The 72,089-nt window shown below is 43.3% G+C and overlaps 1 long non-coding RNA gene and 1 pseudogene across 1 annotated transcript; one reads left to right on the forward strand and one right to left on the reverse strand.

Annotated features, from left to right (window-relative positions):
- Positions 1-40,959: 40,959 nt before the first annotated feature.
- Positions 40,960-55,972, reverse strand: LOC125525116. The gene is made up of 4 exons (XR_007291154.1): positions 55,675-55,972; positions 54,879-54,953; positions 41,453-41,649; positions 40,960-41,329 (listed from the first exon to the last, which is right to left on the reverse strand). It is a non-coding gene; the product is annotated as an uncharacterized LOC125525116 (long non-coding RNA).
- On the forward strand, positions 41,670-54,857 carry LOC125525115 (annotated as a pseudogene).
- Positions 55,973-72,089: the final 16,117 nt, after the last annotated feature.

The following is a 72,089-nucleotide window of genomic DNA, read 5'->3' on the forward strand; positions in this document are numbered from 1 at the left end:
CTGGCTCGAAGCCAAAGGTCAGGTCAACCGCTTCAGAACTGAAGAAGACGAGGACTGCTGAGGCTGAAGCGAGAAAGAGGAAACATCCTGAAGCCTCTGCTACTGCTCCCTCCAAGAAGAAGCGCAAGACCAAGAAGGATCGGGCTGCTCCACAGAGCCCTCAGTTGTTGAACCTATCTCCATGGTTCGCCCTACAACTGAACATCAAGAGCGCCAACTGACTGTCCATGAGCCTGCTTCCACAGAGGCTCATGAAGCTGAAGACATTCCAGCAGCTGATCCCACCGCTGCTGAAGACATTGGTCACCATGACAATGTTGAAGATGATGTAGTTCTTCCTCAGATCGAGCACAACTTGGTATCATCGCCTGTGCTTACGCACAGCGAACTCATCAGCATTGGTCGTCCTCTGACGCCAATTGCTCAGGATGCATCATGGGCTGATCACCCACAACAACAAGTCACACCACCCCGGCAAGAAGAAGAAGATGACTTTGAGGCCCAGCCAACTCCGTCTCCAGAGGCATCGCCAGCGTTACGCAGGCTTCCAAAGGACCAAGGTCTCAAGTCCCTCTTTCGAGCGTTCCAGAAGGAGAAGTGCCCCACCAATCTGTTGCACGTCAAGTGTTTCCAGATGCCACTCCTACCGTGAATGTCTCCGAGTCTGAGGCTAAAGCTGTTGAAGACATTCCGGCTGCATAAGCCGATGACACACAAGAAGAAGAACGTGTCCCTACTCCCCCATTACTGAAGAAGCTGTTCTTGAGGAGAACGTGTCTGTGCCCGACCCTCCAGCTCATCAAGTGGAGGTTGAAAATCTTGAGGCTGCCACCACCAACACAAATGAAGCCACTGACGTTGTCATGGCTGAAGCAAATGTGGAGCCTGCACCAACCAATGTGCCAGAAGTCAGTGAAGCCAATGATGCTACTACTCCTGTTCCTGCGCCTGCTGCTGGTCCTCAGTTTGACTATCACGTTGAGCACAGGCCTCAGGTATAGAAACCAATGCCAAGGTTGCCCAGGTTTCCAGGTCCTGCATCAGCACCCGGATCCTTTAATGTCAACGGCTTCAAAGCAGACAACACCTTCTTCAATAGCGCCAAGAACCCCTACTCAAGGGAAAGAATATCTTCTGATCAGTTCTGGAGCTATCCGCAGTGAAGTTATTACTCATGCATTCTGTACAATCAAGGTCGCATTTTCCCTCATATGCGTCTTGACACTGAAGCCATAACTAGTCTGCCTTGCTTGGAAGAAGCTCTGGATTGCTTCAAAGAGTCTGGATTGTTGTCTTTCGTCACCGACCAAGAGCACTGGAACGAAGAGTTGCTACTCCAATTCTATGCCACTCTTCACATTCGTGGCTACAACAGAGATCCGAAGACTTGGGTCCTTGAGTGGATGACCGACAATGTTCATCACGAAGCCAAAGCCTTTGATATCATTGAGCTCACTGGTCTGCCCACTCCTGGAGATCTTTATGAACCTGGTTGTCAGCTTCACAATGCAGCTATGGAGAGCATATTTCAGAAGCCTGAACCGAACATGAGTCAGATGCTTAGCATGATGAAGCCTTTGCCTCCAGATGCTGCATATCCTAAGGAGTTCTTTGTTGAAGATCTTGAGTATCTGCCACGCACTATCTATCACATTATCAGGCGAACTCTCTGGCCCATCAAAGGACATTCTCCACATGCAAAGCTAGAAGGTGCAATGAAGACTTTGCTCTTTTATATTCTTCACGGCAAATGCTTCAATGCACAAGACTTCTTCATCCGCCAACTTGCTGCATCAGGATTTGATCTTTTTGGCTTGAAGTTTTACGCTCCATGGATAATGCGGCTGATCAAACTACACTCAGCTGTCTCATATCAGCCCTCTGCTCGCAATCATCGGATCTTTCTGCCTGATGTTGATATGTCCATTGAAGCCATCTATCCAGAGCCTGCCAAGGAGCCTCTTAGTCTTCAGAATGCTGAGCATCAAAGTTTCTCACAAAACATTGAAGGAGTTGAAGCAGTCACTCGTGTTTATCCTCTGGCTGGTACTACACGTGCACCTCATCGTGCCCTCACTGAAGCCACTGAAAGCACTATTGCCCAACGGCCCAAGAAGCGATCTCGTGTTCTCAATGACCGAGAGCTTCTGGTTGACCTTCATTAGAAACAGGATAGGCATCATGACTGGCTGAAGCGCCAAATGCAAAGCCTCTTGGTGGATGTCAACCACATTCGCAATCTTGCCACCAAGAATGCCTTTGTTGCCCATGAAACCTGTCGGCGTACATGGAAAGGGCTGACGCTTATGTGTTCTGAAGATGATCTTCAAGAGGATGGCTTCTCTGAACGTTTCAAGTTTAACTCCACACCTCCAAAAAGGACTATGCTGCGACGAACTCCGTCTCTTGAAGACTCTGAGTTCTCTTCCTCCGCGGCAACTGTGAATGCCAGAGTGATCAAGGACGAAGACGATGCCACTTCACCGCGCCCTACTTCTGCACGCATCGACACTGCCCCGAGTTCGTCTGCACCGCCGAACAACACCGACGACCTTGCTGCTTCCCCTACTCCTCATGGGAATGTGTAGATGCTCTATGTCTTCAAACCTTTTTGGTCCTTACTGACAAAAGGGGGAGAAGCATATGAGTTTGATAGTCTTCAAGCGGGCCCATATGGGCGGTTGCTTTATGTTTTGCCTAGTGTTTACAACTCTCGTTTTGATACATTTGGTTCTTTGAGTTGTAACACTTAAACTCGATGGTCGTCTGCTACTTATTTGCTATTCTGTGATGCGATGATAAATTCCGCATGTGCGACGATAAATTCCGCACTTAGATCATTTTGCAGACGTCCATTTTTCATTATGCATGTCATTATCTTCACATACTTTTCATGCATGATGAATTGTCATCATAAGTTGAAGAGGATCTCCACAAGTACAACCTGCCATGTGCATTTGCATTCCAAAAGAAAATTACTTATATGCACATCTTTAGGGGGAGCCCTTGCAACTCATGAAGACAATTCCCTATCCTTTACAATTTCACATATTATATTTCCCGTTGAAAACTCAACTAGTTTGTCATCAATCACCAAAAAGGGGGAGATTGTAAGTGCATCTAGTGCCACCCCTAGTTGGTTTTGGAGTATTGACGACAAACCTAGTTGAGGGACTAATGTGTTTGTGAGAATTGCAGGATAACACAGGTAGAAGCCCCTCATTGATTCGGTTTTCCTACCAGAGATGACCCCTAAAAATGTATGAAGACATTGAAGTCAAAGGTGGTATGTGAAGACATTCACATTGAAGACTATGACAAGAGAAGACATCGCGTGAAGACTATGGAGCGCGAAGACTTAGCGGTTTCGTCGTTCTGTGTTTTTATTTGTTGAGTCATAGGAACCACCGTACTGTTAAGTGGGGTCCAAGAGAACCAGTCAGAATGATTGAAGTGATGCTTAACAAAAATCCTATGTCTTCGAGTGAAGACTATGAGAGCAAATCTTGTCCAGAGTTGGATAAGTCAGCTTTGCTTGTAGCCCAAGTAAAGTTGTCGTGTGTGTTTGAAATCTGACCGTTGGAACACGTGTCAGTTCCTTAGTGACCCAGGGTCATTTCGGACAAATTAGGTCGGGTTGCCTAGTGGCTATAAATAGCCCACCCCCTACAACCATAAACGGTTGGCTGCTCAGTGTTAGAGTACGACTTTTGTCGTTTGAGAGCAACCCACCTCGAAGCTTTTGAGAGAGAATTCCTTGAGAGGATAAAGCCCTAACCACCCAGAGCCAAAGAGTGTTAGGCATCACTTAACTCTTCCTGTTTGTGTGATCTGAAGACTGATTACACTTGAGGACTGTGAATCATCCAGCCGGTTAGGCGTCGCGTTCTGAGCATCCAAGAGTCATTGTGGATCGCCGGTGAACGAAGTCTGTGAAGGTTTGGAAGTCTACCTTGAAGACTTACCACAGTGATTGGGCGAGGTCTGTGTGACCTTAGCTCAAGGGGAATACGGTGAGGACTAAGTGTCCTGAGCTGCGGTTCAGGACTAGGTGTCCGGGACTGTGTGTCCTGACGTTTAAATACCTATCCACCCTAACCAGACGTACAACTGTCACCGCAGTTGGAACTGGTCTACCAAACCTTTGTCTTCATCCCGCACACTGGTTCTATCCTTCCCATCTCTTTATTTACAGTTGGCTCTTGTGAAGTCAGTGCCTATTTGCATTATCCATTTGTCTTCACTGTGTACCTGATCTTTACTGCCTAGCTGCTATTAGTCATTGTGCTTTCACTTCATCGAATAACTGACTATGGTCTGCCTAGTGTAGTCTACCTTCCGCTGCATGGTAATAGGTTCATTTCTATCATTTGTCTTCATTACTTCCATGTTTTGAATACTTTCATAAAAATCGCCTATTCACCCCCCCTCTAGTCGATATAACGCATTTTCAAGGCTTCTCTCGAGAGCATAAGTATTACGGTGGGTGAACAAATTACTGTTGAGCAATTGACAGAATTGAGCATAGTTATGAGAATATCTAGGTATGATCATGCATATAGGCATCACGCCCGAGACAAGTAGACCGACTCCTGCCTGCATCTACAACTATTACTCCACACATCGACCGCTATCCATCATGCATCTAGAGTATTAAGTTCAAGAGAACAGAGTAACGCTTTAAGCAAGATGACATGATGTAGAGGGATAAACTCATGCAATATGATATAAACCCCATCTTGTTATCCTCGATGGCAACAATACAATACGTGCCTTGCTGCCCCTACTGTCACTGGGAAAGGACACCGCAAGATTGAACCCAAAGCTAAGCACTTCTCCCATTGCAAGAAAGATCAATCTAGTAGGCCAAACCAAACTGATAATTCGAAGATATTTGCAAAGATAACCAATCATACATAAAAGAATTCAGAGAAGATTCAAATATTGTTCATAGATAAACTTGATCATAAACCCACAATTCATCGGTCTCAACAAACACACCGCAAAAGAAGATTACATCGAATAGATCTCCACAAGAGAGGGGGAGAACTTTGTATTGAGATCCAAAAAGAGAGAAGAAGCCATCTAGCTAATAACTATGGACCCGTAGGTCTGAAGTAAACTACTCACACTTCATCGGAGAGGCTATGGTGTTGATGTAGAAGCCCTCCGTGATCGATACCCCCTTCGACGGAGCTCTGGAAAAGGCCCCAAGACGGGATCTCATGGATACAGAAAGTTACGGCGGTGGAATTAGGGTTTTGGCTCCGTATCTGGTAGTTTGGGGGTACGTAGGTATATATAGGAGGAAGGAGTATGTCAGTGGAGCAACATGGGACCCACGAGGGTGGAGGGCATGCCTGGGGGGGTAGGCGCGCCCCTACCTCGTGCCTTCCTGGTTGATTGCTTGACACAGGGTCCAAGTCCTCTGGGTCATGTTCGTTCCTAAAATCACATTCCCGAAGGTTTCATTCCGTTTGGACTCCGTTTGATATTCTTTTTCTGCAAAACTCTGAAATAGGCAAAAAACAGCAATTCTGGGCTGGGCCTCCGGTTAATAGGTTAGTCCCAAAAATAATATAAAAGTGTATAATAAAGCCCAACAATGTCCCAAACAGGATATAATATAGCATGGAACAATAAAAAAATTATAGATACGTTGGAGACGTATCAAGCATCCCTAAGCTTAATTCCTGCTCATCCTCGAGTAGGTAAATGATAAAAACAAAAAATTTGACGTGGAATGCTACTTGGCATAATTTCAATGTAATTCTCTTAATTGTGGTATGAATATTCATATTCGAAAGATTCAAGACAAAAGTTCAATATTGACATAGAAATAATAATACTTCGAGAATACTAACTAAGCAATTATGTTTCTTCAAAATAACATGGCCAAAGAAAGTTATCCCTACAAAATCATATAGTCTGGCTATGCTCCATCTTCACCACACAAAGTATTCAAATCATGCACAACCCCGATGATAAGCCAAGCAATTGTTTCATACATTTGGTGTTCTCAAACTTTTTCAATCTTCACGCAATACATGAGCGTGAGCCATGGACATAACACTATGTGGAATAGAATTATGGTTGTGGAGAAGACAAAAAGGAGAAGATAGTCTCACATCAACTAGGCATATCAACGGGCTATGGAGATGCCCATTACTAGATATCAATGTGAGTGAGTAGGGATTGCCATGTAACGGATGCACTAGAGCTATGCGTATATGAAAGCTCAACAAAAAGAACTAAGTGGGTGTGCATCCAACTTGCTTGCTGACGAAGACCTAGGGCATTTTGAGGAAGCCCATCGTTGGAATATACAAGACAAGTTCTATAATGAAAAATTCCCGCTAGTATATGAAAGTGATAACATAGAAGACTCTCTATCATGAAGATCATGGTGCTACTTTGAAGCACAGGTGTGGAAAAAAGGATAGTAGTATTGCCCCTTTTTATTTATTTACTATTTTTTGGGCCTTTTCTATTTGGCCTTTCTCTTTTTTTGTGGGGGGGGGACAATACTCTATGAATGATGATCATCACACTTCTATTTGTTTACAACTCAATGATTACAACTCGATACTAGAACAAAGTATGACTCTATATCAATGCCTCCCACGGTATACCGGGATAGCAATGATGCATGAGTGACTTATATGAAAGAATTATGAACGGTGGCTTTGCCACAACTAAAATGTCAACTACATGATCATGCGAAGCAATATGACAATGATGGAGCGTGTCATAGTAAACGGAACGGTGGAAAGTTGCATGGCAATATATCTCGGAATGGCTATGGAAATGCCATGATAGGTAGGTATGGTGGCTGTTTTGAGGAAGGTATATGGTGGGTGTATGATACCGGCGAAAGGTGCACGGTATTAGAGAGGCTAGCAATGGTGGAAGGGTGAGAGTGCGTATAATCCATGGACTCAACATTAGTCATAAAGAACTCACATACTTATTGCAAAAATCTATTAGCTATCGAAGCAAAGTACTACGTGCATGCTCCTAGGGGGATAGATTGGTAGGAAAAGACCATCGCTCATCCCCGACCGCCACTCATAAGGAGGACAATCAATAAATACATCATGCACCGACTTCTTAACATAACGGTTCACCATACGTGCATGCTACGGGAATCACGAACTTCAACACAAGCATTTCTCAAATTCACAACTACTCAATTAGCACGACTCTAATATCACCATCTCCATATCTCAAAACAATTATCAAGTTTCAAACTTCTCATAGTATTCAACACACTCATAAGAAAATTTTATTATTAATCTTGAATGCCTAACATAATTAAAGCAAATTACCATGCTGTTTTGTAGGACTCTCAAAATAATCTAAGTGAAGCATGAGAGAACAATGGTTTCTATAAAACAAGTCTACCAACATGCTCTAAAAGATATAAGTGAAGCACTAGAGCAAAAACTATATAACTCAAAAGATATAAGTGAAGCACTAGAGCAAAAACTATATAACTCAAAAGATATAAGTGAAGCACATAGAGTATTCTAACAATTTCCGTATCATGAGTGTCTCTCTCAAAAAGGTGTGTGCAGTAATGATGATTGTGGAAAACTAAAAAATAAAGACTCAAATAATACAAGATGCTCCAAGCAAAACACATATCATGTGGTAAATAAAAATATAGCTTCAAGTAAAGTTACCGATAGAAGTAGACAAAAGAGGGGGTGCCTTCTGGGGCATCCCCAAGCTTTGGCTTTTAGGTGTCCTTTGATTATAAATTTCTCACTATCATGAGAGAAGCCACTAGTGAAACCTATGGCCCCCGGGTCTACTTTACATCATATAAGTTTCCGATCTATAATTCTAGTTTACTATTTATTTATTTTGCAATCTTTATTTTCCAATCTATACAACAAAAATACCAAAAATATTCATCTTACTATATTTATCAAATCTCACTTTTGCAAGTGGCCGTGAAGGGATTGATAACCCCTTTATCACGTTGGTTGCAAGGTTCTTGATTGTTTGTGCAGGTACTAGGGGATTTGCGTGTAGTCTCCTACTGGATTGATACCTTGGTTCTCAAAAACTGAGGGAAATACTTACGCTACTTTGCTGCATCACCCTTTCCTCTTCAAGGGAAAACCAACACATGCTCAAGAGGTAGCAGGCGTCATCATGTCGGGACTGGCGGATCAGCAGCCACCGACGAGGACTCTATGGTGAAGGCCATGCGTAGGACTGCTGCACGCAACCTCGACTTCGGAGGTACCCCCTCTCGCAAATCTTTTATGTCTTTTATAATTCCAAAGTATCTTCAAATATCACTAGACTTGGGGTGTCACTAGGACGTAATGAGGATGAGATAGATTTTTTCGGTCAAGGCTCTAAAACAAGTGGAGTTCGACCGGCTTATGGTTGCTCCGAAGTTTTCGAGCTTTGTCAACCCTCTCATGTCAGATGAGGAGGATGAGGATGCCGATGCCAATCATGAAGGCAAGCTTCTCTCTCATTTGGTTAAAGACACGACTGAAGTAGACCTTGATGATATTGTACGCGACACTACGCTTTTTGAGCTTGTTGTGTCGGTGCGCAAGAACAAGTCTAACTCAGCAAAGAAAAGAGGGCGCTCTTCTAAGAAGGCAAAGGTCTCTAAACATAAAGTTGGTTCATCATGAGAGGCATGTTCTGGAATAGCAGAGGTTTTGGTGACTTGGCTAAACACAAACACATTGCCGATTGTGTAAAGGATAATACGTTGGACTTTGTGGCTATCACTGAGTCGGGTAAACATGATTTTCCAACACGTGATCTGGACCACTTTTCATGTGGTTTTGATTATGAATAGCATGTCTTACCGCCGACCGGGAGGTCCAGGGGAATATTGCTAGGTATTAACTCTACATACTTACAACTATTGTCCACGTCAAACGGGGAGTATCATATCAAATTCCACCTTCAAAATAAGTCCGACAACTTCATCTGGAGTCTGGTGGCTGTATATGGCGCCGCTCAAGAGGAGTTTAAGTCTGCATTTCTAAAAGTACTTGTTAATACCTGTCGAGACAATCCCCGTCCCATGTTAATCAGGGGGGATTTTAATATCCTTCAATATCAGCAAGAAAAAAAAATGATCGGTTTGACACTAGGTGGCCTTTCCTCTTTAATGTTGTTATTGACAGCCTGGATCTGAGGGAGATCACGATGTTTGGCCGTTAATATACCTGGGCCAATAACCGATCGGTGCCAACCTTTGAAAAACTAGACCGGGTGCTAGTTACCACCGGCTGGGAATATAAATATCCCCTAGCCTCGGTTCGGGCACTAGAAAGAATTGACGCCTTATAGGATCACGCTCCGTTGCTAACCGATTTTGGACAACCAATCCCAAGTTCTAACCGTCACCAGTTTAAATTTGAACTAGGATGGCTCACTAGAGAGGGATTTCATGAGCTGGTTAAGAAGGTGTGGGTGCGCTAGCCTCGCGGTAACACACCCATTCAACGATGGAATAACCGAATCCGCGCCTTGCGTCGATTCCTTCGAGGATGGGCAAGCATACTGCTGGCATTTACAAAAAAGAAAAACTGCGATTTTCTATCTTAATTGATTCCCTTGATAAAATAGCGGAGGTGAGGCCTCTGTCTGCTGTTGAGATTGAGCAAAAAAGCAATCTTAATGAGCAGATTGCCCGCCTACTACGTGACGAAGAGATTAAATGGTACCAACATAGCAAGGCGGATTCGCTGGTGCAAGGTGATGATAATACGAAATACTTTCAAATGCTATCCAATGGAAAACATAGAAAGAAGCGTATATCCGCCCTTGACCAGGAGGAAGGCCGAATAGAGGGGGACATACCACTTAGAAATTTTATCACTAAGTTTTACAAAGACCTTTTTGGGCCTTCAGCTGAAACTAATTTTCAGCTGGACGAATCTGCTACTCATGACATTACTCAAGTTACGGAAGCGGAAAATGAATTCCTAACCTCTCTGTTTTCTGAGGAGGAAATTCGAACTGCAGTGTTTCAGATGGAACACAACAAGGCACCGGGACCGGATGGCTTTCCCGCAGAGTTCTATCAATGCTTTTGGGACGCGATTAAGGCAGACTTGGTTCAGTTGTTTAACCAACTGCATTCTGAGGACCTTGATATTTCTCGTTTAAACTTTGGGGAAATTATCCTATTGCCTAAGATTGAGGAGGCTAGTCGTATTCAACAATATCGGCCAATTTGCCTTCTGAATGTAAGTTTTAATTTTTTTTACGAAGGTAGAGACTAATCGGTTGAACGGTGTAGCTGACCATGTCGTAAAACCCACTCAAACAACATTTATGCAAGGCCGCAACATATTAGATGGAGTGGTTGTCCTGCATGAAACTGTACATGAACTACACCGGAAAAATTTGAATGGTATCATTCTTAAAATTGATTTTGCGAAAGCCTATGGTAAATTTAAGTGGCCCTTCCTGTTGCAAACCTTGTGCATGAAGGGGTTTTCTCAAAAATGGTGTCGCTGGGTAGAGAGCTTTGTCTCTGGAGGTAGTGTGGCCATAAAATTTAACGATGATGTTGGCAACTATTTTCAGACAAGGAAGGTGCTTCGTCAAGGCGACCCCGCATATCCTATTCTGTTTAACATTGTGGCCGACATGCTAGCTACCCTTGTTGAGCGGGCTAAGATGGATGGTCAAATTAGTGGGGTCATTCCACACTTGGTAGAAGATGGTCTATCCATTTTACAATATGCGGATGACACGATACTATTCATGGATCATGATCTAGATAAGGCAAGAAATCTCAAGCTGCTCTTATGTGCTTTTGAGGAACTTTCTGGTCTCAAAATTAATTTTCATAAGAGCGAACTTTTTTGCTTTGGCGATGCTGCAGAATCAGCACCCGAGTATGCTGAGATTTTTGGATGCCATCTCGGGCAATTTCCGATTTGGTATCTGGGTATTCCCATACTCTATCGGCGTTTAACTATCGCCGAGTGGAAACATGTGGAAGAGAGACTTGAGAAATGATTAGCCAGTTGGAAGGCCAAACTCTTGTCTTATAGGGGGCGATTGATCTTGATCAATTCTGTCCTATGTAACATGGTTTTATATATGTTGTCATTCTTCCACCTGCCGAAAGGGGTTCTACAACGTCTAGACTACTTTAGATCCAGATTTTTTTGGCAGTGTGATAACGTAACCAAGAAATATCGACTAGCTAGATGGAGCGTATTATGAAGACCTAAAAGTCAAGGGGGCCTGGGAATCCAAGACCTTGAGATTAAAAACATCGCTCTTCTCAGCAAGTGGGTTTATAAACTACTCACTGAGAATGGAGTATGGTAGGAAATCATTCGCAACAAGTATGTGGGATCCAATGCCATTTCTCAAGTTCATTGGAAACCTGGGGATTCACATTTTTAGAGTGGTGTCATGAAAGCTAATGAATTCTTCTTCCAATTTGGGACCTTCTTGTTTAGGGAAGGTTCTCATGTTCGTTTCTGCGAAGATACCTGTCTAGGGAACGACTCACTAATGATGCAATATCCGAGCTTGTACCGGATTGTCAAACATAAATTTGTCACGACCAAACAAGTCTTAGGATAAGAAAACCCCGATATTTCTTTCTGTAGGGATCTTTTGGGCACTCGTCTGGCAGCATGGAATGAATTACTCACTCGCCTAGAGGACATTCAACTGTCAGATGAGCCAGACACTTTTCGATGGAACTTGCATCAGAATGGAAATTTTTTGGTCAAATCCATGTATGATGCAATGGTTCATTGTGATGTTCCAGTAGATAACAGGAAATTGTGGAAGCTAAAAATTCCTCTAAGAGTGAAGATTTTCCTCTGGTTTCTAAACAAAGGAGTCATCCTAACTAGAGATAATCCGGCACGATGAAACTAGCATGGCTCCAAGACATGTGTCTTTTGCCAACATGATGAGTCTATCAAACACTTATTTTTTGAGTGCAAGTTCGCTTGGGCAGTTTGGGCCATGGTCCAAGTAGCTTCGAATTTATACCCACCACATAGTGGACGGAATATGTTCGGCAACTGGTTGCGGGGTATTGATAAACAATTCTATACACATATTCTTGTGGGAGCGGCGGCCTTATGCTGGACAATGTGGCTTACCAGGAATGATGCCGTTTTTAACAATAAATGTGTCTCATCTCCTATGCAGGTTATTCATGGTTGTACACGATGGCTCCGTACTTGGTCTACCCTGTAGAAGCCAGAGGACGGGGACATTTTTATGATGGCGTCTACACGGCTGGAGCATACTGATACGTCTCCGTCGTATCTATAATTTTTGATTGTTCCATGCCAATATTCTACAACTTTCATATACTTTTGGCAACTTTTTATACTATTTTTGGGACTAACATATTGATCCAGTGCCCAGTGCCAGTTCCTGTTTGTTGCATGTTTTTTGTTTCGCAGAATATCCATATCAAACAGAGTCCAAACGGGATAAAAATTGATGGAGATTTTTTTGGAATATATATTATTTTTGGGAAGAAAAATCCACGCGAGACGGTGCCCGAGGTGGCCACGAGGCAGGGGGCGCGCCTGCCCCCCTGGGCGCGCCCCTGACCCTCATGGGCCACCCGTAAGGCGGTTGATGCCCTTCTTTTGCCGCAAGAAAGCTAATATCTGGATAGAGATCATGTTAAAATTTCAGCCCAATCGGAGTTACGGATCTCCGGGAATATAAGAAACGGTGAAAGGGAAGAATCTGAGAACGCAGAAACAGAGAGAGACAGAGACAGATCCAATCTCGGAGGGGCTCTCGCCCCTCCTGTGCCATGGAGGCCATGGACCAGATGGGAAACCCTTCTCCCATCTAGGGAGGAGGTCAAGGAAGAAGAAGAAGTAGGGGGGCTCTCCCCCCCTCGCTTCCGGTGGCACCGGAGTGCCACCGGGGGCCATCATCATCACCGCGATCTACACCAACACCTCCGCCATCTTCACCAACATATCCATCACCTTCCCCCTCTATCTACAGTGGTCCACTCTCCCGCAACCCGCTATACCCTCTACTTGAACATGGTGCTTTATGCTTCATATTATTATCCAATGATGTGTTGCCATCCTATGATGTCTGAGTAGATTTTCATTGTCCTATCGGTGGTTGATGAATTGCTATGATTGATTTAATTTGCTTGTGGTTATGTTGCTGTCCTTTGGTGCCCATCATATGATTGCGCGCATGGATCACACCCTAGGGTTAGTTGTATGTTGATAGGTCTATGTATTGGAGGGCAAGAGTGATAGAAGCTTCAACCTAGCATAGAAATTGATGCATACGGGATTGAAGGGGGACCAATATATCTTAATGCTATGGTTGGGTTTTACCTTAATGAACTTTAGTAGTTGTGGATGCTTGCTAATGGTTCCAATCATAAGTGCATAGAATTCCAAGTAAGGGATGACATGCTAGCAGTGGCCTCTCCCACATAATACTTGCTATCGGTCTAGTAAAGTAGTCAATTGCTTAGGGGCAATTTCGCAACTCCTACCACCACTTTTCCACACTCGCTATATTTACTTTATTGTTTCTTAATCTAAACAGACCCTACTTTTTATTTATGTAATCTTTATTATCTTGCAAATCTATCCAACAACACCTACAAAGTACTTCTAGCTTCATACTTGTTCTAGGTAAAGCGAACGTCAAGCGTGCGTAGAGTTGTATCGGTGGTTGATAGAACTTGAGGGAATATTTGTTCTACCTTTAGCTCCTCGTTGGTTTCAACACTCTTACTTATCGAAAACTATTGCGATCCCCTATACTTGTGGGTTATCAAGACCTTTTTCTGGCACCATTGCCGGGGAGCAATAGCGTGGGGTGAATATTCTCGTGTGTGCTTGTTTGCTTTATCACTAAGTAATTTTTATTTGCTGTTCTTAGTTGTTTTCTATCTTTAGTTATGGGTAGGAAACGCAAAATACCATAAAAATTAGTTGTGCCTACTAAACCAATGGTTGAAGAACCACTCAAAATCTATCACACTGCTGAAGCTTATTACTTGGATCATCTTTGATCCCTATGTGCTCGTGCTGAAACTCCAACTAGCTTAGTTGAGGGAAAATCTTTAGATGAGCATGCTTGTTATGTGCGACACCGAATATCTAAAAAAGGGAAACTTTTACTGGATCAAATTCATCGTTTGCAATGCTATGCTTGGAATTTATGTGAAATATATGATTATACTTGTTGTTCTGAAGACCCTAAGAAACACCTTCCCTACCAATGTTTGTTCAATGATAATGGAATCGTATCTTCTTATGCTAAGGGTGTTTATAATTACTATGATGCTCAACAAATTGAAGAATTTGTTGCTTTTAAGGGTGCTTACGAAATTGCTTCTTTGATTGAAAAGTATGATGCTACTCTTTACAAATCTGAAATTTTTGCCATACTTAAATATTGCTATGATAATTATGCTTCTAATGCCTATGTTGAACCATATATTGAGGACTACTCCGCTGTCCAAGATGAGACTAATATTTTGCAGGAGTCTATGGAAGAAGAAATTGATGAAACTGTGAGCTCATTGGATGAAAAAGATGAGGAGGGGAGCGAAGAACAAAAGGAGGAAGAGCAGATTAGCTACCCGTGCCCACCTTCTAATGAGAGTAACTCTTCAACTCATACATTGTTTAATTTCCCTTCGTGCTTACAGAAGGATGATTTCTATGATGACTATTATGATCCCGTTGATTCTCTTGAAATATCCCTTTTTGATGATGCTTGTGGCCAAGATGCCAATATGAATTATGCTTATGGAGATGAACTTGCTATAGTTCCTTATGTTAAACATGAAATTGTTCTTATTGCACCCACGCATGATAGTCCTATTATCTTTTTGAATTCTCCCGACTACACTATATCGGAGAAGTTTGCACTTATTAAGGATTATATTGATGGGTTGCCTTTTACCGTTGCACATGATGATTTTGATGAATATAATATGCATGTGCTTGCTGCTCCTACTTGCAATTATTATGAGAGAGGAACTATATCTCCACCTCTCTATGTTTCCAATATGATAAAATTGCAAGAAATTGTTTATACTATGCATTGGCCTTTACTTTGTGTGCATGAATTGTTCTTTTATGACATGTTGATGCATAGGAAGAGAGTTAGACTTCGTCATTACATGATATATGTTACCTTGTGCTCACTACTAAATTACAAATCATTATTAATTAGAATTGGCTTTGATATACCTTGGGATCCGGGTGGATCCATTACTTGAGCACTATATGCCTAGCTTAATGGCTTTAAAGAAAGCGCTGCCAGGGAGACAACCCGGAAGTTTTAGAGAGTCATTTATTTATGTTGAGTGCTTTCATATAGTTTAAAAACAACAAAAATAAAGAGGGGAACCCAAAACTTTTTCAAAAAGGAAAGCGAAAGTGAGAAAGACAAGCATTGTTGAAGTGGGAGCTAGCCTTGAACTTTGTTCATGCTCACGGAAACTTTGTGAATCTTGATTACAGAAACTTTTCAATAAAAATAATTATCCCCTTGTACAATTCCATTGTATTATAAAAATAATGTGCCAAGGTTTGCCTTTAGGATGTTTACATTTGCTTGATGGTTTGTACGGTGCAGGACAGAAACTTTGGCTGTAGTGCGTGATTTTACATTTTTTGCTGGAATGTCAAATGGTTCTGATTCTTTTTGCACTGTCTTCCTATACAAATTTTTTATTTTTCCTAATTTTGGTAGAATGTTTCAAGTATCAGAAGTATGGTGAATGTTCAGATTATTACAGACTGTTCTGTTTTAGACAGATTCTGTTTTTGATGCATAGTTTGCTTGTTTTGATGAAACTATCAATTTATATTAGTGGATTAAGCCATGAAAAAGTTATATTAAAGTATAAAAAATTCAAAAACAAAATATGAATTGGTTTTCAACAGTACTTAGAGTAGTGATTTGCTTTATTATACTAAAGGATCTTACCGAGTTTTCTGTTGAAGTTTTGTGTGGATGAAGTGTTCGATGATCGAGAAGGTCTCGATGTGAGAAGAAGGAAGAGAGGCAAGAACTCAAGCTTGGGGATGCCTGAGGCACCCCAAGTAAACATTCAAGGAGACTCAAGCGTCTAAGCTTGGGGATGCCCTGGAAGGCATCCCCTCTTTCTTCAACAAGTATCGGTATGTTTTCAGATTCGTTTCGTTCATGCGATATGTGCAATCTTGGAGCGTCTTTTGCATTTAGTTTTCATTTTTCTTTTATGCACCATGCTGGTATGAGATGTCCTTGGTTGATTTATAGAATGCTCTATGCACTTCACTTATATCTTTTGAGTATGGCTTTATAGAATGCTTCATGTGCTTCACTTATATCATTTGAAGTTTGGATTGCCTGTTTCTCTTTACATAGACAACCGCCATTTGTAGAATGCTCTTTTGCTTCACTTAGATTTGTTAGAGCGTGGGCATACCTTTTGTAGAAAGAATTAAACTCTCTTGCTTCACTTATATCTATTTAAAGAGATGACAGGAATTGGTCATTCACATGGTTAGTCATAAAATCCTACATGAAACTTGTAGATCACTGAATATGATATGTTTGATTCCTTGCAATAGTTTTGCGATATAAAGATGATGATATTAGAGTCATGCTAGTGGGTAGTTGTGGATTAGTAGAAATACTTGTGTTGAGGTTTGTGATTCCCGTAGCATGCACGTATGGTGAACCGTTATGTAACGAAGTCGGAGCATGGTTTATTTATTGATTGTCTTCCTTATGAGTGGCGGTCGGGGACGAGCGATGGTCTTTTCCTACCAATCTATCCCCCTAGGAGCATGCACGTAGTACTTTGTTTCGATGACTAATAGATTTTTGCAATAAGTATGTGAGTTCTTTATGACTAATGTTGAGTCCATGGATTATACACACTCTCACCCTTCCACCATTGCTAGCCTCTCTAATACCGCGCAACTTTCGCCGGTACCATAAACCCACCATATATCTTCCTCAAAACAGCCACCATACCTACCTCTCATGGCATTTCCATAGCCATTCCGAGATATATTGCCATGCAACTTCCATCATCATCATATACAAGACTTGAGCATTCATTGTCATATTGCTTTGCATGATCGTAAGATAGCTAGCATGATGTTTTCATGGCTTGTCCGTTTGTTGATGTCATCGCTACGCTAGATCATTGCACATCCCGGTACACCGCCGGAGACATCCATATACAGTCATAATTTGTTCTAGACATTGAGTTGTAATATTGAGTTGTAAGTAAATAAAAGTGTGATGATCATCATTATTAGAGCATTGCCCCAGTGAGGAAAGGATGATGGAGACTATGATTCCCCCATAAGTCGGGATGAGACTCCGGACTTTACAAAAAAATAAAAGAGGCCAAAGAAGCCCAAGTAAGAAAAAAGGCCAAAGAAGCCCACCAAAAAATAAAAACAAAAAAAATAAAAAAAATGAGAGAAAAAGAGAGAAGGGGCAGTGCTACTATCCTTTTTCCACACTTGTGCTTCAAAGTAGCACCATGTTCTTCATATAGAGAGTCTCTTGAGTTATCACTTTCATATACTAGTGGGAATTTTCATTATAGAACTTGGCTTGTATATTCCGATGATGGGCTTCCTCAAATGCCCGAGGTCTTCATGAGCAAGCAAGTTGGATGCACACCCACTTAGTTTCAGTTGGAGCTTTCATACACTTATAGCTCTAGTACATCCGTTGCATGGCAATCCCTACTCACTCACATTAATATCTATTGATGGGCATCTCCATAGCCCGTTGATACGCCTAGTTGATGTGAGACTATCTTCTCCTTTTTGTCTTCTCCACCATCATATTCTATTCCACCTATAGTGCTATGTCCATGGCTCACGCTCATGTATTGCGTGAAAGTTGAAAAGGTTTGAGAACGTCAAAAGTATGAAACAATTGCTTGGCTTGTCATCGGGGTTGTGCATGATGTGAATATTTTGTGTGGTGAAGATGGAGCATAGCCAGACTATATGATTTTGTAGGGATAACTTTCTTTGGCCATGTTATTTTGAAAAGACATGATTGCTTTATTAGTAGGCTTGAAGTATTATTGTTTTTATGTCAAATGATAGACTATTGCTTTGAATAACTCGTATCTTAATATTCATGCCATGATTAGATATGTGATCAAGATTATGCTAGGTAGCATTCCACATAAAAATTTATCTTTTTATCATTTACCTACTCGAGGGCGAGCAGGAATTAAGCTTGGGGATGCTGATACGTCTCCGTCGTATCTATAATTTTTGATTGTTCCATGCCAATATTCTACAACTTTCATATACTTTTGGCAACTTTTTATACTATTTTTGGGACTAACATATTGATCCAATGCCCAGTGTGAGTTCTTGTTTGTTGCATGTTTTTTGTTTCCAAGAATATCCATATCAAACGGAGTCCAAACAGGATAAAAACCGACGGAGATTTTTTTGGAATATATATGATTTTTGGGAAGAAAAATCCACACGAGACGGTGCCCGAGGTGGCCACGGGGCAGGGGGCGCTCCCCTAACCCTCGTGGGCCACTCGTAAGGCGGTTGATGCCCTTCTTTCTCCGCAAGAAAGCTAATATCCGGATATAGATCGTGTTAAAATTTCAGCCCAATCGGAGTTACGGATCTCCGGGAATATAAGAAACGGTGAAAGGGAAGAATCTGAGAACGCAGAAACAGAGAGAGACAGAGAGACAGATCCAATCTCGGAAGGGCTCTCGCCCCTCCCGTGCCATGGAGGCCATGGACTAGAGGGGAAACCCTTCTCCCATCTAGGGAGGAGGTCAAGGAAGAAGAAGAAGGAGGGGGGCTCTCTCCCCCTCGCTTCCGGTGGCACCAGAGTGCCACCGGGGGCCATCATCATCACCGCGATCTACACCAACACCTCCGCCATCTTCACCAACATCTCCATCACCTTCCCCCTCTATCTACAACGGTCCACTCTCCCGCAACCCGCTGTACCCTCTACTTGAACATGGTGCTTTATGCTTCATATTATTATCCAATGATGTGTTGCCATCCTATGATGTTTGAGTAAATTTTCGTTGTCCTATCGGTGGTTGATGAATTGCTATGGTTGATTTAATTTGCTTGTGGTTATGTTGCTGTCCTTTGGTGCCCATCATATGATTGCGCGCGTGGATCACACCCTAAGGTTAGTTGTATGTTGATAGGACTATGTATTGGAGGGCAAGAGTGACAGAAGCTTCAACCTAGCATAGAAATTGATGCATATGGGATTGAAGGGGGACCAATATATCTTAATGCTATGGTTGGGTTTTACCTTAATGAACGTTAGTAGTTGCGGATGCTTGCTAATAGTTCCAATCATAAGTGCATAGAATTCCAAGTCAGGGATGACATGCTAGCAGTGGCCTCTCCCACATAATACTTGCTATCGGTCTAGTAAAGTAGTCAATTGCTTAGGGGCAATTTCGCAACTCCTACCACCACTTTTCCACACTCGCTATATTTACTTTATTGTTTCTTAATCTAAACAGCCCCTACTTTTTATTTACGTAATCTTTATTATCTTGCAAATCTATCCAACAACACCTACAATGTACTTCTAGCTTCATACTTGTTCTAGGTAAAGCGAACATCAAGTGTGCGTAGAGTTGTATCGGTGGTCGATAGAACTTGAGGGAATATTTGTTCTACCTTTAGCTCCTCGTTGGGTTCGACACTCTTACTTATCGAAAATTGTTGTGACCCCCTATACTTGTGGGTTATCATGTACAACCAGGGAGGTTTCCTACCCCCATGGATGGCGGTGTGATTTATGGATAGGATCTACCGCTCCTTAGGCTGGACACGATTTATTGCTTGGCATTGTATCGAGTTATTATTTTTAGGGTGCTCTGGACTTTTTGGCTATGTGCATCTAGCTATCCAGAGGCCGGACTTTCTTTCGATACGATTATATCACCTCGATATATCTATTCAATGAAAAGTCCTTTATCGAAAAAAACAAGTGGAGTCAATGGAGAGGAGGATGTGTTACTGAAGTTTCCTCCCTTTAGGCAGAGGTACGCCCAACGTTGGAGCGGTGTGGAGGCACAGTGCTCCCCAAGAAGCACTAGGGCCACCATATTCTCCTCATGCTCTCGCGCACTGCAAGATGCCGTGATTCCACTAGTGGTGCCCTTGCAGGCGGTGATCGAACCTTTACAAACAAGATTGGGGCTCTCTTCATAACTTAATTGGAGCACTCAACACCACCATGAAGCTTCACCGCAATGGATTGTGGCTTCGAGGTGACCTCTTTCGTCTAGGGTGCCCAAACACCCAAGAGTTTGGAAGGGATTAGTAGGGGAATCAAATATCTCTTGGTGGAAATGTAGATTGAGGTCTTCTCCTCCAAACCCTAGAGCAACAATAAGATTTGTTGGCTAAGGAGAGAAATAGGGCAAAAATAAGCTTTAGGGCAACGATGAAGCTTGGAGGATAAGAGGTGAGTCTTCTTGGGGAAGAAGACTCCATAGAGGGGACAAATGTGACAACCTGATCCCGGCAGGGGCCCTGAATCTAGGTGCTTCATGTGTGAGTCCCTAGATCAATTGATGGCACGCACAGTTCACGATGAAATACAAGAAATAATATGTGTGAAAGTATTACATCACAGATCCAGACTTAAATACAATACATACATGCTAGCTCAAGGCTAGCTTGATACATTATGTAGCGGAAATACAATAATATATTGTGGCATCCATCAACTCACATGTATCACTTAAGTATAGCATTGTAACCCTACTTTGTATCTCTTCTTTGATTAGGAAATCCCGCAACATGATACATTGCGGCAACAAGGGTTAATAGATTGAATGTATTAGCAAGCTACACCTAATAACAACATATCCTCCAATGTAACGAATGAGTAAATGAGTCTCCAACTTGTTGTGTGACAAACCCTTTTCCAAATCCAAACCAACTGTTCTGTCAAGCCATGCTGAAGAAGGCATGTCTACCATTCCTAGCTATTGATCAGAATCACCCCGATTCTCAAAGATGATAAGGGTTTTGTTTTTCGAGCGCGCTCTGTTAACAATGCAACACCGGGGACTCCAGAGCGCATCTATCGTCGATGCATATCACTCAAAAAGGAAAAGTCCTGGAGTGCAAGTGCGCACTCTATCACTGGTGCATTCAATGGGGACTGCAAAGTGCAACTACCAATGACGCATTCACCTGTTGTCAAGTCCCGAGCCTACACTACGTCATAGACTCAACATTCAGGGTAAACATGTGGCTAACCTATTCCAGGTTCAACATAGTATGACAACAAAACGAAGCATAAGAAGTTTTATTAGAAATGCAACTTGCTTGGTAATCGATAAAGTTCTTCACATAAACAAATCTTGGTAGTCGGTGAAGTTCTTCACACACACAATCTTGAAAAGGATACTCTTCGCTCTCCAAACAATATATCATAAGTAAAGAGCAATCATAACAAGCCATACAATACAATCAAACATACAACAAGTGTTGTGCATGGTGTTAGTGTCATTGTGTTGTGAGATCATGTGTCAGAGTTAACTCATAATAGTTTGAAAAACAACATAGTGGTTGTCACTTGGAATACATGTGACATAAGGGTTCACATGCAAGTTTCATAGTAAAGGTTTCATCACATAAGGAGTATGTAATGTCAAGTTGTGGTTGCCAGATCCAATTAGAAGAATTTTAACAACAGGTGTCATGGTCTACGAATCTTGGATATCCAAGTTCATGTTCAAGTTTGAATGACAATTCAAACTTGTTGACCTTTCATGAGCTTGAATACACTAAGTGTCTAGAATAATAACTTGGTCTGGCTTCCAATTCAATTTCAATTTGAATTAGGCTTCATCTTATTTGAGTTCAAAATGATATTTGAATTTGAATTCAAATTAAGTTTGAAATAGTGATGCTAATTCAAGTCCAAGGTATCTCACAATTGACTAATATTGGTTCATGAATTCATTTGAATTAGCTTTCATTTAATTTGGATTAATTAAATGACTTCTAGGTTTCCTTTAGGTATAACTAAATTCAATTTATTTTGTTATTCTCTCTAAAGTCAAATACAAAACCAATATAATTGCTAAGGTTCATTTATTTAATTCAAGCTCAAACTAAAGTCAACTATAAATCCAAAATAATTTTCTACGTGTAAATAGTTTTTAAGTTTATCTAAGTTTGAATTTAATTTAATTTAACCTAAATTCAATTGTCACTCCAAACTAATTACTAAGTTTAATTGAATTCATTAAACCATATTGAATAGTTTTATTCAAATTAAACCTAGGGTTTCAAGGTTATTACCAAACTAAGTTGGAATTTAATTCAAATTAAATTCCCCTAAAGTTAAATAATAATCCAAAAATATTTACTAAAGTTCATTTCTGGTTTCTGAAACTTGATGCAAAATAATTATCCTAATAAACATTTTTATTCAAGGTTAAACCTGTTGGGGAGCGTAGTAATTTCAAAAAAAATTCCTACGCACACGCAAGATCATGGTGATGCATAGAAACGAGAGGGGAGAGTGTCGTCCACGTACCCTCGTAGACCATAAGCGGAAGCGTTATGAGAACGCGGTTGATGTATTCATACGTCTTCACGATCCGACCGATCCAACTACCGAACGTACGGCACCTCCGAGTTCAGCACACGTTCAGCTCGGTGACGTTCCACGAACTCCAATCCAGCAGAGCTTCGAGGGAGAGTTCCGTCAGCACGACGACGTGATGACGGTGATGATGATGCTACCGACGCAGGGCTTCTCCTAAGCACCGCTACGATATGACCGAGGTGGATTACGGTGGAGGGGGCACCGCACACGGCTAAAAGATCAACTGATCAACTTGTGTGTCTTAGGGTGCCCCCTGCCCCCGTATATAAAGGAGAAAGGGGGAGGCCGGCCGGCCCTAGCAGGGCGCGCCAGGAGGAGGAGTCCTCCTCCTAGTGGGAGTAGGACTCCCCTTTCCTAGTCCCACTAGGAGGGGGAAGGAAGGAGTGGGAGAGGGGAAAGGCAAGGGGGGCGTCGCCCCCCCCTTCCTTTTCCTATTCGGACTCAAGGGGAGGGGCGCCGGCCCTGCCCTGGCCGACCCCTCTCTCTCTCTCCACTAGGGCCCAACAAGGCCCATTAACCCCGAGGGGTTCCGGTAACCCTCCCGGCACTCCGGTAAATTCCCGATTTCACCCGGAAACATTCCGATGTCCAAATGTAGGCTTCCAATATAAAAATCTTTATCTCTCGACCATTTCGAGACTCCTCATCATGTCCGTGATTATATCCGGGACTCTGAACTAACTTTGGTACATCAAAACACATAAACTCATATTACCGATCGTCACCGAACTTTAAGCGTGCGGACCCTACGGGTCCGAGAACTATGTAGACATGACCGAGACTCGTCTTCGGTGAATAACCAATAGCGGAACCTGGATGCTCATATTGGTTCCTACATATTATAGAAGATCTTTATCGGTCAAACCGCATAACAACATACGTTGTTCCCTTTGTCATCGGTGTGTTACTTGCCTGAGATTTGATCGCCGGTATCCTCATACCTAGTTCAATCTCGTTACCGGCAAGTCTCTTTACTCGTTCCGTAATGCATCATTCCACAACTAACTCATTAGTCACAATGCTTGCAAGGCGTATAGTGATGTGCATTACCGAGAGGGCCTAGAGATACCTCTCCGACAATCGGAGTAACAAATCCTAATCTCGATCTATGCCAACTCAACAAGTACCATCGGAGACACCTGTAGAGCACCTTCATAATCACCCAGTTATGTTGTGATGTTTGGTAGCACACAAAGTGTTCCTCCGGTACTCGGGAGTTACATAATCTCATAGTCATAGGAACATGTATAAGTCATGAAGAAAGCAATAGCAACAAACTAAATGATCATCGTGCGAAGCTAACGGATGGGTGAAATCCATCACATAATTCTCTAATGATGTGATCTCGTTAATCAAATGACAACTCATGTCTATGGTTAGGAAACATAACCATCATTGATTCAACGAGCTAGTCAAGTAGAGGCAAACTAGTGACACTCTGTTTGTCTATGTATTCACACATGTACTAAGTTTCCGGTTAATACAATTCTAGCATGAATAATAAACATTTATCATGATATAAGGAAATATAAATAACAACTTTATTATTGCCTCTAGGGCATATTTCCTTCAGTCTCCCACTTGCACTAGAGTCAATATTCTAGATTACATTGTAATGATTATAACGCCCATGGAGTCTTGGTGCTGATCATGTTTTGCTCGTGAGAGAGGCTTAGTCAATGGGTCTGCAACATTCAGATCCGTACGTATCTTGCAAATCTCTATGTCTCCCTCCTTGACTTGATCGTGGATGGAATTGAAGCATCTCTTTATGTGCTTGGTTCTTTTGTGAAATCTGAATTCCTTTGCCAAGGCAATTGCACCAGTATTGTCAAAAAATATTTTCATTGGACCCGATGCACTAGGTATGACACCTAGATCGGATATGAACTCCTTCATCTAGACTACTTCATTTGCTGCTTCCGAAGCAGCTATGTACTCTGCTTCACACGTAGATCCCGCCACGACGCTTTTCTTAGAACTGCACCAACTGACAGCTCCACCGTTCAATAAAAATACATATCCGGTTTGTGACTTAGAGTCATCCGGATCAGTGTCAAAGCTTGCATCGATGTAACAATTTACGATGAGCTCTTTGTCACCTCCATAAGCAAGAACCATATCTTTAGTCTTTTTCAGGTATTTCAGGATGTTCTTGACCGCTGTCCAGTGATCCACTCCTGGATTACTTTGGTACCTACCTGCTAAACTAATAGCAAGGCACACTCAGGTCTGGTACACAGCATTGCATACATGATAGAGCCTATGGCTGAAGCATAGGGAACATCTTTCATTTTCTCTCTATCTTCTGAAGTGGTCGGGCATTGAGTCTGACTCAACTTCACACCTTGTAACACAGGCAAGAACCCTTTCTTTGCTTGATCCATTTTGAACTTCTTTAAAACTTTATCAAGGTATGTGCTTTGTGAAAGTACAATTAGGTGTCTTGATCTATCTCTATAGATTTTGATGCCCAATATATAAGCAGCTTCATCGAGGTCTTTCATTGAAAAACTCTTATTCAAGTATCCTTTTATGCTATCCAGAAATTCTATATCATTTCTAATCAGCAATATGTCATCCACATATAATATTAGAAATGCTACAGAGCTCCCACTCACTTTCTTGTAAATACAGGCTTCTCCCAAAGTCTGTATAAAACCATATGCTTTGATCAACTCATCAAAGCGTATATTCCAACTCCGAGATGCTTGCACCAGTCCATAGATGGATCGCTGGAGTTTGCACACTTTGTTAGCACCCTTTGGATCGATAAAACCTTCAGGTTGCATCATATATAACTCTTCTTCCAGAGATCCATTCAGGAATGCAGTCTTTACATCCATTTGCCAAATTTCATAATCATAAAATGCGGCAATTGCTAACATGATTCGGACAGACTTAAGCATCGCTACGGGTGAGAAGGTCTCATCGTAGTCAACTCCTTGAACTTGTCGAAAACCTTTCACAACAAGTCGAGCTTTGTAGAAAGTAACATTACCGTCAGCGTCAGTCTTCTTCTTGAAGATCCATTTATTCTCGATGGCTTGCCGATCATCGGGCAAGTCAACCAAAGTCCACACTTTGTTCTCATACATGGATCCCATCTCAGATTTCATGGCCTCGAGCTATTTTGCGGAATCTGGGCTCATCATCACTTCCTCATAGTTCGTAGGTTCCTCATGGTCAAGTAACATGACCTCCAGAATAGGATTACCGTACCACTCTGGTGCGGATCTTACTCTGGTTGACCTACGAGGTTCGGTAGTAACTTGATCAGAAGTTTCATGATCATCATCATTAGCTTCTTCACTTACTGGTGTAGGAATCACTGGAACTGATTTTAGTGACGAACTACTTTCCAATAAGGGAGAAGGTACAATTACCTCGTCAAGTTCTACTTTCCTCCCACTCACTTCTTTCGGGAGAAACTCCTTCTCTAGAAAGGATCCATTCTTAGCAACGAATGTTTTGCCTTCGGATCTGTGATAGAAGGTGTACCCAACAGTCTCCTTTGGGTATCCTATGAAGACACATTTCTCCGATTTGGGTTCGAGCTTATTAGGTTGAAGCTTTTTCACATAAGCATCACAGCCCCAAACTTTAAGAAACGACAACTTTGGTTTCTTCCCAAACCACAGTTCATAAGGCGTCGTCTCAACGGATTTAGATGGTGCCCTATTTAACGTGAATGCAACCGTCTCTAAAGCATAACCCCAAAATGATAGCGGTAAATCAGTAAGAGACATCACAGATCGTACCATATCTAGTAAAGTATGATTACGACATTCAGACACACCATTACGCCGTGGTGTTCTGGGTGGCGTGAGTTGCAAAACTATTCCGCATTGTTTCAAATGAAAACCAAACTCCTAACTCAAATATTATCCTCCACGATCAGATCGTAGAAACTTTATTTTCTTGTTACGATGATTTTCCACTTCACTCTGGAATTCTTTGAACTTTTCAAATGTTTCAGACTTATGTTTCATCAAGTAGATATACCCATATCTGCTCAAATCGTCTGTGAAGGTGAGAAAATAACGATACCCGCCGCGAGACTCAACATTCATCGGACCACATACATCAGTATGTATGATTTCCAACAAATCTGTTGCTCGCTCCATAGTTCCAGAGAACGACGTTTTAGTTATCTTGCCCGTGAGGCATGGTTCGCAAGTACCAAGTGATTCCAAAAGTCCATCAGAATGGAGTCTCTTCATGCGCTTTACACCAATATGACCTAAACGGCAATGCCACAAATAAGTTGCACCATCATTATCAACTCTGCATCTTTTGGCTTCAATATTATGAATATGTGTATCACTACTATCGATATTCATCAAAAATAGACCACTCTTCAAGGGTGCATGACCATAAAAGATATTACTCATATAAATAGAACAAACATTATTCTCATATTTAAATGAATAACCGTCTCGCATCAAACAAGATCTAGATATAATGTTCATGCTCAACGTTGGCACCAAATAACAATTATTTAGGTCTAAAACCAATTCCGAAGGTAGATGTAGAGGTAGCGTGCCGATCGCGATCACATCGACTTTGGAACCATTTCCCACGCGCATCGTCACCTCGTCGTTAGCCAATCTTCGCTTAATCCATATCCCCTATTTCGAGTTGCAAATATTAGCAACAGAACCAGTATCAAATACCCAGGTGCTACTACGAGCATTAGTAAGGTACACATCAATAACATGTATATCACATATACCTTTGTTCACCTTGCCATCCTTCTTATCCGCCAAATACTTGGGGCAGTTCTGCTTCCAGTGATCAGTCCCTTTGCAGTAGAAGCACTCCGTTTTAGGTTTAGGTCCAGACTTGGGTTTCTTCACTTTAGCAGCAACTTGCTTGCCATTCTTCTTGAAGTTCTCCTTCTTCCCTTTACCCTTTTTCTTGAAACTGGTGGTCTTGTTGACCATCAACACTTGATGCTCCTTCTTGATTTCTACCTCCCCAGCCTTTAGCATTGCGAAGAGCTCGGGAATCGTCTTATCCATCCCTTGCATATTATAGTTCATCACAAAGCTCTTTTAGCTTGGTGGCAGTGATTGAAGAATTCTGTCAATGACACTATCATCCGGAAGATTAACTCCCAGTTGAATCAAGTGATTGTTATACCCAAACATTTTGAGTATATGCTCACTGACAGAACTATTCTCTTCCATCTTGCAGCTGTAGAACTTATTGGAGACTTCATATCTCTCAATCCGGGCATTTGCTTGAAATATTAACTTCAACTCCTGGAACATCTCATATGCTCCATGACGTTCAAAACGTTGTTGAAGTCCTGGTTCTAAGCCATAAAGCATGGCACACTGAACTATCGAGTAGTCATCAGCTTTGCTCTGCCAGACATTCATAACATCTGGCGTTGCTCCTGCAACGGGTTTGGCACCTAGCGGTGCTTCCAGGACGCAATTCTTCTGTGCAGCAATGAGGATAATCCTCAAGTTACGGACACAGTCCGTGTAATTGCTACCATCATCTTTCAACTTTGCTTTCTCAAGGAACGCATTAAAATTCAACAGAACAACAGCACGGGCCATCTATCTACAACAACATAGACATGCAAAATACTATCAGGTACTAAGCTCATGATAAATTAAAGTTCAATTAATCATATTACTTAAGAACTCCCACTTAGACAGACATCCCTCTAGTCATCTAAGTGATCACGTGATCCATATCAACTAAACCATGTCCGATCATCACGTGAGATGGAGTAGTTTTCAATGGTGAACATCACTATGTTGATCATATCTACTATATGATTCACGCTCGACCTTTTGGTCTCAGTGTTCCGAGGCCATATTTGCATACGCTAGGCTCGTCAAGTTTAACCCGAGTATTCTATGTGTGCAAAACTGGCTTGCACCCGTTGTATGTGAACGTAGAGCTTATCACACCCGATCATCACGTGGTGTCTCGGCACGACGAACTTTCACAACGGTGCATACTCAGTGAGAACACTTATACCTTGAAATTTAGTGAGAGATCATCTTATAATGCTACCATCGATCTAAGCAAAATAAGATGCATAAAAGATAAACATCACATGCAATCAATATAAGTGATATGATATGGCCATCATCATCTTGTGCATGTGATCTCCATCTCCAAAGCACCGTCATGATCACCATCGTCACCGGCTTGACACCTTGATCATCGAAGCATCGTTGTCGTCACGCCAACTATTGCCTCCACGACCATCGCTACCGCTTAGTGATAAAGTAAAGCAAATACATGGCGATTGCATTTCATACAATAAAGCGACAACCATATGGCTCCTGCCAGTTGCCGATAACTGTGTTACAAAACATGACATCTCATACAATAAAATTTAGCATCATTTCTTGACCATATCACATCACAACATGCCCTACAAAACAAGTTAGACGTCCTCTACTTTGTTGTTGCAAGTTTTACGTGGCTGCTACGGGCTGAGCAAGAACCGTTCTTACCTACGCATGAAAAACCACAACGCGGTATAGTGATTGCTTTTTGATCTTCAGAAAGAACCCTGTTCATTGAATCTGATTCAACTAAAGCTGGAGAAACAGACACCCACTAGCCACATGTGTGCGAAGTACGTCGGTAGAACCAGTCTCGTGTAAGCGTACGCGTAATGTCGGCCTGGGCCGCTTAATCCAACAATGCCGCTGAATCAAGAATCAAGTAGTGACGACAAGCAATATGTATATACCCACACCCCAACTCCTTTGTGTTCTACTCGTGCATATAACATCTACGCATAAACCTGGCTCGGATGCCACTGTTACGGAACGTGGTAATTTCAAAAAAATTCCTACGCACACGCAAGATCATGGTGATGCATAGCAACGAGAAGGGAGAGTGTCGTCCATGCACCCTCATAGACCGTAAGCGGAAGCGTTATGCGAACGCGGTTGATGTAGTCGTACGTCTTCACGATCCGACCGATCCAAGTACCGAACGTACGACACCTCCAAGTTCAGCACACGTTCAGCTCGGTGATGTCCCACGAACTCCGATCCAGCAAAGCTTCGAGGGAGAGTTCCATCAGCACGACGGCGTGATGACGGTGATGATGATGCTACCGATGCAGAGCTTCGCCTAAGCACCGCTACGATATGACCGAGGTGGATTATGGTGGAGGGGGCACCGCACACGGCTAAAAGATCAACTGATCAAATTGAGTGTCTTGGGGTGCCCCCTGCCCCCGTATATAAAGGAGCAAGGGGTCGACCTGCCCTAGCAGGGCGCGCCAGGAGGAGGAGTCCTCCTCCTAGTGGGAGTAGGACTCCCCTTTCCTAGTCCCACTAGGAGGGGGAAGGAAGGAGTGGGAGAGGGGAAAGGCAAGGGGGGTGCCGCCCCCCTTCCATGTCCTATTCGGACTCAAGGGGAGGGGCGCGCGGCCCTGCCCTGGCCGGCCCCTCTCTCTCTCCACTAGGGCCCAACAAGGCCCATTAACCCCCGGGGGGTTCCGGTAACCCTCCCGGCACTTAGGTAAAATCCCGATTTCACCCGGAACCATTCCGATGTCCAAATGTAGGCTTCCAATATATCAATCTTTATGTCTCAACCATTTTGAGACTCCTCGTCATGTTCGTGATTATATCCGGGACTCCGAACTAACTTCGGTACATCAAAACACATAAACTCATATTATCGATCGTCACCGAACTTTAAGCGTGCGGACCCTACGGGTTCGAGAACTATGTAGACATGACCGAGACATGTCTCCGGTCAATAACCAATAGCGGAACCGGGATTCTCATATTGGTTCCTACATATTCTACGAAGATCTTTATCGGTCAAACCGCATGACAACATACGTTGTTCCCTTTGTCATCGGTATGTTACTTGCCCGAGATTCGATCGTCGGTATCCTCATAGCTAGTTCAATCTCGTTACCGAAAAGTCTCTTTACTCGTTCCGTAATGCATCATTCCGTAACTAACTCATTAGTCACAATGCTTGCAAGGCTTATAGTGATGTTCATTACCGAGAGGGCCCAGAGATACCTCTCCGACAATCGGAGTGACAAATCATAATCTCAATCCATGCCAACTCAACAAGTACCATCAGAGACACCTGTAGAGCACCTTTATAATCTCCCAGTTACGTTGTGACGTTTGGTAGCACACAAAGTGTTCCTCTGGTACTCGGGAGTTGCATAATCTCATAGTCATAGGAACATGTATAAGTTATGAAGAAAGCAATAGCAACAAACTAAACGATCATCGTGCTAAGCTAACGGATGGGTCAAGTCAATCACATCATTCTCTAATGATGTGATTCCATTAATCAAATGACAACTCATGTCTATGGTTAGGAAACATAACCATCATTGATTCAACGAGCTAGTCAAGTAGAGGCAAACTAGTGACACTCTGTTTGTCTATGTATTCACACATGTACTAAGTTTCCGCTTAATACAATTCTAGCATGAATAATAAACATTTATCATGATATAAGGAAATATAAATAACAACTTTATTATTGCCTCTAGGGCATATTTCCTTCAAAACCAATTTAGGTTTAAATACTAACTGAATTGTAGCTACTGTTTAAACTATATTCAAATTATACTTTTACATATTTTAAAATTAGTCTACAGTAGCTAAGATGAAACTACAATTCACTAGACTCATTTTGCCAAAAAGAATCGATTTATTTGGATTTCTAATTTGCAAGTTATGCCCTATTTGAATTCATATTCATTCTATTTGAATTCAAATTTTAAATTGTTCAAAGTGAAATGTTTCTAGACTGAGTGAAATTATATTTTGTGAGGATAATTTTGCAAAAGGAATCAGTAAATTTGGGTTTATATAGATAAAAAGTTATGAGGGATTGAAGTTCGAGGGGGGTTTCTGCAAAACTGCAAGAATTCTCTTTTTTAATTTATATCAGTTTTCGGTTCTAGATAAGCTTTCGGATAAGGTGGAAACATGGCGCAACGGGATTGACCGATACCGGTTCAGATAAGTTGTGTGTTGTGGATCATCGTATATAAGATCTAACGGTCGTGAGTGCATACCCCTTCCCGAAATAAAACGATCTAATCTTGATCGCCGGATCAAGATCGAACAACAGAGAGGAGCTCACGGGCGATGGGAGTCATGGCGGTGCTAGGGTTGGGGAAGAGGGTGGCTAGGCAGCTCGGGTTCGACGCAGACGCCCTCTCCGATGATCGTCGGAGCACGAGGAGGGGTTGCATGGAGGTCAGCACGACGCCGGGGGGGGGGGGGGGGGGGGGGGGGGGGGGGGGGGGGGGGGGGGGGGGGGGGGGTTGTCGGTCGTCACGACATCACCGTGCTTGTCATCTAGTGCCGACGATGGACGGACGGGGCGGCGGCTCACTTCGGTCATTGTCGGGGTTAACGATTCGGTGCCTCACTGCACGAGGAGAGGTTCCCGTAGACTACGAACGCGTCTATGGCGATTTCGTCAATCTCAAGATGATGTGCCGACTCAGTCACTCGAATGTGCTCATTGGGGTAGGGTGTGCGTGCATGCATTCATATGAGTGAGTGCATGTGTGTATGTACAAGCGTTTGCTTTTGTACTTTTAAGTACATTTTAATCAGTTTAATCTTTTTCACGTACTTCATTTTTTCTCCAATTGAAAGGATCGAGAAGAGGTTTCTAGAGGGGGGTGATTAGACCCTCAACAAAGAAAAGTAGCATTTTTAAAGTTCTTCAAGTTAAGGTGGAGTTTTAGCACAAGTTTAAACATTCACAATACATTTCAAGCAAGCATGGCAAGAGTATATGAGCAGCGGAAAGTAAAGCATGCAAGTTGCAAGAAAGTAAAGAGATGGGATTGGAGTGTGCAAACGCAATTGGAGACACAGAGGTTTTTTGTGTGGTTCTGATACGTGGTACTATCGTACATCCACGTTTATGGAGACTTCAACCCACAAAGGGTAAGGTTGCGCAAGTCCACGGAGGGCTCCAACCATAAAGGGTCCACGAAGAAGCAACCTTATCTATCCTACCATGGCCATCGCCCACGAAGGACTTGCCTCACTTGGGTCGATCTTCACGAAGTAGGCGATCTCCTTGCCCTTACAAACTCCTTGGTTCAACTCCACAATCTGGACGGAGGCTCCCAAGTGACACCTAACCAATCTAGGAGATACCACTCTCCAAAACGTAATAAATGGTGTGTTGATGATGAACTCCTTGCTCTTGTGCTTCAAATGATAGTCTCCCCAACACTCAATTCTCTCTCATAGATTTGACTATAGTGAAAAGATGATTTGAGTGGAAAGTAACTTGGGGAAGGCTAGAGATCAAGATTCTTGTGGTTGGATTGGAATGTCTTGGTCTCAACACATGAGTGGGTGGTTATCTCTCTGAAAATGAATGGTGGAAGTGTAGGCACGTTCTGATGGCTCTCTCACTTATGGAAAGGAGGGTGAAGGGGTATATAGAGCCTCCACACAAAATCTAACCGTTACACACAAGAGAGCCAACTCGGTCAGTCCGAATGTGTGAACTCGGTGAGACCGATTCAGTTCAAAATGTGAACGTTAGGATTTTCGGTGGGACCAACATGATCAACTCGGTGAGACCGATGAGCTAGGGTTAGGGCAAAACTTGATCTTGGTTTGACCGATTACTTCAACTCGGTGAGACCGATTTCAGTAACAAGCAAACAGAGAGTTTGCATTGCGAACTCGATGGGACCGATCGCTCATTTTGGTGAGACCGAAACATTACGAAGGGAAACAAAGAGTTTGCAATCCCATCTCGGTGAGACCGAGATCCCTATCGGTGAGATCGAACTGATTAGGGTTTCTGGCTATGGCTATGTCAAGTGAACTCGGTGGCGCCGGATGAATCAAATCGGTGGAGCCGAGTTTGACTTTAGGTTTAGGACATATTTGGATTTGAGAAGATGGTTGAGGGCTTTGGAGCATATCACTAAGCATTTTGAGCAAGTAGACCATTAAGCAACACATCATCCCCTTTTAATAGTATTGCCTTTTCCTATGGACTCAATGTGATCTTGGATCACTAAAATAGAAATGAAGAGTCTTGAGCTTTTGCCAATCTTTTGTCCTTAGCATCTTGAAGGGGTTCCACATCCTCTTGCCCATGCCACGTCTTAGTTGAACTTTCTGAAATATACTAGTTGAAACTATTAGTCCAACAAGGGATATGTTGACATTAATTACCAAAATCATCCAGGGAGCACGTGTGCTTTCACCAATAAAGAGTGTTTTTATTCACTCAAAATGAAACATCAAGAGGATACAAACACAATCGACATATACCCGGCATCTGCATAATTAGGATGCACACAACCAACACCAACACACCCACACAAAAGATCACATCAGCAATGAGCAAAGTCATCAAAGACCGAAGCTATACCTAGGCAGATGAAAATAAAACAGAAGAAAAAACAAATACAACAAACACGACCAAAGACACACAGATAATAAGCAGCAACACTTTCCACCGTCTTTGGTAACACAAGAACTATGAGAAAGGTTCTTCAAAAGCAATGCCTCAAGCATGGAAACGTTGTTGTTTCTGGATTCAAACACTGAAGGTTGGATCCTTGGTTTTCACCTGAGAGAGCACATCTGAGTTATCTCCAAAGCAATAACTTCAACAAGGATGCGGCCCTTGAACACCGCCACTGCCAAGTCCGACCATCGATAGTCAGATCTAGGGTTTTCACCCGGAGCTCGAGACTTCGTACCTGAAGAGCACCACCAAGCCAAAGTCACCTTATGTTGCCGCCACCGCTTGTCGAAGAAGGTGATGTTGAATTGAAGAGCACGCACAGGCCATGGTCACGGGATATTGTAATATGAGCCCTTTTATGGTGCATAGTTCCTAACATGGACATCATCAAGTGACCTCCGCGAAACATGAGTAACCACATGATGTCACCGTGACGCGGAAAAGGAGGCTGTGACACCCGTCTCCTTTAGACGTTGATCCAGGAATCATCCGTGACCAAGAGGTGCCCGTTGTCGAGCCAACCAGGCCAGCCGCGCGGGGCACCAAGGAGCACAACATCATGGCGCATCGAGCGGCCTTCATCACCACCAAACATCAGGAGCAGATGATTCTGCTGGATCTTAATGAAGGTCGGGGGATGCCGCTGTCCCGCCATGCCAACGAGTCGCCACACCTCAAAGGAAACGTCATCAGTAGCAGACCCATTTGCGCGCACGTGTACCAATGCCTCTGTGACATTGACTACATCACAACTATGATCTCTAAGGTCACCGTCGGCCATCACGCCGTCGTCGTCGCTGCCAAATCATCTACACCGCCTCAGTCATTTGAATCACATCATTGCCTTCAACAAACCAAACTTGAGCTCCACTCTGATCACCATTGATCTGCTCTCAACCAAGCCGGGGTGAGACATGGATCAAGGGGGGTAAAGCCAACACAAATGCCTCCAACCATTCCTTGCACCGTCCACCTTGTTGCCACTAAGATGTCAGAGGTAGACGAAGGAGGAAGGCAACATGTGGGGGCACGGGATCCAAACTCTGTGTGAGGCAAGGTGATGGAACCGAGCTGCCGACGATGTGTTGGCCCTGGAAAGAAGCCTCCAACCGAGACCGGGGCGTCCGCCTGCTATGCAACCACATTCGTGTTCCACGTCTGCATTGCTTCACTACTACTGTTGCACATCGCCACACCGCCGTCTCTATCTCATGCCGACACAAACCCGCCTGAAGTCCTGCCGCCGCCGTTGGCCACATGGGCGTCATCCGGCGGCAGCAAGGGGAGCAAATAGGAAAACCAGATCGTGGTGGCCGCCCGAGCGGACGACGCGGGGATACTCTTCCTTGGTTTTAGTTGTTTATAAAATCTACATCCACATTTTATTTTAGCATGATTCTAGCAACAACGCACGGAGCCACATCTATTTTTCTATTTGAAGGAAAGCCTCGTGGCACTTTATTTAAAATTGTGGCAGTGTTACATCGTTGAGTACATGAGATAATAAAAAGCTGGGAGCAACATTTGCCTAAACAAAACTTACTTAACATCATAACAGTATCGCGGAGCCACATGTAGTTTGATTTATCCACCGGTTGCAACGTTGTACCCTGCTTAGTGAATTAGGGATTTTGTGCCCTCTACCCAAGCACTCGAGTAGATCATATACATTTCTCGTTATAGAAAGTAGCAACCCCGAATAAAATACATTACTCTCTGACCCAACATGATCAAAAAAAAGAGGCATGCAGTAGTGTAACACGCATGCGTGACGGATAAAATTATAGCCGTTTTCATCTTTGTTCTTTTTCATGAGGCGTAAGGCACTGCTTTAGAACACACAGTTTTTCTCGAATACGCCATGGTAGCATATCATTGCATTGATAGAAGGAAGAACATACAAAACGGCATCACGGTCTCATACACAAGAAGGCGTGGCCGTGATACAGAGCGAGCATAGGAGGGGTTGCTCAGCCCCCTAAATGTTCAACTAGACTACAGGGATAATAATGCCTTTTGCTCCGGTGTAGGCCCAGGAGCGGCGTCATCTTGAATCGCGGCCAGGAGGGAGGCGGAAGAGGGTGGTAACCAAGCAGCTAGCATCTCTTAATCCGAACCAGGGCAGGCTGTCCCGATTAATCTTGCGCCGAGGCGGCGGCCGCCGCGCGCGCCATGAACGCTGGGAGGCTCGTGATGTGCCGCAGCAGATACTCCATCTCCTCCTCCTCGTCATCTTGGTCCTCCTCACACATGAAGTCGCCGCCGTTGCTTCCGCTGCTGCTGTTGCCGCTACCGTAGTGCACGACCTGCTCGTCCTCTGCGAGAAACTGCAGGAAGTTGGCCAGGACGTCCCCCTCCAGCCACTTGACGCCGGGAAGCTGCGCGGCCTCCTCCGCCTCCTTGAGGAACTGCACGTACTCGGCGAGGACGTCCCCCTTCAGCCACTTGACGCCGGGAAGCGGCGGTGCCGCGGCCTCCTCGGCCTCTTTGAGGAACTGTACGTACTCGGCGAGGACGTCCCCCTCCAGCCAGGCCACCGGGAGCGGCGCCGTCACGCACGCCGGCTGCGCCTGTCCGACGATCTGCACGTACTCCGGGGGCGCCATGCTGCTGGCCGGCTGGTCGCTGCTCCTCGTCCCGTATGCAGATTGGGGGAGAAAGGAAGGAAGATGAGCTAGGTCTTTGACGCGATTGATGGAGGACGATTGAGCTTATGTTGTTCCTTGAGGTAGATTATTACTCCTATGTATAAAGAGTGGCCGATCCGACAGCAGCTCGGTATCGGAACCGGGTCTGAGTGCCCGACGGACTGAGAGTGCATATCCGGGCCAGGTTTTGCAGTGGCGTAGCCTGCGCGCAAAGCAGTGGCGCGGAATCACCACACAAGGGAACGTGTGTGCGTAGGCGTGCCGCAAAGTCTCTTTTACCGGAACCGGGATGTACCGGCAAAGGATCCATCTTACACCTCAGACTTTAAGATTCGTGCAATGAAAATAAAATCCATTCACATTTGAAGATACAAACGGAATAGACATGCACAGACTTTTGTCAGGGAAAGTACTAGTGGAGGATGCTTTCATACAGAATAGTAACACTGGCTGCATGCACATGTCGTCCTTGTCTCTCTCTCTCCAAACAAAAAGCTTGCCTTTTATTTTCAATCTAGCATTTTGAATTGCTCATAACTTTTAAACCGAATTTTTGTTTTGGAAACTTTTTATATATTTGTATTTAGGTCAACAAGATCTTTAAATCAAGACCAATCTTGGATATATTTTGACTAGTTTAATTTTTTTAATTATATTTCAATTCTAGTTATGTTTTTCAAAGGAGCGAATAAGTTTTTGAAAATGAGTGAAATAAGTTTTTGAAAATGAGTAAAATGTGTTTTTTCAAAGGAGTGAAATAAGTTTTTCAAAATGAGTGGGGTTGGTCTCACGTTTTTTTGAAAATGAATGAAACCAATTATTTCCAATGATTGAAATATGTGTTTTGAAATGACTGAAATAAGTATTTTGAAATGAGTGAAATAAACAAGTTAAATCATTTTTTAAGAAATGAGTGAATTTTGTTTATTAGAAATGAGTGAAATATGTTGCAAGAATTTTAAACTCGTTCGAAATGTATTCAAATAACAAATTTGACATCTCAATTGAGCGAATACTGTCTTTGAATTGAAACGAGTGAAATCCGTTTTTTGAATGGAGTGAAACTATTTTTTTGAAATGATCGAAATATGTGTTTTGAAATGACTAAAATGAGTATTTTGAAATGAGTGAAATAAACAAGCTAAATCATTTTTTAAGAAATGGGTGAAATTTGTTTATTAGGAATGAGTGAAATATGTTGCAAGAATTTTTAACTCATTCGAAATGTATTCAAATAACAAGTTTCACATCTCAATTGAGTGAACACTGTCTTTGAATTGAAAGGAGTGAAATCCGTTTTTTGAAATGACTGAAACCAATTATTTCAAATGATTGAAATATGTGTTTTGAAATGACTGAAATAAGTATTTTGAAATGAGTGAAATAAACAAGTTAAATCAATTTTTAAGAAATGAGTGAAATATGTTGCAACAATTTTAAACTCGTTCGAAATGTATTCAAATAACAAGTTTCACATCTCAATTTAGTGAACATTGTCTTTGAATTGAACGTAGTGAAATCCGTTTTTTTAAATGACTGAAACCAATTTGATCAAATGATTGAAATATGTGTTATGGAATGACTGAAATAAGTATTTTGAATGAGTGAAATAAACAAGTTAAATCATTTTTTGAGAAATGAGTGAAATATGTTGCAAGAATTTTGAACTCGTTCGAAATGTATTCAAGTTTGATCTTATTTTAAAGATCACGTCGTCAGGAATTCAAATGTGTAAAAATATTTCAAAATGAAATTTTTATTCAAAAGATATCAATGAATTAATATCTTCCAAGATAAATAAAATGTTTGCCTTTTCTGTGTGTGAAGTGGTCTGACAACATGCATGCATGGCTATGCATAAAAGATGCACTCGGTAGTACGGTTGGGTCTGACATTGATTTGACCTAATGGACCGGATACTAGCTAAATACAACACTATATCATTGGATAGTTGGCCCACACAAAGTTAGCTGGAAGCATTTGATTGGTTGGGACTTCACCGGTAGATCCCAGCACCGGTAAAAAAACTTTTTCGGTAGGCGTGCATCGATCGGGGCGTCGCTCGGTCCTCCTCAACGCGGGTGTGGTGAATTAAAGCACCCACGCACGTGCTCCTCATCAAATCATCTGTCCAGAAAAAAAAAACAAAGGCTGAGCTGTTTTTTCGAAAAACTTTCCGTCTATTCATCAACTGTCAAGATAGTACAAAGAACATAAATTACATCCAGATTTGTGCCTACAAGCACCGGAGCCCCTCATCGCCAACACAACCACCCATTGGGTCGTCGGTTGCCGCCGCATGGTCAGGGAGCCACACTGACCACAGTGCGAAGCCCCCAACCCGAGGTGCCCTAGCTGCCTCAAGTGGTTGCCGCCGCCTCCTCCCGCCTCAGCGCCTTGGCACCAGGAGCCGCCGCCACTACGGCCAATACTAGAAACAGGCTTTCGCCCCGCTTTATAGATAAAGCATACGTCCAAACAACCACGTCTCAAACAAAGTCATAAAAGAGAAAAGCTGGGGCCACAACACAAAGACGCCCAAATGAAAGAAACTGAAACGACAAAGGCCACCAGGGGCAGGCTATGAAGCAGGCGGGCGGTAGGAGAGCCGACGCGCGGTAGACACCAGAGCGTCCAGCAAGAGCTGAAGACGGTCACGATCCCTCGGCCTAGCGAGCGGATGCCAGTACTGCAAGAAGGCAAAAAATTTGAAGAACGAGTCAGAAGCACGACGCGGGAACACCCGCTCAATCACCATCTTGTTGTGAGTAGTCCAAAGAGTCCACATCATAGCCGTGAAGATGAGCCAGAACAATCGGCGCTTAGGGCCAACCTGGGTGGCCCTTACCTGCAGAAACTCTGCAAGGTCATGGGCCTCCCACTCTGGTCCTAGAGCCTCACAAACAAAGCACGAAAGTGCCTGCGCTGCTACGCAAGAAAACAAAATGTGCGTTCCCGTTTCCGGGGCATGGCACAAAGGCAAAGGCCATTGCCCGGACCATGGCGTTTCAGTACGTCGGTCCCCGAAGGAAGACGATCTCGTAGAAGCTGCCATATGAAGATCTTAATCTTCAAGGGTATCGGTGCCTTCCACAATGGGGATAGCCACTGTAGAACCGGCACACGACATAATGCCTGGTAGGCCGAACTAAGGGAGAATTCACCCGAAGGAGAAAGGCTCCAAGAAACAGTGTCAGGGTCCTGGGACAAAGGAAGAGGGACTACTTCCCTCAGGTCTGTCCATTCCCGTACCTCATATGGTCCGAATGAGCGGCAAAACGCAATGTTCCATCCCTCATCCAAAGCAGCCGCAGAAACAAGGATGGCCGGGTCGGCACAAATCGCAAAGAGCCTCAGGAACCGCAAGCGGAGAGGCTTGCCCTCCAGCCAGGGGTCCAACCAAAACTGGGTCCCAGACCCATTGTCAACCGAGAAACGCAAGCCCAGCCTAATCTCTTGATGGCCTGAATAGATTTCCAGAACTGAGACCCAGCCGAGTGAGAGCAAGCCAGGAGGGGTTGTCCCTGCAAGTACTTGGACTCAATCAGCTGCAGCCACAAACCTCCATCTCCCCGCAAGATCCGCCAAACCCAACGCAGCATAAGCGCAATGTTCATCCGGCGAGACGCAGGGATGCCCAACCCACCTTGGTCCTTCGGCAAGCATATGTCAGCCCACTTCACCATATGATACTTAGGCCGACCATCCCCTATGGTACTTGGGCCGACCATCCCCTGCCTGCCAGAAGAACCTAGCCAGCTCCTTGTCAAAGGAGCTATGTACACCTTCGGGCAAGATGTACATCCCCATCATATACATGGAGAGACTGGCAAGATTAGAGCTAATGAGGACAGTTTTGCTGCCTTTAGAAGTGAACCTACCGCACCAGGGATCCGCATGGGACGCTACTCGTCCCACAAGCGGATCATACCCACTCACCAAAATCCTGGACTCAGCCAGGGGCATCCCCAAGTAGGATATGCGGAATGACGCCAACCTACAGTTGAGATTGCCAATGGCAACGGCGGCAGGATCTTTCGCTGTGGGGTGGGGGGCTGGCAGTGCTGGGATCTGATCCCCCTAGCGCCGCCCAGGGGTGGCGGCGCCGAGGGGGTCGGGCTGAGCGCTAGTTCTGTCTCAAAACAGGAGATGCCTCAAAACAGGGCTAAAATGGGAGAGATTTTCACTTTGCGGCCTCTGCACCAACTAGAGATGCATACAACCATTTTAGTATGAGTATCAATACAAACATGGTCCTCAATTTTTTTTACATGAGTATCAAGATATTTCTTGATGGGTGGTTCCACCACGGACCAAGCTTAATTCTCAATAAACAGGGAAAAAACCCTGTGCATCACCTGTCAATTCTAGGAATTGAACTTGAGTCATTAGGCTGCATAACCATATGCCTAACCACTGACCAAAGGCACTGATCCACTTGTTTCTACTGAGACACTGTTCGGAGCTTCTTCTTTTCAAGGTGGGAGTACTCCTCTGTCGTACTTAACTGAAACGAAACATAATCCGGCGTAGCACGCATACTACAATGCAATGCAAGTGTTAGTTTAGCAAGCAACTTACTACAACCAGAATAGACACAAACCCTGCTATCCTGGCAAAGTGTTAGCACCGACAAAGAAGAGAATTCAAATTTCAAACCTCACCTACACCTACACAGCCGCTTTCAGCAGGATCAGAGCAAAGCCTGCGTGGTGCAAAGCACTTTGTACCGGCCAGTGGTATGCTTGTTTAAGCAATGAACTCCTCACCAGCTTACCATTTGTGTAGGAGTGATCAGGCATCGTATGCTTCTCCTGTAAGCAGCCGAGCTGCTTTCCCGGTGTGTCCCTGACCGGCCAGCCTGCAGAGCACAGAGCAACAGAAAGATGAGTAAAGGTTTGGTATTCTATTTGGTATTTCCCATAATAAAGGAGCCGCACCACAGAGACACAATCACACAAGGGTTGCTTTCTTTCCATTCTCATGCTCCAGCCACCATGATCCATGTGATTAATTAGGCTCCTTAATCTACATAATATATATGCACGCATAGCACATGCATTCTCCTAGATATTCAAAGTGAACTTTGAGGTGCCCATGCGTGCTTATCTTTTCACATTCAATAATTTCATAATGTGCGTTGATGTCTGACATGGGTTCATGTTTCTCGAAGGGAATATGCCCGGCAAATTGAGGAGCACAGCTTAACCTTTTCCACCGACGACGAGCTCCTTACGATCGCAACAGCATGGAGCACAAGAACAAGACTCTAGTGCTCCTTTTCTTCTATGTATTTTCTTATATAGTACTCACTCTGTCTCAAAACAAGTATCTTAACCTTAGTACAACTTTGTACTAAAAAAAGTACAAAGTTAAGACACTTATTTTTGGACGGAGGGAGTACGTACCAAAGGTTAACTTTGAGACACACACGCACGGTCTTGTAGCTGATCGAGCTCCTCTTCTAAACCATCCACTGGGCTTCTCTAGCTCTACTCCCACCAGCATCAGCATTAGCAGTACACCAAACCAATACACGCACACAAATCCCGATCCAGGAGGGAAACTGCTTCATGAGGCTAATCGAGGAGACGGTGACGAGCATTACCAGGGCCGTGCTGAACAGGGCGATCCACTTCGCCGAGTCGGCCATCGCAAAGGAGGCAGCTCTCCACCTCGGCATCCAGCGCGATCAGACCTTCATCGCCGACGAGCTCGAGATGATGCAGGGCTTCCTAATGGCCGCGCACGACGACCGTGACAGCCACAACAGGGTGGTGAAGATCTGGGTGAAGCAAGTCCGCGACGTTGCCTACGACGTCGAGGACTGCCTCCAGGACTTTGCTGTCCGTGTGACGGTGAGGAGGTCCTGGTGGCGTTTCCCTCGCAAGCTGCTGCACCGGCGGCACGTGGCCAAGAAGATGAAGGAGCTCAGAGCCAGGGTTGAGGATGTCAGCCAGAGGAACCTGCGCTACCACCTCATCAAGGCATCCAAGCCAATCTCCGCTGATGAGCAGTCGTTGGCCGTCGCTAGTGCAACCATGTCTGACATTGACGAAGTAAGGCGGCAACATGAAAAGGCAAAAGTGGGTCTCATTCGGCTCATCAGCAAGAAGGACAATGACCTTAGAGTCATTGCGGTGTTAGAGACAAATGCTATCGGTCTTGGAGAAACCTCCATCGTCAAAAGAGCCTACGAAGATCTCAAGATACACAAGAAATTCGAGTGTTTTGCCTGGATCAGGTTGGTGCGACCCTTCAATCCGACAAAGTTCTTGCAAAGCATTGCCCGGCAGCTTATGTACATTATCTTCAGCAGGCCAAGCAAACAGAGAAAAATCCTGCAGATGCCCAAGTTCTGAGGAAGATGGGGATGATGAGTGAGGAGGATTTGGCTAATGAATTCAAGACATATATCAGTGAGAAGAGTTACCTGATTGTGATTGATGACCTACACACCGTTGAAGATGGGGATCGCATTATAACATGCTTCCCACAAAGCAAGAAAGGAAGCCGAATCATAGTGTCGGCACAGCAAGTTGAAGTTGCAAGCTTATGTGTAGGGCCGGAGAATGTAGCACCAGAGCACAGGCAGTTGTTTGTTGATCTTCATGCTTTCTACGAGAAGGTGACATTCAAACTCTGATTCGCCGAATATGATTTTACTAATGCTACCTCTTGTTGGCTTGCTGAACTAAGTACACATGAACTAATGTAATAAACAACACCATCAATAACGTGAAACAATCAATAGGTTGCCAAATCTAGTAAAGTACTTCCTCTTCGTTCAGTATTATAAGATGTTTTGGATGTTTCAATATAGAATACATACGGACTGAAATGAGTGGCCAAACACACTAAAATGTGTCTACATACATTCGATTTAGAAAAAAGCTAGAACATCTTATAATAGTGAACAGAGGGAGTAGTAGTCTTTACATTCGATATTTCAATTTTTATATAGATCAATAAGTCCATATATCTATACATTCGCGGGTAACATTTCATTGATATTCCATTTAAGGACCATGAGCTTACGTTATTTAATTCACCCTGGCCGAATCATACTTGTGCATTGATTTTAATTTCCCTAATTTTGGCTCCAAATTGTAAAATGCAAAATATCTCAAATATTCTGAATCCACAACCGTAGACACTTAATTAAATTAAATAGTCTTGCATTATTATTTTAATATGGAGAATACAATTCCATTCCATGTTTTTGTTTACATGAATTACAAGAAGGGTCATCAAGAACTTTATGTGCTAACATGATCTTCATCGGTCACATCAACTAGTTTAGGAGATAGCGAACCTCGGTAATTACCAGGCCGGATAATTAACTACCCTGGACGCCACCCCTAAAGGAGATTTAAAGTTTTTAGAGGCGATGTTACTCCACATGGTTACGCAATTAGACATGTTTCATATTGTTTACGTGTTTAGATTTGAAGATCATAAACTTATGAAAGATTTAGCACTTGACTAAACATTGTCCAATGAAAAAATAAGGCAGCGCCTAATCATTGTTTTCTTATGTCTAGAGTTTTCAAGATGCAGCAGATCTGGCGGAAACAGGATCTAGCTCAAATAAATCTTGTATGTATAATAATAACTCTGTGTACAGGAAGAGCTTAGTTGTTTTGAAGGAATCTGAGCCCATCGGACGTGATCAAGAAAAATCTGATATTATTGAAATAATTACAAATGGCGATAGCCAACACCTTGAGGTGGTCTCTGTGTGCGGAATGGGTGGTCTTGGGAAAACAACACTAATCAGAGATGTCTATGAAAGCCAAGAGCTCAGTGGCATGTTTGAGAAGTCTGCTTTTGTCACAGTAATGCATCCTTTCAATCGGGAAAAGCTCATTGAGAGCTTATCTAGACAGTTTGGAGAAAAGGATGTGGAAAACATGTACCAGTATTTGGAAGGAAGGAAATACTTGGTTGTTCTTGATGATCTCTCGTCCACCACAGAATGGGATGCTATAAAACAACATTTCCCTCCAACAAGCACAGCAAACCGGATCATAATCACGACAAGAAAAGAGGATATTGCGAAGCATTGTTCGAAGAGGCATAAGAATATATACAACCTCCAGGGGCTGGTATACAAAAATGCCCTTGACCTCTTCACACAGAAGGTACTAATAACATATCATTCTCCATCTCTTATGCATTTGTTTTATTTGACCGAAAAAAGGCAGGTTGTAGGTTCTGATAACATATGGTTTGTTTGTACACATATGTCAGGTCACAGAGAAAAAAAAGATGATTGTTACGCATGTGCTAACTATTAGTTACATGATATATTTATTGAAAACATAAAAAGAAGCCGTATATTCTGATGTCCTAGTCATCAATGGTAGGGTTCAGTGTAGGCTGAGGCGGTTCCACCCGATCAACCATACACTTTGAAGGAAGGCATTGGCTAGCAAAGGGCCAGAGGGCCAGCAAGAAACAATAATAAGCTGGTTAGATTAGGTTTTATCATCGAGGACCTGGTGGATGATGATGGCAGGCATGCTGTTACATCCCCGGATTCGAATTTTGGTTAAAGTCCAAACCATATGTGGTACAGCCATCTGTTTGGACTACTGTCCTCTCTTCAGTCAAAAGTATTAGGGAAATGTTTTACATATGTAGTCTGATTTTAGCTTTTGGAAGGACAATTGAGTTTCACTTGAACAAGGAAAGTGCCTCCATCACATGAAAAAAGTGTTTCCACATCACAATTTTGTTACATGGGAACAACTTAAAATAAGTGTTTTCATCTTAGAACTTTTATGTTGTGTATGTTTCAACAGTGTTTCCATTTCATGAGTAAAATTTTAAAATGTTTCCATAGACTCCGACCCATGCCAGTCCATAGTCACTGCCAACGTCCTAATTCTAAGAGTTGGCAAGTTTGGCCCAAAGAGATATTATATGCTAGTATTACTTCCTTTAGATTAACAGCTGTAGGATTAACACACCACCATGGCACAGATGATCGTATTCCAACATAGGATGCCATGGATTAAGCTATGGTTCGCTAATTGGCCTCAGCAGAGTAGTAGCATGCTTCGTCGACAAGGTCGCCAGCAAGCTGCGCACCTGGAAGGCCTGGCTTATGAACAAGGCAGGCCGCCTCGCCTTTATCAAATCCGTCCTGAGCGTGATCTCTATTCACCAGCTACTAGTGCTGGCGCCACTGAAGAAGACACTTAAGCTCTTGGAAAAGATAGAAAGAGGATTCCTCTGGTCGGTCCACGCCAAGGCCAACGGTGGCAATTGCCACGTTAATTGGCGGCGCGTTTGCCGGCCTATCCCTCTGGGTGGCCTTGGTGTCCACGACCTGGAGCGTACCGGACTCGCTCTGCGCACGCGCTGGCTATGGCTCAGCCGCGTCAACGATGGCAGGGGCTGGAGCGGCCTTGACATGCAGTTCTCGTGCGAGGAACGCGCGTTCTTCTTCACGTCTACCACCACAACGGTGGGCAATGGGCAGCACGCCCTGTTTTGGGAGGACCGATGGATCAACGGTCGCACCATTGGGGAGATCGCACCGCTCCTGTACGCCTGCATCCCCAAGCAACACCGCAAAACCAGGATGGTCGAGGCCGGCCTACATGAGAATTGTTGGGCATCCGACATCCACGGAATGATCGGCATTCAAGAGGTAGGCCAATGCTTGCACCTCTGGCGCATGATTGAGCACACTGCTCTCAATGCCGAGCCGGACAGTCTGTGCTGGAAGTGGAGCGCAAATGGCGACTACTCCACCAATTCTGCCTACCTGGCCACCTTCCACGGCTCCATCCATTGTTAGGCCTGGAGGCTCAACTGGAAGTGCTGGACGCCGCCACATGTCATCTCTTCCACTGGCTTGCCAACCTAGACCATTGCTGGATGGTCGACCGCTTCGCACGCTGCAGCCTGCCACACCCACAACGCTGCCCCCTTGCGATCAGGCTCCGGAGACGATACAACACTGCTCCTGGGATGCCCATTCTACCGGCAGGTGTGGTACGCGATCCTCTCATGTCTGGGCTTCTCTTGCTTGCCGCCCGACAATGACGCCACACTCCATGATTGGTGGTTCTCGGCCAGGCAGAGCACCCTGAAGCCCATGCACAAAGGCCTTGCATCCACAACCCTGCTCGTCCCTTGGATGATTTCTAAGCACTGCAACGATTGCATATTTGACGATGCACGCCCCTCAATCAACACCCTGGTCACCAGTGTTAAGCTTCATGCACTAGCCAACGCAAGCAAAAGTCCGAACTGATGGAAAGGGCTAGGCAATCCACATATACACTTCAACACCCCCTCTCACATGTGACGTGGGAAGCTCTGTTTTCGAGTCGCTCAACTAGTCGTCGACTAATCAACAAGTAGTCGCACTTCCAGGGCCGACTCAACCTCTCGACTCGACTCTTGGGATGACTCGAGCGACTCAAGTGACTAGTCTCGACTAGTCGTGGTTTCTGGGTCGAACGACTCATTTTTTTGGGCCCCACTTGTCATATGTTTTTCTACTGTATTTGCTTGCCAATCCCCCCAGCCGCCGCCACCCCTGGTTTGCTGCTCGTCCCCTCCTCCCCTGGTTGCTGCTGCTGCTCGTCCCCTCCTCCCCTGGTTGCTGCTGCTGCTCGTTCCCTCCTCCCCTGGTTGCTGCTGTTGCTGGTCTGCTCCCCCTCATCCCCTGGTTGCTGCTGCTGGTCTGCTCCCCCTCCTCCCCTGGTTTCTGCTGCTGCTGGTCTGCTCCTCCCCTGGTACCTAGTACCTACTGCTTAACTCACTTCGACTTGTCGCATGTCGACTCGTCGACCATGAGTCTAGACTAGTCATGACTAGTCTAGAGTTGCCCCCCTGAGCGACTCGTCGACTCAAAAACCTTGGCAGGAAGTCAACACATGAATAGACTCAGAGATATGGCTTAAGAGGCCTATACGTGGACACAGCGGGGAGCAGCAGCAATTTTTGAATAAATTGCGAGTCAGGACTTGAGCTCAAGACCTTAGGCTCTGATACCATGCTAAGCTTCATGCACTGGCCAACGCAACCAAAAGTCCGAACTGATGGAAAGGGCTAGGCAATCCACATATACACTTCAACAGCCATGATCAAGGACGAGGCTGCTCTATGGGCCAGAATTGGGTCTCTGGGCCTATGTACCATCTTACCGCAAACCTGGGATGTCCATTATTTTTTTCTGTCATTGCCCTGTAACCTGCCTCCTAGGAGGATTGTACCAAACTTTTCGAAAAAAAGGACTGGGTGGCCACAGCAGTAGACACGCACAAGTTGTTCCTCTAACTTGGTGGGGTTAGAGGAACAGGGATAAATATATGTGGACGGGAAAGATGGGAGTAGGTAATCCATTTGATTAATGCTCACAAAGTATTGTACAAAAGATAGGAAACACTAGCAGACATACAAGAACACTTTTTTTTACCATTGTCATGACAAAATTGAGCAGAAAAGATTAATCCTAGTATACCAAAAAACATTAACACTGTATATGCATATTCTAATTTGGAGTTATATAACGGAGATATTGCTGCCAAATGGAAGGAAAAAATGCTTAGCTTCGGTTGGTGGGGAAGTGTTAGTTGTGACGCTCCTGGCGAATCACTGACATGTAGAGAGCATCACCGGAGGATGGAATCAGTTTGAGAATGAAATCGACAGAGAACTCAACTGGGAAAAAACAGATGAGTTGCTGTTAGAATAAATTCGAGGCATACCGTTGATCATCCGAGGATCAAGCAATCACACGAACACGACACCGAGATTTGTAAACGAGGTTCATTGATATGGCTACATCCCCGAGGCTTGACTATGGGCGCTCCTCCCCATGACACCGCTACAATACCGCACCCGGTCGCCCTGGACACCGGCACATGCCGCCGGCTTCCCCTGCGTTCCGATGCTATTATGTTGCCATAGGTTACATCGTGTGTCTAGCCCCGCTATATATGAGAGGCCTAGGATACAAGTGTCCTACTAGGACACGATTCCATATCCTATCTAAACACAATACAACTACAAGTCCAACTGTAACCTACCTTGTACACTATATTCGACACAACTCCAACAAACTCCACCTTGGCGAATATACTCCACCACCCTGAATTTGTCCATGCGTCAAACTTCCATGTATATTGGACTTGAACTTATCCCATGAGTACCGCTGCTACTCCAAAGACTCCATATGACTCCACCTGCAACTTGTAGTCCCTTCTTTTTGTTGACCACAATCAACACTTGAGCAAAATTAAGTTCCTCGTTACTCTAGTTTCTGCTCCCAACTTCGAGAGTATCAGTCCAACACCATCACACACTGATCACTGATCTGCGTGAAAATGAACAACTCACATATTGAGTGTCACACATAAGAGTTACCTGAACTCAACATCACCGCTCCTTTCTTAACCGCCTGTCTGAAACTTGAAAGAATTTCACCATTGCTTGTAGTCATCCCGAGTCAAATTCGCAGTTGCCTCACCACATGTATGACCACCAGAGCCCTGGCCCGTCTCCATGTCCCGTGCATACCGCACGCCTCGCCGCTATTACCGCGTCAAGCATCCGCTGTCCCGGTCAAGTCTCAAGGGTCGCGAAACCACACCACTCAACCCCCACTGCAGAGTACCACCGATCATCACCGACCGATGACGAGTTTCACGCTTCCATCAGACCACTGGGCTCCAGTCCGAACTACGTGTCCCTCGTTTTTTTCGCTGAATAGGCTTCGACTCTTTGAGCTTACGTCGTAGCCCCTCAATCCAGCTCCACCTTCAACATGACTCCATGGTGGTTGTACGCCCCACCCCGCGCCCCGTCGACTTCAAGCTCCGTGTGTACACCATCTTGAATCAACCCCGCGCCATAGTCTTGTCGAAGTCACACAAACCCTCAGGGCCTGTGCCACGTGTTTCCACGCCCAGAAGTCGGTCACCATCAGCATCACGCTCCTATATCGTCATCGCCGATCCCACCACCGTCTTCTATACCAACCGACTTGCGTCGATCCGTCAGACTGCCTAATCCGACCCAGTCGAAACTCGTTCAACTGTATGACACGCTCGAGGCTCTCAAATCGTCTTCCGCAAATTTCCATCCATTCCATGATAATTCCATCTTAGCTGGCTTGACATCCTGCAACAACGCCTTCAAGCATCCCTGTTATGCCAACAAAATTTTCACCCTTGTGTGTCATAACCCAAGGTTTTATGTCCCGTTGAACTTCTCCACCTCAAACATGGTACCCGTTGGCGCCATGGCTCTTCGTATGACTAACCCAGTAAAAAATTAATCGAGCTTCCACCGCAATGCCCCAAGTACACGAGCAAAACCTCTGTGTGCTACTAGCAATCAAACCAAAAATATTTTTGGCCTTCACGTGATGTGCTCCTGTGCTCAACTCCTGATGCTAATTACTTTTGCCTTGCCAATGCCTCTTTGCTAATTCCCGATGGATGTGAATCACGTGTCAATGGATTTTCTATTCCGCCGATTTGATCTGCCTCTCCGTGTATACGGAGACTCTGTCTCCTTTTGTTTCAAACAAATCTCCCGTACGTAGCCTCGTTCCAACTTGCTATCGGCCGACTCCGCCTAGGCCTGCCACACATGGGCCAGCCCACGTCCTGACCTTCACAGGCCACACGCCTTTGGTCGACGCTAGCCCTCGCCTTGGCTTCAGCCACCTGCACGCACGGCTGCACATCGCGTGCTGCCTGCACGTTCCGCCACCGCCGCGAAGCGCCGAGAACTCGATATCGCCGATAACTTCCTGCGAACCGATCGCTCCTGTCTTGGACCAGATCGCCTTGCTGCTCCCTGCTGTCACGTTCCGCCCGATCACAGATACAAATTCCCGCCGACCAGACTAGCTTTCACAGCCACGATCTCTTCAAAACCTCCTCTAGATCAACAATCCACAGCCTGCGAACAACCTAGCTCTGATATCACTTGTTAGAATAAATTCGAGGCATACCATTGATCATCCGATGACCAAGCAATCACACGAGCACGACACCGAGATTTGTAAACGATGTTCATCGATATGGCTACATCCCCGGGGCTTGACTATGGGCGCTCCTCCCCATGACACCGCTACAATACCGCACCCGGTCGCCCTGGACACCGGCACATGCCGCCGGCTTCCCCTGCGTTCCGATGTTATTATGTTGGCATAGGTTACATCGTGTGTCTAGCCCCGCTATATATGAGAGGCCTAGGATACAAGTGTCCTACTAGGACACGATTCCATATCCTATCTAAACACAATACAACTACAAGTCCAACTGTAACCTACCTTGTACACTATATTCAACACAACTCCAACAGTTGCGGCGTCCAGTAAATATGAAACCCTAAACCTGAGGCTCTAATACCATGCTGGAGAAGCAACTTATCTCTATTGCATAGCACAAGGGGCAACTATATATAACAAGGAACTTGGAGCTCAAGTAAGGATATCTAGACTAATACGAATACGTAAAGAGACCTAAGTAATAGAACTAATACTCCTAAACAGGTTCAAGTTATCTTGACTTGAACTTGTACCTTTGCAGAGCACAGAGAAATTGCTGACAGACGAAAAAGAAAAGCATGTCTCGGGTTGGGCGGGGGAGCGTGCGTAGTATCCCACCACCTTGGTTCAAGTTCTCTTGACAAGAACTTGGTCTGTAGAGTTTCAGAATTCTTCGAAAGGTGCAAAGACATCTCTTTTTCCGAGAAAGAATGTAACTGTGGATACGGGACATCCTTCTAGAATGTTAGGTCATATACTTCTTAGTTTATTTATTAATTAAACTTTTATTCATTAGGCGATGAGGGCGTCTTGTATGCAATAGTAAAACAGAACTGTGGTTGGAAGTTCAAAAAAAATTGAGCTCCAAATAGTTTGTACTCCCTCCTATCCATATTACTTGTCGCTGCTTTAGTACAACTTTATACTAAAGTTGTACTAAAGCAGGGACAAGTAATATGAATCGGAGAGTGTATTAGAGTTACCTGATTTGCTTGCATATGTAGCCAGAGGACCAAGGGCACAAATTGCAGATTTACTTTGCAAAATGAATTTTGGAAAATTCTCTTGTCCAAGGAGCCAACAAATATAACAGGAGTGTGCACCTTTAAATCACATAGTCTGTGTTCCATTGTAATCACAAAACTAAACTATAAATTTGGATGACTATTGTGTGTTTAGTTTTATATTTGGTGTACTAAAAATATTAAACTGTAAAAATTTCAGGTATTTGGCAAGATTACAAATTTGGATGAGCAATATCCAGAGTTGGTTGAACAAGCAAAGCTGATCCTAAAGAAGTGCAGTGGACTTCCCCTTGCAATAGTCACCATAGGTGGTTTCTTGGCAAACCAACAAAACACACCTTTGGAATGGAGGAAGTAGAATGAGCATATTAGTGCTGAGTTGGAACTGAATCCAGACCTTGGGCCCATAATGACAGTCCTTAATAAAAGCTTTGATGGCCTATCATACTATCTTAAGCCTTGTTTCTTGTATATGTCGATCTTTCCAAAAGATCGCGAGGTCAGTCGGCGCCGTTTGGTGCGTCGGTGGATTGCAGAGGGTTATTCAAGGGAGGTGTGTGGTAGGTCTGCAGAGGAAATAGCAGAGGGCGACTTCATGGAACTCGTAAGCAGGAGCATGCTCCTACCATCTCAACAATCAATTCATGGTAGAAAAGGAATTGATGCATGCCAGGTCCATGATCTAATCCATGAAATCAGCATCAAGAAGTCAACTGAAGAAAATTTTGTTTTCACACTGGAGGAAGGTTACGGCTTAAGCAGACGAGCCACAGTTCGGCACCTTGCTATAAGCTAAAATTGGAAGGGAGATCAAAGTCAGTTCGAGAGCATAGTGGACTTGTCCCGTGTGAGATCAATAACAGTTTTTGGGAAGTGGAAGCCATTTTTTATTTCTGACAAGATGAGGTTGCTACGAGTGCTGGACCTAGAAGGCACACCAGGCCTAGCTGATCACCACCTTCAGCACATTGGGAAGCTTCTTCACCTCAAATATTTTTCCATAAGAGGATGTGATGATATTCATCACCTGCCACACTCCTTGGGTAACCTGAGGCAACTCCATACACTAGATGTCAGGGATACGAGAATACTAAAGCTGCCAAAGACCATCATCAAACTTCGGATGTTAACCTATCTCCGCCTTGGTAGGAAATCGATTGACAAAAAGGTGTCATATGAGAAACTTGAAGAGAAGCTCGCAAATTCAATGGGCAACAACAGACTATGTCTATTGACTTCAGGGTCAGTGATGCTTTGTGCAGCTTGTTGTGCACCCCGTCATTTAGGTTATTCTGAAGACATGAACCGCCATGACGTATGTACTGTTGCTTGCTGTGCTAGACTCCCTGCTGTTGCCAAGCGTCTGGACAGGTATGGAGTTCTAGCTCCTAGAGGGATGAGGAAACTGATCGGCTTGCACACACTGGGGGTTGTAAATGTTGCACGGGCGGTAGTCATTCAGGACATAAAAAAACTGACCTGGTTGCGCAAGTTAGCAGTAACTGGCATCAACGGGAGAAATGGTGAAAATTTTTGTTCAACAATCAATAATCTCAACCGTCTTGAGTCATTGTCAATACGGTCAGAGGGAGAGCCTGGATTGTGTGAATGTTTGCACTGGATGACCTCGCCCCCGGAAAACCTCCAGAGCCTCAAGCTGTACGGTAATCTGATCAAACTGCCAAGATGGGTCCAGAGGCTCCAGAATCTTGTGAAGCTGAATTTACGGAGCACCAGGCTATCGGGGCATGATGGTGATGTGGAAGTTCTTGGGAGGATGCCAAACCTGGCCATCCTGCATTTGTTGGAGAAGTCATTTCAGGGTGAAGAGCTTAGTTTCCAGATTGGGATTTTCAGAAGCCTCACAGTTCTTGTGTTTGGAAACTTTGGGGACATCAAATTGGTGAAGTTTGACCAAGGAGCAATGCCTAAGCTTGAGCAACTACAGGTCAGGAATGACTGGAGGGTAAGTGCTGAAAATGGTTGTTCTGGGAATGAAGTTGCATTTTCAGGGCTAGACTTTCTCCCAAGCATCAAGGAAGCCCGGTTATGGTTAAACATTATCCCGGATGAACAACTCAAGGAAATACCAGATGAAGTATTCCTCAAGGCCAGCAACTTTGAGGAACACTTTCGGACCCAGCTTGCCAACAATCCAAGGAATCCCATTCTGAAGGTGGGTGAGCTCGAGAACCAGAACTAATATTGTATCTCTATACATGTTGATTATTGTTGCCAATCCAAAAGGGCACATCATGGCTCCTGCCCAAGAATATATTTTTGACTAATGTTGTATCCCTATACAGCTTGAACATGCTACTGGAGAATATGTTTTTTACTCTAAAGCATTCCTCTTGTGTTTTCTATAAATGCAAGTTAAACCCTCAATGTTTACAACATTGCTATGTTCTGTTTACGAATATACCACTAATTGGTAACCCTTCATCCCGCTTCTTGGGTGAAATTGTGATGCATTCAATTTGATTGTACCAGAAAGACTCAAGTGTGCAACAGATTGTGCATATAAGTGAAATGTGCTAGTACTAATGGAAAATATCATGGTGTGATTGGACCCTTTCCTCATATATCACATGTGCTCTATTTTCATTTTGTCGTGATTGAGCAGTAAGTGTAATAATAATAGAATTAGTGACATCTGTGATAAACGTGGATTGCGTGAAAATTAATGGCTTGTTATGTTTCTTTATATGAACTGCTATGGCCTGCAAGGTGTTTGTTGCTGTCAGAGTTAAAGGGCGTCTTCGAGGCATTTAAGCTTCTTGTTCTGAACCCATAAGGCTCATGGACTTCAGGATTTGGGAGAATAAGAGAGGTGTTCCAGCTAAGCTCTCAGGGAGCTCCTCCCATGTAAGCATGGAGAGGTTGTTGTCTAAGCAATAGCATTAAGAGCTTGGAATGTCAACAATAGACAGACATCAAAGTTACCGAGAATTGATACCATGAACACTCGTAAACAGCCAAAACGAATTTACTAATAATCCGGCAAAACAAAATAAAAAATGCTTAAAGAACACATACAAACTAGATGGTGTGGTGAAGCCACCGCCACCTTATTTTCTGAAAGTTCTGGACCTGCACCATTGCACCCCGTTCCTGAAAGGAATAGCTTGCATATTTAGTTTTTCTTTTCTCACTATGTTCTAATACAGTGAAAAGCAGATATAGCATATCTAGCTAGGCAGCATCTTTATGCATATAGAAAAAAAAGCTTCAAGCCATCGTCCGATGCACGGTAAGGTTTATGCAGCATCTTAGAGGCAGACACAATCTACTTTTGAGTCTTAGACGTTTCATGTGTAGCACACTGTCCATCAACATGTGAAAACAGGCTATAGATGTTAACCTGAGGAAGACACACATTTCTGGGTTACAAAAGCCGGGCGAGATCACTAATCGGTTTACTGATAAATACTACAACTCTGCACATTCCTAATATGGAATTGCCACTAAAAAATTTCTACACAACCAATGCCGTGCCGTAATTCAAGTGCCGAAACAAAACTGAAAAAAACACAACTTGTGTTGTGCTGCAGGGGATATCTTCGTTTTCCCCAGCTTTCAGTTGAGTAGTTTCTCTGGGTGACACCTCTGCTATCCCGTCAATGTTAATAGGATAGATCATCACAAGTTTACACTACAGATGCAGAGAAATCCCCAGTTTCGCCACACCATGGGACCATCACAGCTAGACAGTTTAATTCTGTTTTCGCAAAAAAAAGAGGGGGGCGTCTAATTCTAGTTCAGATTGCCGAACTAAATCGGAAATTTATGAACACCACACACCGAGGGCCGTTGCTAAGGGAAGCGAGCTCACCAGTCACCAGCGACCCTCTCCCTCCAATGACCCTACACTGGCGCGGCGAGGATTTCCCCGTAATATATCCCTCTGGGCGCAACCCGTCATCCCCTTCTCCTCCTTCGCCGCGGCCGCGGCCGCCCGCCGCCGGGAGAAGCAGGATGTGTTAATTTAATGAAGGATCTGATCTTCGCCGCGGTCAGCTAAACTAGTGCTAACAAGCCAGCCTCATCCCTGCCGGTGAGGTTTGTTTCCCCTTCGTCGCCATGGCATCAGCGGGAAGGGAGAAGAGAGGTCCCACGAAGAGAATTTTATTGTTTCCCCAAAAAAGGGAGAAAGTTTTGAGAGAAAACAAAATTACTTCAGTGATTAAATGAACAGTACATTCACACATTCCTTTTCTTAAGAGAGTACACAAAATATACCATATAGTTTTATAAAAGAAAGGAGCATATAGTACAAACACTTCCAGCCAAACGGGAAGCAAGAGACAAGAAAAAAGATAAGAAAAAGAAAAACAAGGCCCGTCTACTCAAATACCCTACTACTCACAAAAACTTGCGATACTCTGACATGTGACAGTCACCCAAATTTTCAGTTCTCGAATGATAAAGGTGCAAGATCCATTAGAGGCATTTGTTGTGAGCGATTATTGAACACTCTAGTATTCCTTTATTTCCACAAAGTTCAGCATCCTCTTTGGGAATCCTCTTCCACGTGAGGTACCGCCACTCCCTCAACATTTACACATTCACACTAGCGAACCATAAATACACTAACAATAAATAAGTGCGGCCTCTATACCAACACAAGTGGGTACATGCGGTATCTATACCACCCATTTTGTCATGGACATTAGTGTCCACACACTTCTTCTTCTCAGGGTACGATTTTGCACCAAGCAAGGGGGCATGATGGGCACCAAGGGGTACGGGGTAATCATCGTCATGAGCACAACGAAAGATACAACGAGGGTCGTGGCGCATGCCGTTAGGGCGACAAGTTTTGTCATGGCGATGGTTGTGAGATGGTGGTTAGTAAAAGAAACTTGATAGATGCAGTTTCAGGCAATCCTGCAAAAAAGTATTGATCAAGAGATTAATGGCGAGTTGGTGACTCAATGATGCAGAAGAGGTTGGACTTGGTGTCGCCTCAAGACCAGACAAGTATGAGCGCGGCATGTTACCTATCCCACCCCTCACCTGATATACGTTCCATCACGTGAGAAGGATAAAAAATAGAGGCACTCTGAAGAAGAAAAATACAATTACTGTTAAGAATTTTATCACTTCGATTTGCCCGCTAATGACGAACAAATGCAAAAGTTTGCACACCTCCTTGTTTATTCTGTTCCTTACAAAAATGAATGTTTTTAGGTGAAAAGTCTAGACATATATGGAATAGTACGGTGTAGAAGATCAATTCCATACAAGTAGGCGTGGATCAAAGGCAACAGAAGAGAAGTCAGTGCATGGTATATGGCTGACACTGCTCATACCAACAGGCATAGCATGTGCCACCGACTCCATGATGTCATCCTTGACAATATTGTGAATTGGCCCGAGCCAAATTCGCAATAGAGACGCTCTGAAACCCTATTCTGCTTGTGTACACTATATAAAGGAGGGGAAGACCTGACGAGTCATCTATCATCAACCATTCACAGTTGCCGCTTAGCCACCATTAACATCTCATCTCCATTGCCATATCCATCACCATAACCTTCATCTCCATTAGATTAGTTACTTGTTACCGAGATTTCATCACGGGCAATGACATTGTAAGACTATCAATCATTCATCTTCAAGAAGTTTCTTGTACAATGTCATCTACTTGTGATTCATTCACGATTTGTGAGTAATTCCCTCCGGATAAGGGCCGAGACATAGCCTCACAGCCCCGTGTATGCGCAAGGGATTAACGCATGAATTTACTTCATATTTTTATGAAATTATTTGTCTCTTGTCTCTACATTGATCTCAAGGCTTGCCGGTACCCAAGACACCAAATATCGGTACAGGGAGGTAAAGGGTAGGGCGGAGTGGATGGCTATACCCAAAGTCGATGACAGTCAGTATAGCAGACGGGACCGATTCTCTGTGGGAGACAACGACGCAGTCATCAAACGCTAATGCGGGTTTGGATTATCCTTAATAACCAAGGTCGCCCCGGGAGTCAGACACGACCAAGGTTGTATAATCTAATCCTTGATGCGGAGGTAGTCGGTCATGGTGTCACAAGGATGCATCACCACTTATTTATTTTGCAATTTACATCTTATTACTTATCGATGCATTGTTGATCTATCTACTTATAATCTCAAGTTTGTGTACATAGTTGCATGTGAAATCTTAGCTCTAACCTATTTCTTTTATTTTTGACCCCTACCAATTTACCAAATAAGAGTTTGACCCCTCAAAATTAGAGTGTATTTTCTGGCTACAAGTATGCAACATCGAATTTTTTTTGAGAAATCTCGTCCAGCTTTATTAAGTAACAAAAATGTTCATAGGTACAAGAATTGGGTCATGGGGATGACCCAACCACACATGGCGCTTGATACCTAACATGCACGCTTTCTTGGCGATATTATGAGCATCAGAATTGAAGTTCCAACGTTCAAAGATAAAATTACAAGTCTAGAAACCCGTCCTTCTTCCAATAATCTCTCTAATTATAGCTGCACGTGGTCAGGCGATTCCTTCCCCTATATCTTGAACCACACCTTTGAAGTCTGATGATATCTGGATCTTTGTCAGATTTAGATGTTCCGCAAGTGCCATTGCCTCTCTATAGGCCAGGGTTTCTAGTAGTGTTGGGTATGTGATTCCATCACACACAATTTCCGATGAACCAAGATATGTTCTGACAAGATCTTTGCAGAACGTCGCTACTGCTCCCCTTGCTTCGCTCCAGGAAACAACTTCGTCTACATTGAATTTTGCGTAGTCAGTAGGAGGAGGAAGCCACCGGTGTTCGCAGGTAGATGGTATGTAAGCTAGGTTCCCTTCCCCTCTATTGGCTAAAACTTGAAGATTACTTAAATATGACTCAATAAAAGAATTTATCGAGCTGGGAGTTTGGAATATTACTTTATGGATGGCCTTCCTCCTAGCGTACCAGATCACCCATGACTAACCCGGCAAACCTATCATGGGACACAGTTTCATTCATATCGAAGATCCAATTCCTTGCGTTTGGTTGGTCGACTAGAACTTCATCGAAGAGTGCCCAAATGCAATATGTCATCGTGCAGTTAGGAAGAGAGTGTCTCCAAGAATCCTCTGCCCTGCCACTAGGCACACGAACTCAAGTGCAGCATATTTCGATGATGCGGCATATCGAAGGTTGGTAGCGACTGTTTTGCAAGTCTCCAAAGGAAGACCTTGAGTTTGGAAGGAACATAAATTTTCCAAAGTGATGTTCAAGCTTATCATCTTTGTCATCCCCCCAATGAACCACTTCTACCCTCTAGCCAGTTCTCACGATGTAGCTTTATTGTGACGAGGAGTCTATACGCTAACCGGATTGAGAAATGGCCCTTACGCTTCGAGTTCCAAACCCAAAATCCGTCAATGCTCCTTGTGCTAGCATCTATTGGTAAAAATATACTCTGAACCAGCAGCTCATTCCAAGAGGCAGTCGCCGGTGCGAGAAGCTCCGCAAACAATTGGGGAGGGTTTTGCACAACTGAAACAACGGGTCCGAGTGATGCCTTCTTGGGAATTCAATTGTCTTCTCATATATGTGTTGGCAATTCATTGCCTATCCTCCTGATTATGCCTTGCTTCAGTATATCTCTCCCTTCTAGAATTGCAAGCCAAATCTATGATGGCCTAGGACCAAGCTCACCATGAGAATCGAGCCTTCTAGGAAGTTGTCGCTTTCAGAATCCTGGCGCTCATTGATGATGGTTCTTGCAAGATTCTCCATGATTGCCTCGCGAGGAGTGACAAGTTGAACAATTTTAGATCCCTGAATCCAAGCCACCCGTATGATTGGGTTTTGTCATTGAATCCCATGAGACCCAAGCCACGTTAATTTCCCCGTGCTTACCGCCCTAGTAAAACTTCTGAATAATTGAATTTAAGTGCTCGCATAAACCTCTTGGAAGCTTGAAACAAGCCATTGAGTAGACAAGAATGTCCTAGGAAACTAATTTGAGCAAAACATATTTGTCGCGTGTAGATAAATACTTGCCTATCCATCCTTTAACCTTCTCACATATACGGTCACTAAGATAATTAAAAGTCCCTTTTTGGAATGCCCGCATCCGTTGGCATCCTTAGATATCTGCCACTTAAAGATTCATTAGGAACTCGTAATGTATCTCTGACCGCATCATGCATGATCCAAGGACATCCCTTACTAAAAAATATGGATGGTTTATCACGGTTTATCCTCTATCCCGACGTCCTACAATAAGTCCCCGATAGATTGGAAACCTCCTCTGCTCCATTAACGTTTGCCTTGGAAAGCAACAGGTTGTCATCTATGAATAAAAGGTGATTCATTGACGGTGTTGATGATGCCAACTTGATGCCACAAAATAAGATGACTGTGCCTGAGATTTAAGGAGGCACGAAAGGCCCTCTGCTGCTATCAAGAAAAGGTATGGAGAGATAGGATCTCCCTGCATGATCCCGCTTGAGGGTTTGAATACTTCTAGCTTGCTTCCAATCAGAAGGATAGAAAAAGATACTGATCTCACCATCCCCATGACTATTGAGATCCATGGTGCACCAAACCCCAGTTTCACCATAATGGCTTCCAGATAAAGTTGTTCCAGTCTGTCATATGCCTTCATCATATCCGGCTTGAGTGCACAAAAGTTATTAATTTTTTGCTCTTCTTCATAAAATGTAAACATTCATAGGAGGAATTATGAATTATATTTTCAGTTGTAAGTCTTCCTAGGACAAAGGCAGTTTGCTCCTCGAAGATATTTTTTTGGTAAGATCAGCTTTAAACGGTTTGCAAGAACTTTTGAAGCAATCTTATAGAACACACTACATAAGCTGATAGACCAAAGCTGAGATAAATGAGTCGGGTTTGATACCTTTGGGATGACAACTAATTGAAGGAAATATGCCCTGGAGGCAATAATAAAGTTGTTATTTATATTTCCTTGTATCATGATACATGTTTATTATTCATGCTAGAATTGTATTAACCGGAAACTTAGTACGTGTGTGAATAAATAGACAAACAGAGTGTTACTAGTTTGCCTCTACTTGACTAGCTCGTTGAATCAATGATGGTTATGTTTCCTAACCATAGACATGAGTTGTCATTTGATTAACAGGATCACATCATTAGAGAATGATGTGATTGACTTGACCCATCCGTTAGCTTAGCACGATGATCGTTTAGTTTGTTGCTATTGCTTTCTCCATAACTATACATGTTCCTATGACTATGAGATCATGCAACTCCCGAATACCGGAGGAACACTTTGTGTGCTACCAAACGTCACAACGTAACTGGGTGATTATAAAGGTGCTCTACAGGTGTCTCCGATGGTGTTTGTTGAGTTGGCATGGATCAAGATTAGGATTTGTGATACGTCTCCAACGTATCTATAATTTTTGATTGCTCCATGCTATATTATCTACTGTTTTGGGAAATATTGGGCTTTATTTTCCACTTTTATATTATTTTTGGGACTAACCTATTAACCGGAGGCCCAACCCGGATTTGCTATTTTATGCCTATTTCAGTGTTTCGAAGAAAAGGAATATCAAACGGAGTCAAAACAGAACGAAATCAACTGGAGAAGTTATTTTTGGAACGAAAGCCACCAGATAGACTGGGACTCCACGTCAGGATATACGGGAGGTGCTCACGAGGGTGGGGGGCGCCCCCCCCTCCCTAGGGCGCCCCCCTGCCTCGTGGGGCCCCCGTAGCTCCTCCGACGTACCCCCTGCACCCATATATACCTACGTATCGTAAAACTTCCAGAACGGAGATTTAGATCAGGAGTTCCGCCGCCAGAAGCCTCCGTAGCCACCGAAAACCAATCTAGACCCGTTCCAGCACCCTGCCGGAGGGGGCAATCCTTCTCCGGTGGCCATCTTCATCATCCCGGTGCTCTCCGTGACAAGGAGGGAGTAGTTCTCCCTCGGGGCTGAGGGTATGTACCAGTAGCTATGTGTTTGATCTCTCTCTCTCTCTCTCATGTTCTTGAGGTGATATGATCTTGATGTATCGCGAGCTTTGCTATTATAGTTGGATCTTATGTTTCTCCTCCCCCTCTTCTCTCTTGTAATGAATTGAGTTTCCCCTTTGAAGTAATCTTATCGGATTGAGTCTTTAAAGATTTGAGAACACTTGATGTATGTCTTGCCGTGCGTATCTGTGGTGACAATGGGATACCACGTGATTCACTTGATGTATGTTTTGGTGATCAACTTGCGGGTTTCGCCCATGAACCTATGCATAGGGGTTGGCACACGTTTTCGTCGTGATTCTCCGGTAGAACTTTGGGACACTCTTTGAGGTCCTTTGTGTTGGTTGAATAGATGAATCTGAGATTGTGTGATGCATATCGTATAATCATGCCCATGGATACTTGAGGTGACATTAGGATTTTGATTGATTTGTGTCTTAAGGTGTTATTCTAGTACGAACTCTAGGGCTGTTTGTTACACTTATAGGAATAGCCCAACGGATTGATTGGAAAGAATAACTTTGAGGTGGTTTCGTACCCTACCATAATCTCTTCGTTTGTTCTCCGCTATTAGTGACTTTGGAGTGACTCTTTGTTGCATGTTGAGGGATAGTTATGTGATCCAATTATGTTAGTATTGTTGAGAGGACTTACACTAGCGAAAGTATGAACCCTAGGCCTTGTTTCAACACATTGCAATACTGTTTACGCTCTCTTTTATCATTAGTTACCTTGCTGTTTTTATAATTTCATATTACAAATACCTTTATCCACCATCCATATACCACTTGTATCACCATCTCTTCGCCGAACTAGTGCACCTATACAATTTACCATTGTATTGGGGTGTGTTGGGGACACAAGAGACTCTTTGTTATTTGGTTGCAGGGTTGCTTGAGAGAGACCATCTTCATCCTACGCCTCCTACGATTGATAAACCTTAGGTCATCCACTTGAGGGAAATTTGCTACTGTCCTACAAACCTCTGCACTTGGAGGCCCAACAACGTCTTCAAGAAGAAGGTTGTGTAGTAGACATCAAGCTCTTTTCTAGCGCCGTTGCCGGGGAGGTTGGCGCTTGAAGGTATATCTTTAGATCTTGCAATCGAGTCTTTTAGTTTCTTGTTTTATCACTAATTTAGTTTATAAAAGAAAACTACAAAAAAATGGAATTGAGTTTGTCTCATACGCTTCATCTTTTTAATATCTTTCGTGAGTATGATGGAAAGGATAATTGTGCTCAAGTGCTAGAAGAAGAAATCTATAAAATGTTTGGCACTAAATATTTGAATGATGAGCATGATTTCAATGTTGTTAGTATGAATTCCTTGAATATCCATGATGCTAATGATATGCAATGCCACAAGCTTGGGGAAGCTATGTTTGATGAAGATGATATTTTTTGTCCCCCAAGTTTTGATGAGCAAATTTATTATGATGAAAGCATGCCTCCTATCTATGATGATTATTGTGATGACACGTATGCTTTAAAGAATAATAATAACAATTAAACTTGTCATCTTGATCTTAATTTTCAATCACATGATAGTTATTTTGTTGAGTTTGCTCCCATTATTATTCATGAGAAGAAATTTGCTTATGTGGAGAGTAGTAAATTTTCTATGCTTATAGATCATAAAAAGAATGCTTTAGGTGCTGGTTATATTGTTGAATTCATTCATGATTCTACTGAAAATTATTATGAGGGAGGAATATATGCTTGTAGGAATTGCAATAATATCAAGTTTCCTCTCTATGTGCTTAAAATTTTGAAGTTATGCTTGTTTTACCTTCCTATGCAAGTTGATTATTGTTCCCACAAGTTGTTTGCTCACAAAATGCCTATGCATAGTAATAGGGTTAGACTTAAATGTGCTAGTCATATTCTTCATGATGCTCTCTTTACGTTACAATTCTTATCTTTTATGTGAGCATCATTGAAATCATCATGCCTAGCTAGGGGCGTTAAACGATAGCGCTTGTTGGGAGGCAACCCAATTTAATTCTTGTTACTTGATTTTTGTTCCTGTTTAGTAATAAATAATTCATCTAGACTCTGTTTAGATGTGGTTTTATGCTTTTAATTAGTGTTTGTGCCAAGTAGAACCTTTGGAAGACTTGGGGAAAGTCTTGTTGATCTTGCTGTAAAAAACAGAAACTTTAGCGCTGACGAGAATTGCTGCCATTTTTATTTGGAGAGTGATATTTAGTTAATTCTTTTAGAAGATGATTAATATATAAATTCCTCAGGTCCAGAAATTTATTTGAGAATTTTATGATTTCCAGAAGTATACGTTTTATCCAGATTACTACAGACTGTTCTGTTTTTGACAGATTCTGTTTTTCGTGTGTTGTTTGCTTATTTTGATGAATCTATGGCTAGTAAAATAGTTTATAAACCATAGAGAAGTTGGAATACAGTAGGTTTAACACCAATATAAATAAAGAATGAGTTCATTACAGTACCTTGAAGTGGTGATTTATTTTCTTATACTAACGGAGCTTACGAGTTTTCTGTTAAGTTTTGTGTTGTGAAGTTTTCAAGTTTTGGGTAAGGATTCGATGGACTATGGAATAAGGAGTGGCAAGAGCCTAAGCTTGGGGATTCCCAAGGCACCCCAAGTTAATATTCAAGGAAAACCAAGAGCCTAAACTTGGGGATGCCCTGGAAGGCATCCCCTCCTTCGTCTTCGTTCATCGGTAACTTTACTTGGAGCTATATTTTTATTCGCCACATGATATGTGTTTTGCTTGTAGCATCAATTTATTTTGTTAGAATTTTATTGCTGTTATTTAGAACAATGTTTTTCATCTTTTATTTCAATAAAATAGGCATTGATAGCCTTTACTAAGCCTATTTTAGAAGTCCACATGTTGCTGTTTGAAAACAGAAAGTTTACCGCTGTTGCAATAATTCCCTAGAAAAGTCAGAATGTGATAAAATGTTGAAACCTTTTGCATATTAATCTCTGATAAATTTACTACAGTGGGAATTTTCTTTCATAACTTTTGTAGTTAGGAAAGTATGGATGTTGCAGCATTCTTTACAGACTATCCTGTTTAGGCAGATTGCTGTTATGTTTGCATTGTTTGCATATGTTTGTTTCTTTAATGATTCTATTTGAGGATAGGACTATTAAATATGCAGAGGCATTTAGTATGCAATGTTGAATAATAATTTTAGTGATTTTCTACAGTAGAGTATGATAAGGTTTTTGCAATTGTTTATACTAACTTATCTCACGAGTCCTTGTTGAGTTTTGTGTGGATGAAGCGTTTGAGATTTAGGGAGACCGTGATATGAGAGGAATTAAGGAGACACAAAAGCTCAAGCTTGGGGACTCCCAAGGCACCCCAAGATAATATTTCAAGAATTCTCAAGCGTCTAAGCTTGGGGATGCCCCGGTTGGCATCCCACCTTCCTTCTTCAACAACTATCGGTTAGTTTCGGTTGATCCTAAGTTTTTGCTTCTTCACATGATGTTTGCTATTCTTAGAATGTCATTTTATTTTGCTTTGCTTGCTGTTTGAATAAAATACTAAGATCTGAAATTATTTTGAGAGTCTTAAATAGCATGGTAATTTGCTTAAAATCCTAATATGCTAGGTATTCAAGAATAATAAAATTCTCTTATGAGTGTGTTGAATACTATGAGAAGTTTGATACTTGATAATTGTTTTGAGATATGGAGATGGTGATATTAGAGTCATGCTAGTTGAGTAGTTGTGAATTTGAGAGATACTTGTGTTGAAGTTTGTGATTCCCGTAGCATGCACGTATGATGAACCGTTATGTGATGAAGTCGGAGCATGATTTATTTATTGATTGCCTTCCTTATGAGTGGCGGTCGGGGACGAGCGATGGTCTTTTCCTACCAATCTATCCCCCTAGGAGCATGCGCGTAGTACTTTGTTTCGATAACTAATAGATTTTTGCAATAAGTATGTGAGTTCTTTAGGACTAATGTTGAGTCCATGGATTATACGCACTCTCATCCTTCCACCATTGCTAGCCTCTCTAGTACCGCGCAACTTCCGCCGGTACCATAAACCCACCATATACCTTCCTCAAAACAGCCACCATACCTACCTATTATGGAATTTCTATAGCCATTCCGAGATATATTGCCATGCAACTTTCCACCATTCCGTTTATTATGACACGCTTCATCATTGTCATATTGCTTTGCATGATCATGTAGTTGACATCGTATTTGTGGCAAAGCCACCATTCATAATTGTTTCATACATGTCACTCATGCATCATTGCACATCCCGGTACACCGCCAGAGGCATTCATATAGAGTCATATCTTGTTCTAAGAATCGAGTTGTAATTCATGAGTTGTAAGTAAATAAAAGTGTGATGATCATCATTATTAGAGCATTGTCCCAGTGAGGAAAGGATGAAGGAGACTATGATTCCCCCACAAGTCGGGATGAGACTCTGGACGAAAATAAATAAATAAAAGAGGCCAAAGAAGCCCAAATAAAAAAGAGAAAAAAAGAGGCCATAAAAAAAGAGAAGGCCCAAATAAAAAAATAAAAAAAATGAGAGAAAAGAGAGAATGGACAATGCTACTATCCTTTTACCACACTTGTGCTTCAAAGTAGCACCATGATCTTCATGATAGAGAGTCTCCTATGTTGTCACTTTCATATACTAGTGGGAATCTTTCATTATAGAACTTGGCTTGTATATTCCAATGATGGGCTTCCTCAAAATGTCCTAGGTCTTCATGAGCAAGCGAGTTGGATGCACACCCACTTAGTTTCTTTTGTTGAGCTTTCATATACTTATAGCTCTAGTGCATCCGTTGCATGGTAATCCCTACTCACTCACATTGATATCTATTAATGGGCATCTCCATAGCCCGTTGATACGCCTAGTTGATGTGATACTATCTTCTCCTTTTTGTCTTCTCCACAACCACCATTCTATTCCACCTATAGTGCTATGTCCATGGCTCATGCTCATATATTGCGTGAAGATTGAAAAAGTTTGAGAACATCAAAAGTATGAAACAATTGCTTGGCTTGTCATAGGGGTTGTGCATGATTTAAATATTTTGTGTGGTGAAGATGGAGCATAGCCAGACTATATGATTTTGTAGGGATAGCTCTCTTTGGCCATGTTATTTTGAGAAGACATAATTGCTTTATTAGTATGCTTGAAGTATTATTATTTTTATGTCAATATGAACTTTTGTCGTGAATCTTTCGGATCTGAATATTCATATCACAAGTAAGAAGAATTACATTGAAATTATGCCAACTAGCATTCCACATCAAAAATTATCTTTTTATCATTTACCTACTCGAGGACGAGCTGGAATTAAGCTTGGGGATGCTTGATACGTCTCCAACGTATCTATAATTTTTGATTGCTCCATGCTATATTATCTACTGTTTTGGGCAATATTGGGCTTTATTTTCCACTTTTATATTATTTTTGGGACTAACCTATTAACCGGAGGCCCAGCCCAGATTTGTTGTTTTATGCCTATTTCAGTGTTTCGAAGAAAAGGAATATCAAACGGAGTCGAAATGGAACGAAATCAACTGGAGAAGTTATTTTTGGAACGAAAGCCACCGGATAGACTTGGACTCCACGTCAGGAGATACGGGAGGTGCTCACGAGGGTGGGGGGCTCCCCCCTTAGGGCACGCCCCTGCCTCGTGGGGCCCCCATAGCTCCTCCGACTTCCCCCCTGCACCCATATATACCTACGTATCGTAAAACTTCCAGAACGGAGATTTATATCGGGAGTTCCGCCGCCAGAAGCCTCCGTAGCCATCAAAAACCAATCTAGACCCGTTCCGGCACCCTGCCGGAGGGGGCAATCCTTCTCCGGTGGCCATCTTCATCATCCCGGTGCTCTCCATGACGAGGAGGGAGTAGTTCTCCCTCGGGGCTGAGGGTATGTACCAGTAGCTATGTGTTTGATCTCTCTCTCTCTCGTGTTCTTGAGGTGATATGATCTTGATGTATCGCGAGCTTTGCTATTATAGTTGGATCTTATGTTTCTCCTCCCCCTCTTCTCTCTTGTAATGAATTGAGGTTCCCCTTTGAAGTAATCTTATCGGATTGAGTCTTTAAAGATTCGAGAACACTTGATGTATGTCTTGCCATGCGTATCTGTGGTGACAATGGGATACCACGTGATTCACTTGATGTATGTTTTGGTGATCAACTTGCGGGTTCCTCCCATGAACCTATGCATAGGGGTTGGCACACGTTTTCATCGTGATTATCCAGTAGAACTTTGGGGCACTCTTTGAGGTCCTTTGTGTTGGTTGAATAGATGAATCTGAGATTGTGTGATGCATATCGTATAATCATGCCCACGAATACTTGAGGTGACATTGGAGTATCTAGGTGACATTAGGGTTTTGATTGATTTGTGTCTTAAGGTGTTATTCTAGTACGAACTCTAGGGCTGTTTGTGACACTTGTAGGAATAGCCCAACGGATTGATTGGAAAGAATAACTTTGAGGTGGTTTCGTACCCTACCATAATCTCTTCGTTCGTTCTCCGCTATTAATGACTTTGGAGTGACTCTTTGTTGCATGTTGAGGGATAGTTATGTGATCCAATTATGTTAGTATCGTTGAGGGAACTTGCACTAGTGAAAGTATGAACCCTAGGCCTTGTTTTAACACATTGCAATACCGTTTACGCTCATTTTTATCATTAGTTACCTTGCTGTTTTTATAATTTCAGATTACAAATACCTTTATCTACCATCCATATACCGCTTGTATCACCATCTCTTCGCCGAACTAGTGCACCTATACAATTTACCATTGTATTGGGTGTGTTGGGGACACAAAAGACTCTTTGTTATTTGGTTGCAGGGTTGCTTGAGAGAGACCATCTTCATCCTATGCCTCCTACGGATTAATAAACCTTAGGTCATCCACTTGAGGGAAATTTGCTACTGTCCTACAAACCTCTGCACTTGGAGGCCCAACAACGTCTACAAGAAGAAGGTTGTGTAGTAGACATCAATTTGTCACTCCGATTGTCGGAGAGGTATCTCTGGGCCCTCTCGGTAATGTACATCACAATAAGCCTTGCAAGCATTGTAGCTAATGAGTTAGTTACGGGATGTATCATTACGGAACGAGTAAAGAGACTTACCGGTAAGGATATTGAACTAGGTATTGAGATACCGACGATCGAATCTCGGGCAAGTAACATACCGATGACAAAGGGAACAACGTATACCGTTATGCAGTTTGACCGATAAAGATCTTCGTAGAATATGTAGGAACCAATATGAGCATCCAGGTTCCGCTATTGGTTATTAACCGGAGACATGTCTCGGTCATGTCTACATAGTTCTCGAACCCGTAGGGTCCGCACGCTTAGCGTTCGGTGACGATCGGTATTACGAGTTTATGTATTTTGATGTACCGAAGGTAGTTCAGAGTCTCGGATTTGATCACAGACATAACGAGGAGTCTCGAAATGGTCGAGACATAAAGATCGATATATTGGAAGCCTATGTTTGGATATCGGAATTGTTCCGGGTGAAAACAGGAGTATACCGGAGCACTGGGAGCTTACCGGAACCCCCCGGGAGGTATATGGGCCTTACTGGGCCTTAGTGGGGGAGAGGGGAAAGGAGCAAAGGAGGAGGTGCCCCCCAAGCCCAATCCGAATTGGGAGTGGGGCCGGCCTCCCTTTCCTTCCTCCTCCCTCCTCCTTCCTTCTCTCCTAAATGGCTAAATCCAACAAGGCAAGGGGGGAATCCTACTCCCGGTGGGAGTAGGACTCCCCTTGGGGCGTGCCTAGGAGGCCGCCTCCCCCTCCTCCACTCCTTTATATACGGGGAAGGGAGCACCCCATAGACACACAAGTTGATCATTGATCTTTAGCCGTGTGCGGTGTCCCCCTCGGTAATATCATAGCGGTGCTTAGGCGAAGCCATGTTCCGGTAGCAACATCATCACTGTCATCATGCCGTCGTGCTGACGAAGCTCTCCCTCGAAGCTCTACTGGATCGTGAGTTCACAGGACGTCACCGAGCCAAACGTGTGCAGATCGCGGAGGTGCCGTACCTTTGGTTCTAGATCGGTCGATCGTAAAGATGTATGACTACATCAACCGCGTTGTCATAACACTTCCGCTTATGGTCTACGAGGGTACATAGATGATACTCTCCCCTCTCGTTGCTATGCATCACCATGATCTTGCGTGTGCGTAGGAATTTTTATTGAAATTATTGCGTTCCCCAACAGTGGCATCCGAGCCAGGTTTATGCGTATATGTTATATGCATGAGTAGAACACAAAGGAGTTGTGGGCGTGGGTTTATACATATTGCTTGGCGTCACTAGTTGATTCTTGATTCAGCGGCATTGTTGGATGAAGCGACCCAGACCGACATTGCACGTACGCTTTCGCGAGACTGGTTCTACTGACGTGCTTCGCACACAGGTGGCTAGTGGGTGTCTGTTTCTCCAGCTTTAGTTGAATCAGATTCAATGAACATGGTTCTTTTTGAAGATCAAAAAGCAATCACTATACCGCGTTGTGGTTTTTGATGCGTAGGTAAGAACGGTTCTTGCTCAGCCCGTAGCAGCCACGTAAAACTTGCAACAACGAAGTAGAGGACGTCGAACTTGTTTTTGCAGGGCATGTTGTGATGTGATATGGTCAATACATGATGCCAAATTTTATTGTATGAGATGATCATGTTTTGTAACATAGTTATCGGCAACTGGCAGGAGCCATATGGTTGTCGCTTTATTGTATGAAATGCAATCGCCATGTAATTGCTTTATTTTATCACTAAGCGGTAGCGATAGTCGTAGAAGCAATAGTTGGCGGGACGACAACGATGCTTCGATGGAGATCAAGGTGTCAAGCCGGTGACGATGGTGATCATGACGGTGCTTTGGAGATGGAGATCAAAGGAACAAGATGATGACGGCCATATCATATCACTTATATTGATTGCATGTGATGTTTATCCTTTATGCATCTTATTTTGATTAGTTTGGCAGTAGCATTATAAGATGATCTCTCACTAAATTTCAACGTATAAGTGTTCTTCCTGAGTATGCACCGTTGCTACAGTTCGTCGTGCCGAGACACCACGTGATGATCGGGTGTGACAAGCTCTACGTTCACATACAACGGGTGCAAGCCAGTTTTGCACACGCAGAATACTCGGGTTAAACTTGACGAGCCTAGAATATGCAGATATGTCCTTGGAACACTGAGACCGAAAGGTCGAGGTGAATCATATAGTAGATATGATCAACATAGTGATGTTCACCATTGAAAACTAATCCATCTCGCGTGATGATCGGACATGGTTTAGTTGATATGGATCACGTGATCACTTAGATGATTAGAGAGATATCTATCGAAGTGGGAGTTCTTAAGTAATTTGATTAATTGAACTTTAATTTATCATGAACTTAGTACCTGATAGTATTTTGCATCTCTATGTTTTTGTAGATAGATGGCCCGTGCTGTTGTTCTGTTGAATTTTAATGCGTTCCTAGAGAAAGCTAAGTTGAAAGATGATGGTAGCAACTACACGGACTGGGCCGGTAACTTGAGGATTATCCTCATTGCTATACAGAAGAATTACGTCCTGGAAGCACCGCTAGGTGACAAACCCGCTGCAGGAGCAACGCCAGATGTTATGAACACCTGGCAGAGCAAAGCTGATGACTACTCGATAGTTCAGTGTGCCATGCTTTACGGCTTAGAACCAGGACTTCAACGACGTTTTGAACGTAATGGAGCATATGAGATGTTCGAGGAGTTGAAGTTAATATTTCAAGAAAATGCCCGGATTGAGAGATATGAACTCTCCAATAAGTTCTACATCTGCAAGATGGAGGAGAATAGTTCTATCAGTGAACATATACTCAGAATGTCTGGGTACCACAACCACTTGACTCAACTCGGAGTTAATCTTCCTGATGATAGTGTCATTTACAGAGTTCTTCAATCACTGCCACCAAGCTAAAAGAGCTTCGTGATGAACTATAATATGCAAGGGATGGATAAGACGATTCATGAGCTCTTCGCAATGCTAAAGGCTGCGGAGGTAGAAATCAAGAAGAAGCATCAAGTGTTGATGGTCAACAAGACCACCAGTTTCAAGAAAAAGGGTAAAGGGAAGAAGGGGAACTTCAAGAAGAACAGTGTTACGTCTCCAACGTATCTATAATTTTTGATTGCTCCATGCTATATTATCTACTGTTTTGGGCAATATTGGGCTTTATTTTCCACTTTTAT

Source organism: Triticum urartu, chromosome 7 (assembly GCF_003073215.2).
Source record: "Triticum urartu cultivar G1812 chromosome 7, Tu2.1, whole genome shotgun sequence".
Taxonomy (NCBI): domain Eukaryota; kingdom Viridiplantae; phylum Streptophyta; class Magnoliopsida; order Poales; family Poaceae; genus Triticum; species Triticum urartu.